General features: G+C 43.6%; 3 protein-coding genes across 3 annotated transcripts in view; all 3 read left to right on the plus strand.

Annotated features, from left to right (window-relative positions):
- The first annotated feature begins 9036 nt into the window (after positions 1-9036).
- LOC131917062 (WAP four-disulfide core domain protein 18-like) lies at positions 9037-15216 on the plus strand. The gene is made up of 3 exons (XM_059270701.1): positions 9037-9242; positions 9841-9989; positions 15145-15216. Exons 1-3 carry the CDS (start codon positions 9161-9163, stop codon positions 15214-15216), a joined length of 303 nt encoding a protein of 100 aa, XP_059126684.1. The 5' UTR covers positions 9037-9160.
- A 27194-nt stretch (positions 15217-42410) lies between these two features.
- Positions 42411-44758, plus strand: LOC131916566 (protein Wfdc21). The gene is made up of 2 exons (XM_059269916.1): positions 42411-42561; positions 44658-44758. The coding sequence occupies exons 1-2, from the start codon at positions 42465-42467 to the stop codon at positions 44750-44752; spliced, it is 192 nt and encodes a 63-aa protein (XP_059125899.1). The 5' UTR covers positions 42411-42464; the 3' UTR covers positions 44753-44758.
- A 2877-nt stretch (positions 44759-47635) lies between these two features.
- The window catches only part of Heatr6 (HEAT repeat containing 6), a 31655-nt gene continuing 7830 nt past the window's right edge, over positions 47636-71460 (plus strand). Inside the window, exons 1-16 of the mRNA XM_059271360.1 lie at positions 47636-47870; positions 50034-50141; positions 52128-52268; positions 53093-53208; positions 54490-54604; positions 55667-55768; positions 56897-57034; positions 59168-59472; positions 60206-60383; positions 62511-62717; positions 63106-63205; positions 67487-67845; positions 69648-69770; positions 70196-70282; positions 70394-70528; positions 71285-71407. Coding sequence (XP_059127343.1) covers positions 47652-47870; positions 50034-50141; positions 52128-52268; positions 53093-53208; positions 54490-54604; positions 55667-55768; positions 56897-57034; positions 59168-59472; positions 60206-60383; positions 62511-62717; positions 63106-63205; positions 67487-67845; positions 69648-69770; positions 70196-70282; positions 70394-70528; positions 71285-71407 — 2556 coding nt within the window. The 5' untranslated portion in view covers positions 47636-47651. The remainder of the gene's footprint in view (positions 47871-50033; positions 50142-52127; positions 52269-53092; positions 53209-54489; positions 54605-55666; positions 55769-56896; positions 57035-59167; positions 59473-60205; positions 60384-62510; positions 62718-63105; positions 63206-67486; positions 67846-69647; positions 69771-70195; positions 70283-70393; positions 70529-71284; positions 71408-71460) is intronic.

Consider the following 71460-nt stretch of genomic DNA (forward strand, 5'->3'; position numbering starts at 1 on the left):
AAGCTGCATCACCCTGAGAGGTCAGGAGAAAGACTAGCTTGTGTGCTGTCAGTGAACCCAAAACACAAGACCCGGGGAGCTAGGTGACGAGGCTGAGGGCAGAAAGAGCAGCGGAGACAAGTGAGTGTGGTCTGGGCTTTGGGAGAAGAGGAAGAATGAGGAAGGACAAACTTGTACTTCGTGAAATGACCATGAAGGACCCCAGGATGCTGCCCTAACCCTCCCAGATTTTCACTTGGAAGCACTGAAGAAGCCTGGCTCCCTCTTTACTCATTTATTTTCTGTCTCTGACAACAGCATGCTACAGTGTGAGATCTAGGAAAGCAGACCTTGTGAGGCAGGGTAATTGGGATAAAAATGAGCATGACTGGGTCTATCATCCAGTTTCCCTTATTTGCCCAACTTTGAGTCTAACTGTACCCACAGCCTTGGTAGGCTGCATCTCCCACACAGGTCCGCAGAGGCTAGGAACATGAGGCAATTCCTAGGGACTGGCTAGAAAAACACCCATATACTTAGGTGGGCTACACATTCTGTCTGCAGCACATACTCATCACTAGGTATCAATCCTTATTTGTGTACTAGAACATTCTTTGTCTGAATCTCCCAAACTTGGTTTCTTCCTCTGCCTCTCTTATTATTCCAATAAAATATCCTGAGATCTCTCTCTCTCTCTCTCTCTCTCTCTCTCTCTCTCTCTCTCTCTCTCTTCCTTGTTCTACACAGGCTAAACCAACCCTTCTGAATGCTGCTGACTGGATGGTATTTAGTGTGTGGAAGAGTCTGCAGTGGCCAGTGTCTTCTGTCTGTGGTCACATCCCATGTTTGTTCCAGACATTCCAGACAACCTGGAAAGACTGATGTGAAGGATCCTCTGTCTGTAGGTGTCCACCACAAAATACAGTGATTTCCTATCCACAGACCTTGCTAGCAGGTGTGAACACTTGATCCTTCCTCTCAGGGTCACAAACACAGACAGGTTCAGGTGAAAAGACTCACAGAAGCAATTCATTTCTAAGGTTCAAAAGTGTTTCAAAGAACAGTGAGGCCATGAAGTCACTTTTTGAGTTCTGATAGTGACTGGATAGTCATTATAATGGGTGGTAGCTCTTGGAGATGAAGATGTATAGAGGCCATGAAATCAGAAATAGTCAAAATGATGTATACTCTACATAGAAAGGCCATTTCAAGGAGCAGTGAAAAATTGGGAGATATCATCATATTGATCATGAAACCCACCGTTTCCTAATATAGGGAACCCCTGGGTCACAGATACACACCCAGGGAACAGAGGCCCAGGAAGTCTAGTGTTAGGGTTATGCAGGAAGGATACTATCTACCATGGTTGCCCATAGAAGCAATGCTCAACAGAGTGAGATGCCTACCACAGGACAGTGCTAAATGTCCACTAAGGTACCATGAGATTCTCATCTGTCCTCTCCTTCTTTTACAGATTCTTCACGAGAAAAGGCAAGCAAGTCTGTGCTGACCCCAGCCTGCCCTGGGTCAATGAGTATGTGAATGACTTGGAGTTGAACTGAGCTGCAGGAGGAACCACTTCAGGGAAGGCCTCCTGAGCCCTGTCGCTCCCCATTGAGAAGTGCCTTGCTCCTTCCATTCAGAATTCCTCTCCCCCTTCTTAATCAAGTCTTTATATAAACTTTGTTATTTATTGGATGATGTTTCTCCTATTAATATTTAGTTAAAGAATATGTGTCTCCCATGGGAATGGTCCACCATTAGGGTTCCTCAGCTATTGTGGATATGATCATGAAATTGATTTTATGCGTTTTCATAATAATCTTACTTTAAAATATAGTTTGTGATTTTAAATTTATCTTCATTTGGGTTGAAACTGCCTGGTGCTATTACAGATAAACTACAGTTTGTAAAAGCAGTGAGCATGAGAAAATACTGAGATCTTAATCTGTCCTCTTAGCTATACGGACTTAACACATCCTCTCAATGCTTCTAATGAGAATGCTAACACCTATATGAAGGTGGGGACCAGTGCCTACAGTTTCACAAATTAAGAAACAGAGATACAATGAGAAAGGGTTCTCTGAGGCTTGTAGATTTGCATAGGAAGCATTGTGAAAACATGATCCAGAGGGACAATGTTGATCCTAAGGGTCATTAGATTGACCTTCCAGAGGGAAACTGTGACTGGGACAACACAAGACAGAGAGAAGGGGATGTAGTTCAGTCATAAGGGGACTTCATTGTTTTATTATCACTGTGACATTTTTAGAAAATCACTTTACCTTACTATTACTCAACTTTCTGAACTGTAATAGGGCTCACTGGATTAGAATGTATACAGCACCCCAGAAGGTTTATCTCCATCTCTGAACTCCAACATGTGTCCTCGTGTGAAACAAGGATTTCTGAAGTTCACATTAGCTCCTGAGTCAGCAACCTAAACCAAACAACAAAGGGGATGACAGAGCCTAAGTGTGAGGTTTGGCTGTAAAACATCGTGGATCCAAGCCATGACTACTTAATAATGCTCAGCCACACTTACTTCACCTAGGACAGAGAGAAACGTAGAATTGAATGAACAGTAGTTCTGATCAATAGTTCATGGACTGTCAGTGTGTTAGAGCTGTAAAAGGACCCCTAAGGCCATCCAGTCTAACTCTCATTTTGTGGAAACCAAGGTTAAGACTGAGAAATAACTTGCCAAAGGCCACTCAGTGTGTGGCAGAGTGACATTGCAGCTGATGTCATCCCCCAGGTCAGTACCCTGTACTGGGTATCTTTCCTAGTGACACACTTCTGTGGTCCCCAAAGGGATGACCCTCTGAATAACATAGACAAGAAGACAGCCTTGAAAGTCATTTCAGCATTGCCTTCTACATAAAAGTGTAATCGGGCCCTCTTCTCTGAGCCAACAAGCACAATTCCTTCCTTGTCCCACTCTCAGAGACTCCTAGCATCCAGACTATTCTGGATAGTCTGGGGACCTAGAGCAGGTCTGAGAGGGTGGGGACTAAGAACTGTTGGATTTTGGTTTCCTTTCTCTAGATTTGAGCTGAGGTGTCCAATATGTTAGCACTGGCCAGAGTGCCTACTTAAATTTCAATGAAATGCAACTAAAATAAAATTGAATTTAGCCTTTCACAAGTGCTGATGGCTACCGTGTTAGAAAGGACTAGTGCAGAACCTGCCCAGAGCCCACTTGTATCTGGAGTTTTCTCCAGTCCCACACAGACCCGCTGCCACTCAGACCCAAATAAACACACAGATGCTTATATTATTTAAACTGATTGGCCTAATGGCTCCAGCTTCTTGCTATCTAGCTCTTATATCTTAAATTAACCCATTTCTATTAATCTATACGTTGCCACATGGCTTGTGGCTTACTGGTACCTTACATCTTGCTTCTCATGTTGGCAGTGGCTGGCAGTGACTCCTGACTCAGCCTCCACCTCCCAGAATTTTCCTCTCTCCTTATCCCACCTACACTATAATTCTTGCCTGGCTACTGGCCAATCAAAATTTATTTATCAATCAATCAGAGCAACACATTCACAGCATCCCCAGCACCCACAGAAAGCTCTGTTCCATCACACCTTCCTAATCATCCTGGCCTAAAGGAGTGATGGTCAGGAGAGTCATGGCAGCCTAGAATGTTATAGTATAGGTTGAGAGATACACAATTCTGTTCTGAGTAGATGAGACAGGAGAGAGAATGCATGGTCCTCAGAACTGAGAAAAGGTGCATATCACTGTACAGGACTGAACAATGGCTTCCCACTCTGGCCACATTCTAAACCCTAGAACCTGTCATCATTACCATACAGAAGATGGGATTCTGCAAATAGGATTAAGTAAGGATCCTGGGATAAAGACCCAGTCAGGCCCCCAATGTAGCTATGCACCCTGCTAAGGAAGGCAGAGAGAATTTGGAAGAAGGGGACTAGACAGTCATGTGACAACTGAAGGAGATGTCATGCTGCTGCCTCTGCAGAGGACAATGGAGGCCATGGGACAAAGGTTGGAGACATGGCCCCGAGGTGAAGAGGGCTTGCTGCTTTTGCAGAAGACCTGATTTTATTCCCAGCACTCACATGACAGCTCACAGTCATCTCTGACTCCTGGTTTTGGGGAAACCAGTGCCTCCTTCTCTTCAGGCCTCCACAGGGAGCAGGCACTTACATATGGTTCATAGACATACATGCAGGCAAACACAGAATATTTTTAATCTTAAAAAAATGTAGATCTAGAAGCTGGAAAGGGTAAGGTAATGTTTTCTCCCCCAGGCTGGTGAAACTAATTTTGGATTTCTGATCTCCAGAAGTTCAAGGAATTAAGTGTGTTTAGTTTCAAGACACGAAGATTACCATGACTTGTCATAGCAGCAGTAGGAAATTGGTACAATTGACAGCTGAAGATTCACTCACTGACAGTGATAACCCCACAGGTGCATAAGAGAATGGAACATTCTAGGATTAAGCCAAACATCCCTAAGGCTTTTTATATCAGTGTGTGATTTATTTGTGAGCTGGGTGGTGGGCCCCCAAAGATTAAAAAATAAGAATAAAGAGTAAAGAGTAAAAACAAAAAAACAACAACATTCTCCCTCTTTCTTTTTGTCAGATTAGCTAAGGACTTGCCAATTTTATTTACCTTTTCAAAGAAACAACTCTATTTAACTGATGTTGTGTATTGTTCTTTTAATCTCTGCTTCATTAATTTCTCTATTAATCCTTATTATTTCTTGCTATCAGGTGTGGTTTGTACTGAATATTTATTGATTTCAAGAGTCTTGGGATACATTGTTAGGTTATTTATTTGATATCTCCTAGATATTTAAGTACAGGCACTTCCTACTATAACCTTTTCTCTTAGGACAACCTTGGCTGCATCCCAGAGGTTCTAATGGAAAATGTTTTTGTCTCCATTTGTCGCTAGACATTTTTTTATTTCTTCTCTGATGTCTTGGATAGCCCACTATTTACTATTTAATCAAAATGTATTGTTTAGCCTCCAAGTATTTTTATGGCTTTTGTAGTTCCTCTTATTGTTGATTTCTAGTTGTATTGCATTACAGTCTGTTCAGAGACAAAGATTTATCTTAAATTTTTTTGTATTTGTGAGACTTAATTTCTGTCTTGTTATGTAGTCAATATGAGAAAAAAGTTTCATGTGCTGCTAAGTAAAATCCTATTCTCTCTCTGTTGGGAGCAAATATATATAAGATAAATGTTAAGTCCAGTTCACTCATAGTATATTTTAGCTCTGAACTTTCTTTGTTTTTAGTTTGGAAGATCTATGTAAGTATAAGACTGGAATACTGAAGCCCCCACCCTTTTTTTTCAGGACTTACCTGACTCTTTGTCTGTTACTGTGTGTTTTATGAAATCCAAGACCCCAATATTTGGTGCATAGAAGTTACAAATGTTATACCTTCTTGATGAATTATCCTTTTAATTAATGTGTACTGTTCATTTTTATCTCTTCTAATTAGTTTTGAAGTTTTCTTTGATATAAGGCTAGCTGTTGCCTGCTTTTTATGTTTTCCATTTGCTTGGCAATTAGTTTTCCATCCTTTGACAATAAGTTTTTGTATCTACTTCTTTTTATAAATGTGTTTCTTAGAGACCACACATGGTCTTGACTGTTCATGCAACCATTAGACTGTATCTTTTGTAATAAGTTCAGGGCATTTACTGTTTTTTACACAGAGGGGTTTCCTGTTTCCTAGAACTGTGTTAGGTGATTTTTTTTTTGTTTTGTTGGCTTATTGCTGTTTCATTTCCTTCTCCTGTGTTAATTTTCAGGGTTTGCTAAGTTCCTATATTGGGCATGGTTGTTTCTTTTCAAGTTCTAGTGTGTTTGTCTGCAGCTCTGAGGGAGTGGACATTTTGATGTGTTTCCATGAAGAAGGGCCAGCTTTCTTCCTCCCTGGAAAGTATCCCACTAGGAAGGTTCTACACTGCTGGGGTATTTATTATGGTTGCCTTAATTTGTATTTGTATCAAAATGTCTTTACTTCTCCATAAGTCTTGAAAGATAGCTTTGGAAAGAATCTTAATAATGGACCTTATATATAATTACAAAGGAAGTAAAATATATCCAACCAAAAGTTTCCCCTAGTTCCATCTCCTATGCATCCAATACACTTCTGTAGAATGACAGCTGTCACTCTTAGGAGTGCATTCAGACATTTGCAAACCTTTATAAAATGTCAGGAACCAGGACAATGTAAGCAACAAGATGTGACCCCTCACTCCGGCCTTAGCTTTGCTTTCTTGAATTTGTCCTGAAGTGGATCAGTCTTCTCCCCACAGCCCTCTGTGGTAAAATTTAATTCAGACATAAGCTTTGAAAATGTTACCTTTTCTTTCCTTTATTCGCTTTGCTAAGTAAGAGCATCCTTGGTAAATTTCACAAGACTGCCTTCCTTCATGATAGGCTCATGGGTTTTGTACTCACCAACTTTCATATATAAAAATCTCACTTTATTCTTTCCACAATTGAATCCAGCTCCCCACCTCCATTTAGTCCGGTGGTAGAAAATTTCATCTGGCTGACAAGATAAATATGGTTGCTTCCTGGTGCTTTCCTCCTACTGTGAACAATCTGTTGCCTGTCTTTCTTTCCTTCTCCTCCTCCTCCTACACAAGCCTGCACTCCGCTGGTATCTGATGAGAGGCCTCTCAGCACTTTGGGACACTGGATCAGCTCTGCTGATCTGTCAGTTACTTTACATGTCCTCTGAGGTCATGGTGCTGCTCTGTCCCTCTTGCCCACTCAAGGCCCTCTGAACAAGCATGGTCCCAGCTATGACAACTAGGGACAAGAAAAGGGCTAAACAAGCCACCATCAGTGATGAGAAGAAATAAGCAAGGGCTATAATAATAATAAGATTGAGGACTCTGGAGGCCTACCTGGAAACTCACTCCACAGAAGATGTTGAGTTCAGCTGTAACCTATCTTAAATTCTCCACACTGTGTAAAACAATTGTTTTTCAGACTGTGCACTGCACAGAGAGACTCCATTTTTTCTAAAAACTGGCTTTTGACTCTATTTTGAGAATGAAGAATGACTGCACCTGGATGGGCACATGAATGGTGCCACCTGTCTGGCACCACCCATGCCACACAGGAGAACAAATAATTTGTCTTTAGGAACAGAAATGGTGACACTTTATAAATTTATATATTTAATTGAGACTCTATGGGGCACATAGAAGTACACCACATCAGAAAAGCCCAGCCCAAGAACTTACAGGACACATTAGACCAATGAAAGTGTATAATTCCTCATTGGAGACCATAAAATGGGGGACATATAGCACTGTGAAAGCCCCACCTACCTGTTATCTGACCTCTTGATTTGTGTGTCAAGGATCAACAGGCAGAGAACTCAGGACTGTTCCAGGGTTTCAGGATGGCTCCTTATCTGCTGTTGATATAGCTGACTCTACTGTCATTGGTTTATCTTCTTGTTCCCCCACCTGGACCTGCCATCCATCTGTCTTCCATCCTTCATCCAAGCCTGGTCCTGCTCTGGGCTTCTACAGCTGAACTCAACTCCACAGCTTTGCTTTCAAGCAGGTGACCTGAAGTGGCCTGATTTACAGTCACCTCAGCTTCTCCAGCTTCTCCCAAAACCCTGGTTCATTATCTTATCAATGTAGATTCTATTTACACTCCTCTGTGTTTCTGCTCTGCTGGACTTCTGAAACCTCTTGAATTCTGCTGTGGCCTATTAACTGTTTCCAGCCATTTCTGTAGTGTGTGTGCGTGTGTGTGTGTGTGTGTGTGTGTGTGTGTGTGTGTTTATAGACAGAGATGGATTTACTGTGTTGTATATTATGTGATTTGAGAGCTATTATTAGTGATTAAGGTTGGAATAAAAAAACCTGTGTTTGTCTTGGCCAGGGTTACCAAGGAATGTAGAACTGCCTGGGCAGTTGCTTCCATTAAAACTGCTGTGTCTTAAGCCAAATGGTGGTGGCATGTGCTTTCAATCCCAGTGTTTGGGATTCAGAGCCTGGAGGATCTCTGAGATTGAGCCAGCCTGCTCTACACAGCAAATTCTAGGAAAACCAGGGCTACAAAGATAAATCATATCTAGGAAACAAACCCAAAACAATGCTGTGTCTTGTGAATTATGATTATTCCTTAAATTATGATATTATAAACAAACACAAATGAATTTGCCTATGTTTCTGATACAGCATGCATACAACAGAGGGGAGAGAGTTACAGGCACGCAGGAATGTCTCCTCAATCTGAAGGAAGGACTGGAAACACATGGAGCAAAGAATGTGACCAAAGAAACCACTCTCAATCCCTGAGAAGTAACTGTACAAAGTGAGATAACTTCAAAGTCAGCCACGGGATGACCGGGACATTCCCGCAGCTGCTGGTGCTTTACCACTACAGCTCCTTCTCTGAGAGTCTCTAATTGGGGCATCAAATAGGGCAGGTATCTAGTCGGGAACTAGACACACTGCTTGTCCTCCTATGGCTCCCAACCCTTCTCTGCTCACCTGTGCAGCCTTCTTTCTAAAGACCTGACTTACAGAAAAGCCTTGGTCAAAGAAAATCAACCTTCATAGTGGAGTTTATCTCTTTACTTTCAACTGGCCCTAGCCTCTTTGAATCTTTGACTATCCATCTCTTCCAGGAGAGATTTCATTGCCTATTTCTGCAGGGAAGAGGGGCCCAGATTCCACACCTGTTTAGGGAATCCTTAGAGCTACAAAGGATATAATCACCACCTGTCCCAGAAGCATGCCACGTCCTTACACAACTGGATGTCCACGAAGCCCCAGATGGCCCTGACTCTCCACAGTGGCTGCCTCGGTGTCAGCTCTCACTCTGACATGCTGAGCTACAAGGAAACAATTACGTCCTTTGCTCACCGTTCATAAAGGGCTAAGTGTGCTGTAAGCAGGAACACAGTGCTAAAACCTGTTCTTGACTTTTCCTGGTTCTCTGTTCTACCTACCAAGGAACAATACTCCAATTGTATTCAGAGAGAAGCCAGTTATGAAATAGAAAATGTCAGTTTATGGGCAGGCATTTTCTGGAAAGGTCTCTTTTCTATACTTGCCAATTGTCTGTCCTCTGTCACTCCTGTGCTTCTAGCATTTACCGAGTAGATAAATTGATTTTTGCATTCAGCCAAGCCAGAGCCAACATGAAGGCAGCCACAGTCTTGGTTTTGGTGGCTTTCTTAGCCATAATGATGGACACGGCCTGTGCTCTGTCTTCTCCCAGAGGTAAGTGTGCTAAGGGGATCCAAGCTGAGCGCAGAGAGGGCTCAAAGGCCACTAGGGCTTGAGGCTCAGATGCCACAAGGGAAATCCATGTGTCCACTGCTTGGGTTGAACTCACTTCCTTTGGTCTGTAAGAGTGGTCACTCTGCACTTCTTATCTTTCTTTAGAGAGAGAGCTGTGTCTGACAGAGGCTGGGGTAGAGATCAGGACATCTCCTCTAATTTGGAGATGGGCCTTGATGTGGGGGTCACTGAAACTGTTGCTCCAGATGAGCCTGGGGTGTGGTGGGATGAGAGGGGGCTGGCTGTCATTGGAGGGTTTACAGCATCTTCTCAGATATAAAGAAGGGGCTGTGGCAGTGGAAGATTCTTTCTACTGAAACTATAGACTTGGGGAGGGAGCACACTTCCCTAAAGGCCAGGGAACACTCAGGCCTAAGAGAGAGACTGACCTGGTGAAGCTGAGGGAAGAGCCCCGGGTGCAAAGGAGAATACAGAATAAGCTAGTTTCTTGCAGGTGGCCAGGCTTTCAGACCTCTAGCATCAATTCTCAGCCTTTTTTCTGACTGCTTCAGGCTCCATAAACAACATTTTTTTTTAGGATCACAAAACCCTGGAGCTTGTCCCGTTCTGCCCCCAAATACTTTTGGAACTTGTGATGAGAGATGCACAGGAGATGAATCATGCCCTGAGAAAATGAAGTGCTGCAGCAATGGGTGTGGTCATGCCTGCCAACCTGCTGTCTTCAAAGTGAGTATAGTCCTGTGTCTTACTTTCCTATTGTTGTGAAACCTTGACCAAGGCAACTACAGAAGAAAAAGTTCATTAGGGTCTTACAGTTTCAGACAGTGAGTCATGACCATTATGGTGGGGATCATGACAACAGGCAGACAGGCATGGAGCTAGAGCAGTAGCTGAAGGCTTACATCTTGACACACAATAATGAAGCAGAGAACAGGCTAACTGGGAATGATGTGGGCATTTGCAACCTCCAAGGCTGTCCCCAGTGATAGATCTCACCAAACAAGGCCACACCTCCTAATCCTTCCCCAAAAAGCTCCAACAACTAGGAACCAAGTATTCAAATGTATAAGCCCATGAGGGACATTATCATTCAAACCACCACATCCTTTCAAAGTATGTCCAAGGGAGTGAGTGAGTGAGTTTCCAGGGAAGCTTGCTGGGATAGTCTCATGTGGCTTTGTCCACTAACTGCACACAAGAGTCTGGATGTGTCCAAGAGAAAGAACTGGAAGTACATGGCAGCAGGACACTGGGTTACATGATCTGTGGCCCTCTCCTCTGCAAAGCAGTCCCACTGAGATTAAAGTGACACAAGTCACCATGACTGAGGTTCACATGGTCATAAACTGGGATGTCTCACTCTTCTTCCCCTCCCCAGCCTCAGAGGTCTGTCTCTCCCAGGAGAGCAGGTGTTTTGGGGAGGGAGAGAAATAATGAAGTGAGTGGGAGCATTCATTCATTTGAATACCTTATGTATCAGGCAGGCAAGTGTTAAAAGGTAAACATAACTAAACCAGAGGAGCAGGCCTGTGTGTCAGCATGAGCTCTGCACCAGCTTCTACTAAGTTCTAACAATGGTGACTAGCTTTGCCTAGGGGAAGCTAAGAGATGTCAGAGTGGAGATCAATGAGGAGAAAGCTTAAGTTAGGATACACAAAGCCCACCAGAAAGGAAAGCAAATTTAGATGGTGGGAGATATGCTGGCCCTCCTTGGGAGATGGGGAAATGATTGCCCTGGATAGCTGTGGTATCCAGGGTGCGGTTGGAGATTGGAAGTACTACAACAAGGCGGAAGATCCAAACAGCAATGAGTTGCCAGACATACAGTGAGGGCTGAACAGCTAGACTTTTCTAAAGAGATGAAAATCATGATCAAATTTGTATTGTAGACGGTTGACAGTGAAGAGGAAGATGGATTCGATACTTATATGTACAGAAGATGACCAGCCCCAGAGGATTTCTTCTGAGTCCACGGAGCCCAAGCTTGCCGACTCCCTAGCCCTAGAACTGCATCCTTAGAAGATGAAGATCTATGATGTGGTGACTGCTTCCTAGTGTCTGTGTCCAAAATAAATGATCCTTAGCATTCTCTTACTAAAGAGTTTTTCCCATTTGTGCATCCTATTGACTATTCTGACTAGCAGAGCCATCCCTGTAGCCTCCAGAGAGTCATGAACACGGAACTCCAAAGACCCCGGCAAATTGGGAAAAAGTTGTTTCTCAGTAACCCCTCTTCCCATGCCATCACTGTACCTCCAAACAAGGCAGAGAACATAAGAATATTTTCTGGATGCATTCTGTGACCATCAGTCTGGCCAAGCAAACAATGAAACTGAGCATGTCCCACAGAGCAGGCCTGCTGGAGCTGCATTTACTGGGACAGATTTTAGGAACAGCAGGAAGGGCTCAGGAACTCCCCATTTAAGATGATACAACATCCTGCAGGACTGGATCTCTACCTCCAGGAGCACAACCATGACATCTGGGGTGTGAGTTCTGTTTAGCATGAGTTAAGAGGCTGGGGAGCTGGATCAGTGGTTAATAGCACATGCTGCTCTTCCAGAGGACCTGAGGTCAGTTCTTAGCATGCATACACATGGCTTACAACTTCCTATAACTCCTGCTTTAGGAGCATCTGACACCTCTGACGTCCTCAGACACCTGCCCTCATGTGTACATGTACCCCTACATATACATACACTTAATACACACAATTTATAATAATTTTTAAATCAATAAGAAGCCTGAGTTAGAAGCACCAGTTACTGACTACATGAGGAGTTAGAACTTAATTGTAATGCCTCTAGGAATCTGGGGCCCATCCCTATACTTCAAGCTCAGCACTGGTTTCTGGGAAGGGCTTCTGCTCCTCCCCTGGACTGAGCTGGATGGCCTACAAGCCATGTCCAGGTGTGATTGCCTGGTTCCCTCAGCATTGTTGGGGTTTATAAAGGATCACTACTGAAAAAGTAAACCCTTCCTTTTCAGGGGAGAATCTCACCAGGAAACATGTTACCTTCCCAAACCTCCCACCTTTGGTGTCCCATGTCCATCTCTATCACAGCACTGCTCCTGCACCTCACATGGCTTACCTTGGAACTCGATGGCCTATGTCTCCTGCTATGTAGTTCCCTCTAGAATGTTAGTTCTATGTACTCTCTCTGGTTCACTCAGTCTGTTTCCTCTAAAGGCCTTTTTAAATGTGTACCTCTATTTCCTGTCAGTTCTTCTTCCTAGGCGAATAGTTTTTCACCCTCCCAGAGTTCACATTGTGCCCTGAGAACTCCCCTCCTGTGCCTACTCCTATGCTAAACTCCAGCTCCTCACTTGTGCCTTCTTAGTGAAATCTTATTGGGTTGGTGGGACTTCCCACTCAACAGAGTAGGGTGTCTTGTCAAAGAGAGGGGTATTATCATCTGGGCTCATTTGAACCCAATTTGTCAACCACATTTTGTCCAGTAGGTGACTCTGTGTTAGGAAGCTCTCTCAACATCTTTCAGTTAGGGTCAACCAGATAAATAAGTAGCATAAACATTAAGAAAGGATGGCATTGTTGCACGTTGGGGGCTTCCCTTGCCAGCTGCAAACCTGGACAGACAGCCTTCATGATAGTTCAGAATCCCTTGGCTAGAACACCCTCATCAGGGAAGACTCGGCTCTGCTCCAAAAGTATCTCCACAGACTCAAGTCTCTCCAGCGCAGCTTGTCTACGCTGATTTCTCTTAAGGTTATGATTTTTGATTGAACGGCTGTTATGAGATATGGTTCCAGCCACATCTAGATAAGCATTTGAATGTTAGACTGTAACATGACTGAGTTGGCACACAAATTAACCACCACAGTGCCCCTGACTGAGGGCATCCCCTCTTTAATAGCTGTCTCCCTTGGTGCTATATTAGCTAAACTTCAGTGTTAGGGAATAGGAAGATGGGAAATGGAAGGAGAAACTCCTTGGAGATGGGAGATCAGCCTCCATCTACTGCATGTCTCTCCTCTATGTCTCTCCAACTATAATATTTTGTCATTCTGACCCCACACAGGACTGATTTTGTTGGAATCTTCCTTCCAGCAACAATCTTCCTGGAACAAGGTGGAGCAGGAGAGAGCAGAAAGTAACCCACAGGCCTTCCTCCAGTCTAGCTTCTCTCTGTGGTCCCCATCCCTTTCTGTACCACGCTGAACACTTAACCCTTGCCAACACAAAACACCAGAGATTCTCCTCAAGGGTTTCAGAGTCTTTCTGTTCATGACAAAAAGATTTCAGACATACCCAAAGAAGCTAAGGGTCACCTCATGGTGGGGGGTTGAGGGGAGACGGGTAGTGTTTCCTTGCTAACTGGTGACTTTCTAAATGCTTATTTATTTGTGTGTACACGTGTCTGTATAAGCACATGCTACAGTGTACATGTGGAGGTCAAAACACAACTCACAGAAGTTGGTTCTCTCCTTCCACCATGTTGGTCTCAGGGATGATAGAACTGAGGTCATCAACATTGGCCTTTACCTTCTGAGTCATCTCACCAGCCCTGACTACTGACTCTCTAAAGCCCAGGAGATCCTAAGAAAGTGACCTATAATAATAATAATAATTTTTTGTGTTATGATTCAGAAATTCCTTACATTTCTATATTGCAATTTTTGCTTGAAAATGGACCAGATCTTTCTTCCGTCTTCTCTTTCTACCTTGGTCCATTCAGGATTCTATGGTAGAATACCACAGATCGAGCAGTTTCCATCTGCATGCCAAATGTCTTAGACTGTACTGTGATGGTACAGTATTTCCAGTACCTGTTTAGGTTCGAGTGCACTTGACCATAACAAACTACCCCAAACCTTGAGGATTTAAAAACAAAACAAAAACAACAAAATAATCAACCATTTATTAGCTCAAACTTCTGTAGGTTGGTTGGGCAGTCTAGTTGGGTTCATCTCAGTGGCACCTGCACCCACCTGGCTTTCTTGATGATAAATGGAAGATCAAAGTGGACCTCATGTACATGCCTTGGGCCTGACAGGCTGGACTGTCAGGATGCCTGGGTCACGTGGGTTTTGATGTTGGTAGCAGGATTCCAGGATCATAAGAAAAAAAGCACAGACCTTCCCCCATGTCTCACTTGCTCTGAACATCTCACTGCTCATTAGCCAAAATCAATTGTCTTCAAACCATGCTTAAAACAATGCCTGACCGTATAATTCAGTCTTTAGATGATATCAAAGGGAGATTAAGAGTCTGGTAAAGAAGTGAGTTTTATAGAGACACACAGGGTTCCAGAGGGATCTTGTTTTCCCCATTTAGGACAGGAGGATCCTTGTCTACATTTGCTTGACAGATAATCACAGTGTGGAAGTGGGATGGGGCTATGACTACTGACATTTTGGAAATTACCACATTTCATCTACTACCCATACATATTTCTTCAATTTAAACATCTTTAAAAATCCAGACAAATCTTGCAATAGATAGCAGGTCACAGTTTAATTCGCACGGTTTCTTCTTCTTAATTGCATAGGAAATAGTGGTACTTCTTAAAAATGGATTGTTTCTTAGATTCAGTGAAATCCAGTAAATGTGACTGACTAGTCAACTGTAGGACAGGTAATTCCAGAATTCTCTCACCTCGGCACCAGTCCAACTTTTGGCTTTTGAATGAGTTCACCTCTAGTTCACAGGGAAGGGACCTAGCATCCAAAGTCTCTCAAAAAGCCTGGAACTTTTTTTTTTTTAAGACAGGGTCTTTCTACATAGTCCAGGCTGACCTGGAACTCACAGAGCTCTCCCTTCCTCTGCCTCCCAAGTCCTGGGATTATAGGCCTGTGCCACCATGCCCGGCTCCTAGGTCCTTTTATAAGACTTTTTTGGCATTTGTCTAATGTTTTGAAGGCTGCAGAAAAAGACAACACAGCAATCTCTAGGTCTTTCAAGCAGCCCCAATTGCTGGATACCAGCTTCTGAGGATGGAAAGAGCAGTTCCATGGTGGCCAGAGAGTTTGTCTGTATTATAGAACCCCTCCTATGTGGGATGTGTTCTCTGTTGGAATGTATTTAACAGGCTTGACTCGGGAATTGATTGGACATTAAGTGTTGAAGTTCAGGAGTGTTGCTTGCTAAGCCCTATAATCCTGGGATTTGGGAGGCTGAAACATCACAAGTCTGGGTATGTAGTAAAATTTTATCTCAAAAAAATAAAAAGTAGTAAACATATAGCTTGTAAGTGAACTAAACAAAGAGTATGATTGTTTTACTGTGTTTTCTTTCCTTGCTATTTCTTTTTCCATTTCTGGTCTCATGTTATATGTATAGCTGTTGGGACTTTAACTGAACACTTGTATGCAGGTCTGTGTAACCTCACCGTCCCTTTGCTCCAGTAGACTAGGGAAAGAACAGGTAGTATTCTATCTGCCCATACTTTCTTTAGCTGTTAGTACTCAGCACCTCACACTGGAGTCCACCCCATGCATATTTTGAGCATCTCTAATGATGGTCCAAAAACAAGGCCAGCTCATGTCATTCCAGCATGGCCTCTGCGGGGGATCTACTCACTGCCAGGCCATTTGTGGATTGAGCCTATTGCTCTCAAACATGCAAAACTTTCCAAGGATCACACTGGACTCATTCTTATCAAGCCTCTCTCTATTTCTATTCTGGGAAGAAAGGGCATAAGAGAAACAATATCACTGTCTCCATGGAGTTCAGAAGCCCTAGGAGGCATTGGGCTAGAGAACATAGTGAATTGCTTCCTCAATCTCTTTTGTCTGTCTCTAATCTGGGCACATCTGACTTCTCCCTAACAGCCTCACCAAATTCATGCAAATCTGCCAGTCAGGTGGCTCTGCCACCCACTGTTTGGACTTGAATGAGTCCAGAGCAACAGAGACCAGACTCTCCCTGAAAGGAAGAAGCAAGTCTCAAAGATGAGCAGAGCCAGCAATGACACTTTGCTGCAAAGGGGGAGGAAGGAGACAGATCACTTGTGAAGTCTGCACTCTCAGTTTATCCCCGGACACCATGGGTTAAGTTTGTAAGGCCATGGAATAAAAAGAAAAACAGACAAACTGAAAATAAGTTTTCTATCAACACTGTGAAATATGGAAAGCTGGAACTCAAGCTGCCACTGAATTCTCTGCCCAAAACGCTGCAAACTCCTGGTGGATACTGCTCCCAGCACAAGCATTGAGACATACAGTTGGAATCCATGGATGCTCAGCTAGGACTTTTGATTGATTATAAATTATATATACAATCAAAATTACCTGAATCACTCTGTACAGACTTGACTTGTCTAAAATCTGTGAATGGACTTGGGGAAGGAAGAATATAAGAGCCCTCTTTGTATTGTCTCCAAATGACTTTTCTGTAAATCTAAAAAAAAACCCTTCCAAGTCAAAACTTTTCACACAGAGAGCTATGAGGGGTAGGTATTTCCCAGGGGTACTCCTCCATAATAATAAAGCCAAGTCCCATGGGCTATTACATGGATTAGGTGGTTACACAGGTAGGAATTGACTCTTGCCTCTGGCATTTTGATCTTGGATATCCCCATCATGTTGAATGTATTGCCCAAAGTTCAAACCTCTTAACAAATAACACATGGATTGCTGGTAGTGCACTTATCTACTACACATAAGGCCCTGGGTTCAACCCCAAGCACCAGGGATGGGGAAAAGAAGAAAAAAAAAAACATTGTTTCTTCCTCAGGGGCATGTTGCCTTTTAAATGGAAAATACTAAGAATGTTGAATCTTACCAGGTCTATCACAAAATAAAATCCTGTAGATAACATCTCGTTTGTAAGACACTGAGAAATCAGGCTGTATTTCAGCTACAAGTGTCCTTTCTTCTGCCCACTAGCTTTTATAGGACTGGGAGGTCCTATGCAAGGTGTCAGGAAAGAAAAGTCACCAACAGTCCTATCCAGCTGTGGTCCCCTAGGGCTGCAGTAGGGACCTGTCCAGTGAGTATGCTCATCAGTACAACAGCAGCGTGACGGTTATGGTGACAACCAACAGCTCTCTGTTTGAATTTGAGGCTCACACTACAGGAGGAAACTCCTATCTTGCATTGCAAATCTGGTCAAGAAACCACGATGGGGTGATATAGGGGCTAGTAGGTTTCTACAAAAGCATAAAGGCTAAATAAATTATCCAATAAGGACAATAAAATAACACAATTAAAACAACGTTATCTAATACTGCAAAAGATATTTTTCTGAAATTAAATGCAGACATTATGTTTGATAATTGAAGTTCGTTGTGTTCTTATACCATAATTGAAAATCTGGGGCCAGTGAGACAGTTCAACAGGTAAAGATGCTTGCCATCAATCATGATGACCTGAATTCAACCCCTGAAATACATATGATGAACTGAGAAAACTAACTCCCGCAAGGTGTCCTCAACCTCCACATACACACTCTGAGACACCCACATCCATACACACTTGCCTCACAACCACCTGTGACTCCAGCTCTAGGGTATCTAACACCTGTTCTGGCTTCTAGAAGCACCAACACACGTGTGACATATACGCACACAGTCATATACACATAAATAAAAGACACAATCTTTAAAAATGGATTGCTCAACTTAGTCAAATGCAGCATCTCCAAATTCAATATTTTAAAAACGTGAGAAAGAAAAACAGCCCTTGGTGGGGAAGAACCATCTGTCGTAAATCTATCAGCCTTTCAAGTTTCAGACATTTGCGCTATGTCAACTCACACAATGTGAATAAGAACATACTCTGGGCAGGCTCCTGTTACATCAGCACGATTTTGACGATGAGTGAGTTCATTCTCGGTTCCCCCTTCATCCAGTTTGTGAAACCTGGGAGGTCCCCCACAATCATGCTCACATGGAGCAATTTGCTAGGAGAACTCACAGAGCTCAAAAAGCCACTACATCCATGCTTATGGTTTTATTTTGAACTGCAACCAACTACACATAAAAACTGGCAAAGAGAAGAAGTAGCTAGGCAAAGCGCCAGAAGGCTCCAGGCACAGAGAGCCCAGTTGTCCCTGCCCAGCAGAGTCCCAAGGGCAGCTTTTGCTTCTGCCAGTGGAAAGGTGTGGTGATGTCCGTGGAGTATTACCAGCCTGGGAAGCTCACCCTAACAGACTCCATTCTCAGCAGGAGGGGTTCTCTGTCTGTTCCCTAGAATCACCTGGAAGTTTTCAAACACCATGCCAGTGCCCTTGAGTCACATTCATTAAATCAGGTTCTCTGGATGTCTCCAGCTGTGTGGTATACGTAGGGGAATAAAATTCACATACTTACGAAGTACACAGGTTTGTGTGCATCCCCAGTTTGGGCACCCAGCAGCACTATCCAATCCAGAACAGTTCCACAACTCCCTAACTGTTTAGGGAGACATCCTCTGCTCTTTCCTTCCTTCACCCCTGCCCATGAACCCGATTTCCATCTTGAAGCACTTTCCTACTCTGGACATTTCACAGAAGTGGAATCAAACACTATCTAGTCTTTTAAGTCTGGCGTCTCCCAGTGTTTTCACAGTTCATCTGTGTCACCACAGCCAGCAGGACTCACTCTTCGTAAGGGATGAACAACAGTCCATGGTATGCTGGAGCCATACACGGCATCTGTGCTTCCTCAGTTAGTGGGCACTTGGAGGGTTTCCATCCTGTGAATTTTACAAGATGCTCTCACCAACACTCAGGTAGCAAATTTCGTCTGAATATGTTTTTGATTCAGTTACTCCATTATCTGACAACTCTGTCTGACTTTCTGAAGAAATTAATTTACAGAATCTGCTTCCTTCCCTTCCCACCAGCAGAGGATGAGGGTTCTAGATTCTCCACAGTTTTAATCAATATGTGTTGGTTACCTAGCTTTGTTTTTTTAATTGACTAATTAACTGATTAACTGTGTGATGTGTAAGTGGGGGTCAGAAGACAACTTTTGGGAGCCAGGGATCAAACTCGGGTTGTCAGGTTTGATGACAAGCACCTTTACCCATCAAGCCATCTGGTCATCCTGGTACCTGACCCCAGGGCCTAAGGCAAGCTAGTCAACCACTCTACCACTGAGCTGCAACTCCGGCCTCTTGTTATTTTGTTTTACCTTTTTTTTTTTTTTTTTTTTTTTTTGGTTTTTCGAGACAGGGTTTCTCTGTGCAGCTTTGCACCTCTCCTGCAACTCACTTGATAGCCCAGGCTGGCCTCGAACTCACAGAGATCTGCCTGTCTCTGCCTCCCGAGTGCTGGGATTAAAGGCATGCACCACCACCGCCCGGCTTATTTTGTTTTACTTTTTATTTAGAGACAAATCTCACTCAATTGCTCAGGCTGGCCTTGAACTTGCATTCTTGCCTCAGCCTCCCTGAGTGTTGGGATCCTAGGTACATACCACATACCTGGCAAAATACAGTAGCTTTTCGTGTGATTATGTGATTATTAGCCATTTAAATAAATATCTTCTCTGGAGAAACATTTTTCACACCCCTTTACCCTTTTAAAATTGGGTTGTTTTCTTTTTGTTCTTGAGTCACAGAAATTCTTAACCTATTCTGAATCTAGTCTTTTTTTTTTTTTTTTTAAGTCAGGTTCTCCCTACACAGCCTTGGCTGTCCTGGAACTCACTACGTAGACCAGGTTATCCTCATAGAGAGCTACCTGCCTCTGCCTCCCAAGTGCTGGGATTAAAGCTGTGCACCACCACACCCGACATAGTCCAGTTATAAATATGTGATTTGTAAAGATTTTCACCCATTCCATGAACAACCTCTCACTTTCTTGTTAGTGCCCTTGATGCATTAAAGTCTTTAATTTTGGTGAAATCCAGTTTTGTTTATTTTTTATTCTATCTTGTTTTTACACCACATTTTTAAAATGATTATTTAATCCAAGATCCATATCTATATGTCCTTTTAAGAGTCTTTATTTTGAGTGAGTGTTTTGTTGTGGTTATTGTTTTGTTGTTTATATTTGATGATGTAGTGTGTCTGTGCACATGAACACAGGCCACACATACAGAGGTCAGAAGACAACATTTAGGAGTTGGTTCTTTCTTCCCACTTGGGTCCTGGGGATTGAACTCAGACTGTCAGGCTTACGCAACAAACACCTTACTCCCTGGGCCACCTCACTGGCCCACTGAGTGAAGTTTTCATATGTGAGAGTAGGGATCCAAATTCACTCCTTCTCATGTAAAAGTTCAAGGAATTTTCCAGCGCAATTTACTGAAAGCCTACTTTCCCCTTGGACTGATCCTGGAATCCTTGTTATGTGTGCAGATCACGTTTAAATGACAAAGTACTAGATCACAATGTACTTTGTCATTATGCCAGATCATTTTCAGAATCTGTATTTGCTGAAATGGACCTTTTAACCTGAATCTTTTGAATGATTTCCCCATCCCAGTAAAATAATATGCTTAGTCTTGCTCACCCATTCAAAAGCATGTACTCAATAGTAATTGATGTACCCATGGGACACTTAAGAGAATGCCACTCCGCGAGGGGCTTTATTTACCAGAGCAGGCTCCTGCCAGAAAGGACTTCCAAGGCAGGGTATGGCTCATGAAGCCAAGACCCACAGTGATCTCATACTGGAGGCAGGCCAGGGGGCAGATATTTCTAAATTTTCAGTTCAGTTGATTAAAACAATTTGTTTTATGTTGTAAAACAATGGACCTTCCAAAGCCACAGGTGCAGCTTCATGAGAATGTTCTGCTAGACAGGATGTGCTTGGAGGGCTGGGGTTGGGGCTGAGGGCAGGGCTGGGGAGCAGTTGGGGGAGCACAAGACCTAAACCTAGGACAAACTGGAATCACTTTGCGGCAATCTTTTTCTAAGACACAGTCTTGCTAGACCAGGCTAGCTCTAAACCCTCATTCTTCCTGCCTCATTCCCCAAAGAGTGCTAGGATTACAGATGCATGTCACCACACCCAGCACAGCAATGAATGCTTTTTTTTTCTTTTTTAAAGGCAGGGTCTCCCTCAGCAGAACTCACAAAAGTTCAGGTTAACCGGCTTCAGACTTGTGGCAATCCTCCTGTTTGGTTCTCACAGTGCTGAGGTTCCAGGCTGGCACTACCTCACCTTGCTCTGTCATAAACAGTACTTTAAATCATAACACTTAGACAACATAAGGTCGTCTTATCATCAAAATCCTTTCTCTTCCTTTATCACTATTTCTACTGCATTTAATCATTCTTGACTCTTTTCAGCATGGGAACTTCTTTTTAAAAATAACCTTTCCTGTTTTCATCTCCCCAAAATACATATATGTGGTTAAGAAGCAAAACCAAAACAAAACATCTAAAACTGGATGAACATTCTTGTTGACCAGAGAAACACCACCGACCACCTTCCAGTGTATATTTACCCACACTTCTGTGACACTGTCTATGGAGCCCAGGTTGTCCTTGAACTTGTGATCCTCTTGCTCAGTCTCTTGAGAGCCGGGAGGTAGGTGAATGCCACCGTGCCTAGTTTATATATCTATTCTGTGTGTGTAACCCCTCTGTTGCTATTTCTTTTCCAATGGTGGGGATTGAGCACAACGTCTTACCCAGGACAGGAAAGTATCCTAACATGGAACTGTGTTCATTTCTTGTGTTTTAATATGAGTAAGATTAATAAAATAAACTAAGGCTAGTCTCTTCCTTCCCTTCTTTCCCACTTCTGTCCCTGAAGAGCTGATTTGACATAACCATCTTTTGTTTCTACTTAGTCATTCTGGGGGAGCCATCCAGCTCACTGCCCTCTCAGAGGCTCTCTCCATTTCTCTGGACTGGAGGGTTCTGTCTGGGTTCGATGTGGGTCAGTTTACTACATCGCCATGTTAGACAACTCAAGTTCAGGTTTTATAACTGACTTGACACAGAACAACTAGATGAACTCTGTAACTCAAAGCCTTACTAAGCCCTAGATGGTACAGAAAATGAAAATGTATTTGGAAAAAACTCAGCTCTGACCTGATGCTGTGTTTGGAGTAGCCTTCCAGCTTCAGGTGTCTCTATCTAGCTTTTCTAGAATGTCTAAAGAGCCTTAGACATACTCCAATGTTCAATTTATTCCTACTAAATTCTTACTACTACCATAGCTTGTGATCTTGTGGACCGCTTTGATGAAGGAACATCAAAATGGCAACATAATAATTGAGAAAGTCTATATTATATGAAACTGCTTGTGTACATTGGACAATATTTTAAAATTGCTCATATGATTTGTTTTCTTGCATTTTCTTTGCTGATTAGTTTGGCAATAAGACAATGAGCTCCCCACAACGCTTGACGGGTCTATTGGGGTTAGATTATCAGAGCACACAGTCAGTGTGTACACTATTTGTTTAAATGATTGTCTGGGTTTATTTCCACAGCAATTATACATTTAGTGTCCTTGCTGGTCCCCTGGAGTCCCTCGCTGTCAGTTTGGTCAGATGATGCTGACTGCAGCAGATTCCACAGGAAGTTCTTGGAGGAAACCTCGCCCTGATTTCAAGATCACCTCACTGCTTTCCTGGTTTCTCAGCTGATTTAGAGAACTCTGGTATCTGGGGGTGACTGGTCTGTCCCAGGCCTGCCCATTCATATTTTGGAACTGGGGCAGATGCCTTGTTTCTCGTTTTGTTATCTATATGTTTTGAAAATTGTTATTTGAATTGGCCTGTGTTTTCATGGTGAAATTTTTGAAGAGTCAAACATTATGTCAATGCTACACACCTAAAACCACCTCATCAAACATCAAGTTGAATTATTCACCTTTGTGAGGCATCTGAGCAGTCAATACTTTTGCTCATTTTTCTTCATTTCCTGTTGATTTGTAAGGGATTCTAGACATGAGTAGTTTGTTGGAGACTGTAATCATTTCACCCGGCACACCTCTTTCCACTCTCTTGTGTCACTGAATGAAGAAAACCCCTTAATTTTAATGCAATCTGATTGACTTACTGTCCTAAATAGCTGCATATGTTATAAAATATTCCCCCACAGTATCTCCTAAATGTTTGTTTTATCTGTCACATTTAGGCCTATGATCTATTTGGGGATGGCATGAAGTAAGAATCATGATTCCTTTTGGTTTATGTGAATGATTCAAGTAATAAAGCTATTCAAAAGATCATTCTTTTAACATTTGTTCAAACTCCTTTCGCTTCCTTATTATAAATTGTGAGATATATGTTTTTCTCACATTGACCAGTTTGCTATTGTGCATCCATTTACTGTGGCATTATAAGTCTTCATAGAGGATACCTTAAATCCTGTGACTTTGTCTAGAATTATCTTGATTATTATTGCTTTTAGGTTTTTCATGTAAATTTTACAATAAATTTTTATTTTAAAAGCCTTTGTAATATTTTGACTAAGAATGTATTAAATAGTTCAATTTAGGGAAAATTATTTTCTCATAATAAATGATAAGTCATCTGAACATGGTGGGGCACACCTTTAATCTCAGCACCTGTGAGGCAAAAGCAAGCAGATCTCTGTGAGTTCAAGACCAGCCTAGTTTACAGAGTGAGTTCCAGAAGAGCCAGAGCTACACAGAGAAACTTTGTTTCGTAAAAATAATAATGATAATAAATAAATAAATAAATATGATGACTCTTTGAATCCATGAACATGGTGTATGCCTCCATTTTTTTAATTACTTAATTTTTAAATAATTTATTTATTTGTATTTTATGTAGGTACATTGGTGTTTTGCCCACATGTATATCTGTGTAAGGGTGTCAGATCCCCTGGAACAGTAGTTACAGTTGCAAGCTGCCTTGTGGGTGCTGGGATTTTAACTCTGGTCCTCTAGAAGAGCAGTCAGTGCTCTTAATTACTGAGCCATCTCTCCATCCTCCACTTAATTTTATTGTAATATGCAATTTTCAGCACATAGTTTGTTAGGTTTATTCCTAAGTAATTAATTGTTTTAATGACAGATTAAGCATGTTTAATTTTTAATTTTATGGGTTATAAGGTGTAGACACTTTTAACTGAATCCCTCTCCTCCTTCCAGGCATCTGATGAAGCAGTGCAGAGAAGATGGGGATGTCAAAAGGAAAAGGATCCCTCGGGACGGACTATGGCCGCCCATCCACCATGGTCAGCCTTCCTTAGACATGGATATATTTCCATAGTTTCATCCCTTCCCCAAAGAATATCTTACGAGGTAGATACTCATAACACCCTAGTTTTCAGGTGGGAAACCAGAAAGGACCAAAAGTCTTTTCTTACACTCGCCTGGTTGTGTTGCTCTCTAAGTGCTTCCTGGAGTCGCTTAGACAACACTGTAAACATAGACACCTGAGGACATTGTCAGTACAAAGACAATCTTAAACCAATTCATTCAGAGTCTGAGCAATTATAAACTAACAACAAAAAAAGGAAAGCAATTAACCAATCTCCTCCACCAAAGCAGGCTCCAAGAACAACAGCCAATAACATTATATGGCAGTATTTATAAGAAGCAGATGGGCCAGAAAGAAACAACGCAACTAGTTACAACTTAAATGGTTAATTGGTTACAGAGCCTCCTGCAAGTACTGAAGGTAAACCACACATCGGTAACTGCAGTTTCTAATAGGCTTAGTACAAATCTTGATCCAAATTAATGGCTTCATCCAAAATGCACCCAGCGGTGCCTGTGTCTCCCAACTTGCACTGAAGATTAGTGTCATGGCCCCTCCTCCAGAGGAAGCTGAGTCTGGCATTTGGGTCAGGAGCAAATGTAGCGGTGGTGGTGGTGGTGGTGATGATGTGGTGGATTGTGCCATCTGCTGGCTGCTACTGTACAGTGCAGAAGAAGGAAATAACCTGTAAACCTCACCTTTCTTCTCTTAATCTTCACACCTTTTCTAAATAAATACTATCAGTATTTCTTTTGGGGGGGTTGGTTTTTTCGAGACAGGGTTTCTCTGTGTAGTTTTGATGCTTGTCCTGGATCTCGCTCTGTTGACCAGACTGACCTCGAAACTCACGGAGATATGCCTGGCTCTGCCTCCTGAGTGCTGGGATTAAAGACATGCGCCACCACTGCCCAGCCACTATCCATATTTCAATCGCAGAGAAATTGGGCCCAGAGATATGGCACATGTGTCCTAAATCAAAAAGCTTATGAATAGGCTAGCTGATGTCTTTGCTTCCAAAACCAAAACACTTTCCTGCAAACCATGCACCTCCCCAAATGCAGTAAGCATGGGAAGTCAGGGTCTTCCTCTTTCTACACTTTCCTCTAAGCTGTACAGAACAGAGTAAAAGCACTCAGCATCTCAGAGCTGTGACTACAAATGTGAGTGGCAGTGGCTGTCCCTACTGACTCCCTCACAGCAAAGCTCTGCACTTTTGACTGTTTCTTCTGCTCACATTCACCCTCTTTAGCTCTGAGCAAAGCCTAGCTAGGGCAGAGAACCTCTTCTCAGTGTGTTATCTTTCTTGATGGTTGGGCTTTCTCTGCAGCCTCCTCCCCTTTCCCTAATCAGGACACCAAAGTTACTATATCCATGAGCCTCCTGATTTGGGCAGTGGGGACATCTATTCCTGGTTATTGTTCTGGTTTGTGAGCAAACATGGCCACTAGCACCACAGGCTTGGCAGGTGTGAGGAGGTTTCTTCTTAAATCTCCCTTTGAAGTTTTAGTTCGAAAGCTCTGCCCATTCTTTCTTAGCTCTTTGCTTTCAAGTAAGTTGTTTATGCTCTCAGAGCCTAGTTTTGGATTAAGAATTAAGGAACCTTTTCTCCAGAAGAGGAATTGAACTTTCAGGGAATCCAAATTCAGTTCCCAGAACCCACCTAGGGCAGTTCATAATTACCTGTAACTCCAGGTCCAGGGGATCTGATGCCCCCTACTGGTCTCTGTGAGTACCTGTACTCACATGCACATACCCACACACAGACACATGCACAATTTAAAATTTTGAAAAATGACAAATCTTTTTTTAAAAGGGTACTCATTTCATAGGGATCTCATGACAAGTGGATGAACCTCAATGTGAACCATTTATCTGGAAATGGTACAACAATGTTTTTGGAAAATGGTAGGGAAACCCCACAGGAAAAGGGAAGTGAGAGTAGCTGTCTCTGCAGACATCCTTTATCAAGAGGGAGTATTACTCACATGTGAAGAGAACCCACCATGTTTGGTGTGCAGTAACTCTCTAATGGAATCCCAGCGAGCCCGCAGCCCTCTCTCACAAAGACTCATGTGCTTCTATCTGGGTCCCCAGTGTGATGGTGTTGGCACTGGAAAGGGAACTCATGTGACTTTAGCTAGGTCCTTGGAGAACGACCCTCATAATGCCTGTCTCATGGGTGGGTTGAATCTTGCAGGGGTAGGTTAGAATCATCTATAATGGGTTCTTATAAATGTGTGTGCTTACGTTTTCCTGACCTCTCCCTTCCTGAGTCACCATGTGATCTCTCCCTTCTACATGCCACCAGGATGCCATCCACTGTTTTGATGTAATGAGAAGGTACTTCACCAGTAGCTGATTAGACAAGGCCACACCTGATCTTAGACCTTTTGCTTCTAAAACTATAAGCCAAACAAACCTTTTTAAAAAGAGAGTCGCCCAGCTTCAGGTATTTTGCTATAGCAACAGAAAACAGACTAACATAAGGCTCATTGACAATCCTCCATGCAAACCCACCACACAGTAACCCTGTACACATTTATGAGTTTTAAGACCTTCTAAAACTGCCTCAAAGAACCTTTTATAATGTAAGAAATGTTAGGGAACCCACACAGTACACTATCCCAATGACCCAGTGATATTGTTCAAAGGCAAATAATTTTACTGTTTACAACAGGTTTGAGAAACAGTAATGTGAAGTTGTTCTATCCTATTTGGTGTTTATGAGGGATACACAACCTCATGCAATAAAACTACTTTCCCTTAAAGACAGGGGTCATTGTAGGAAGACTCAGCAAGATTGTTTATTTGTTTGTTTGAGACAGGGTCTCATTCAGGTAGGCCCAGAACTCACTAACCAGCCCAAGTTTGTCTCAAAGTCAAAACAATCCTTCCCCCACCTCCCAGTTGCTGGGATAATTGGCATGATCCACCACACTTGGCTCACCATTGAGTTAAAAAATTACACTTCTGCTAGGCCATTTCTGACTATTGCTTTTAAATTTCAGAGTTTCCCTACAATGCCTCCAATGCATTTGTTTGTTTGTTTGTTTTTATTTTTGTTTGTTTATTTTTTGCTTGTTTGGGGTTTTTGGTGTTTTTTTTTCTTTTCTTTTGTTTTTCAAGACAGGGTGTTTCTATGTAACAGCCTTGGCTGTTCTGGAACTTGCTTTGTAGACCACACTGGCTCAAACTCACAGAAATCTGCCTGCTTCTGCCTCTTGAGTGCTGGCATTAAAAGTGTGTGCCACCACCACCCTACACTAATGCCATTATTTTACAAGTGAAGAAACAGAGGCAATAGATAATGAGTAAGAAAGACAAGCCCTCCACTGTTGTCTCCACTCACATAAACTAATGTGTACTCTACATTCTGACATATCCTATCATATGTAACACATTATGCTTCCATTTAAAATTATTGCCAAACATATTTCTGTGCCAACACTAAATAATGTTCTTTTGAGACAGGGTTTTTCTGTGTAGCCCTGGCTGTCCTGAAACTCACTCTATATATCAGGCTGGCCTCAAACTCAGGGATCAGCCTGCCTCTGCCTCCCAAGTGCTGGAAATAAAAAAGTGCACCACCATAGCCAGCCTATGAATAAATCTTATTTTTGGGGGATTATATGAATTTAGTGAGTGGATCTACTGTAATTCACTTAACTAATGACCTTCTATGACCATTTCATTTGCTTGGCATTGTCCTATTGTGCTGATTGCTGTAGTGAACATGGTGTAACACTAATATTTTGTATGTCTGGGAAGATGATTCCTGTACATTCCTAGGAATGAAATTGTAAGGATAAAATTATAAATATTCATGTCATAAATATTATCAAACCAGGAAACAAATGTTTAGGTCACAGATGGTTTCCAGTCATTGTATTTAATGAGTAAAAACATTTATACTTTTATAAAGGAAAGACTTATTTTCCAGGTACTGGTCTAAGTGCTTTGTAAAGTTTATTTCTTTGACCTTTAATGTCTTTAATGTAGAAAAATCATGTGTTTCCATCCATGTTGATAATACTCTGATACATAAAGAGTAGAGCTTTCCAATAGTACTTTGGGCATGAGAATATATGTCTCCTGTAGTGTGAGAGCAGGTCAGATGCCTGTGGAAAACAGGGACGCTCCTTTGAGTGTGCTCCAGAATTATTGTAACCCTCATAGATAAACATTTCTTTGAGGGAGTGGAGTGTCAAATTAAGCCTTTCAGCCTAACAGAGAACTACTTCATCAGTTGAATGCTGTGGTTACAGGCCACTCACTTTTTTTCTGATGCCCACAAAATAATTTATTAAAAATATCATTTTCTTTCTTTTGGGAGGTTGGGGAGGGTGAGGCATAGTTTTATGCAGCCCAAGCTGGCCTCAAACCTATAATCCTTACTATGTAGCTGAGGATGACTTTGAATTTTGATCCTCCTGCTTTGACCTTCCATGTGACTGGTCATATGCCACATCTAGTTATAGCATCTATTTAGAACAATGTATCTAAATTCGGGACTTAAGGAAGGATTCTGATTACTGTACCCTGTAGACAACTGCCTCCTTCTTACACCTTTTATTTTTCCCAGAAGAATAATTTAATCATAATACAGTAAGTGTACACTATAAAGTATAATTATAACATTGTGTATAAGTTTTCTCTAGAACAAAGACATTATAATGTAGACTAGATTTCTATTAAGCTACATACATTAGATATTTTAAACAAACTATGTCCCATTTAAACATTACAGAACTACTAGCTGGGGGTTGGCCAAGACTGTGGTTCCCCTATCATGTGGTTACTAAAAATGCAGCAGTAATCTAGCTGAATCCCTGTGAATCCCCCTGCCCTTCTCAAGGGAAAATCTGTCTCAGAATCATCATTTTCAAATATAAGAACCTTTGGGGTGGTTAACATTTTAATTTCTCACTGAATACATATTTATTCATACTCATTAGAGATGAGTCAGAATCTACAGGAAAAAAAAGCTATAATGCCACATCAAAAGAGAGCCATCCTTAACTTGTTGGGCCATGTGCTTCTTATGTTCTTTCCTATTGCACAGAATAATCACATGTGGCTACAGGTTGTGATTTTCCTAGGTTGTTTTTTTTTAAACTAGTACATATTGAACCATTTTCTCAGACCTGCAACATACATTGACATTATTTCCAAACAATATATTTGTAAATGTAGGCACACACACACACACACACACACACACACACACACACACAGAGTTATATTGATGTGTTTTACTTTCCACCATTGAACGTTTTAGTTTTTCTAATATTTTCTCTTTATTTACACCCAGACTATGAATGTTTCCATGAAGAGTCAGAGGGTTAGGACGTTAAGTTGTGTAAGCCATAGGTTTCATTTGCAGCCATTCAGCCCTGCCACTGCAGGGGGTGTCAGAGGATTTATAAATGAACCACTCAGATGGCATTGTTCCAGGACCTCTGCCCTCTTCCTTGCTAGCTGGAAGCATTCCCACTTTCCCTGGGATGAATGCTCAATCACATCCTGCATCCTTCTGTGCATTGACTTCAGCTAACTCTTGTGCTTCCCCAGTTTTAAAAGCCCGTTCTTTCTCAATTAGGCCTACTGATGTCTGATTCAACCAAGGCTAACCTGAAATTCCCTACTGGGCCCTGGCCCCTTTATTCCAGGCTATGGCACCCCCTTAGCAGCTCCACTGAGTAGGGGAGCCCCAGGACAACTAGAAGTATGGAAGAATAAGAGCAAAAAACCACTGGGCTTAAACCTCAGGATATTCTCCCCAGTGTGTCATGTGCACTGTGAATGTGCTACCAAGCTGGGCTCGCTTTGTCCCCACTACACAAACTCTGAAATGAAGGGATTTACAAAACAGAAATGAGAAGATGGCCAAGGATGGAGACAGGTAGAGATCTCATCTCCCTGGAGATAGAGTTTCCAAATGGCTGAGGAGTGGGGGAAAGATGCTTAGTAGTTAGGAAGTAATCAGAGCTTCTATCATGTGTCATCAAACTCTCATGACCCCCACATCAGGTGACCTCTATCCCTCTAAAATAGCAGCTGGCCCCATAGGAGCTGGGATGCAAGGAAAGCCGTGGTCCATCACCACACACACACACACACACACACACACACACACACACACACACACACTCCTTCTCTTCAGTCGTATTCCTGTCACCTAGAAGGAGGAGATGAACCTGAAATGGAAAGCAGGTCAGACTCTTAGCCCTGGCATGACGGATGTTGGATATGCTCTGGCTTCTACTCTCTTTAATTAAAGGGCTTCCCATCTCCAGCAAAGAAACTGGAATATCACAGACACCCTAGGAAGGCAGCACCCAAGCACTGTGGAGCCACAGCAGAGAGCTCTTCTCTTCTGCTTCGTAATGTCTCTCTTTCTCCATGGTCAGGAAAGCTCCATGGTCTCCATGGTCAGAATCATAGATGACAAGTCTGTCCCTGAGCATCTTGTCAGTCTAGAGAATAAGTGTGTGCAGGGTGAAGCCATCATTTAGCCACAGGCCTGAATTCAGAACACTTGGGTCTCATCCCTTTAGACACAGGAGCCTCATAGCCAGGCCACTGGGTGGGATGGGGGACCTGTGTGCACTCTGGCCTGGTTTCCCAACACCATGAGGATGCCAGTCTCTCTTCTGATAGACAAAGTCCCTGCTTCTCCTGCAGGAGAATACTTCTTGTGCTTGCCCTCTGAAGCTGGGGCATGAAACCATTGTCCTACTCTGCACCTCAAAAAGACTGGTTGGAACATCCTTTAATTTGGCTTTCTCTGTCCTGCTTCCATCTCCCTAGCAACTTTTCCCCTGCATTCTCTGGACATCCGGGACATCTTATAAGCTATAGCCCCCAGATTGTCACTCTGTTGTCAATCACAGACTATTCCTCAGATTTTCTTTCCTGTCCTATGTAATTTCTTCATATCTAAATTGATGACAAAGTCTTTAGCTTTGTTTTTTTTGTTTGTTTGTTTGTTTGCTTTGTTTTGTGTTTTGTTTTTGAGACAGGGTCCCTCTGTGTAGCCCTGGCTGTCCTGGAACTCACTCTGTAGACCAGGCTGGTCTCCAACTCAGAGGTCCGCCTGCCTCTGCCCCCCAAGTGCTGGGATTAAAGGAGTAGCAACCACCTCCTGGCTTTTTTGTCGGGGAGGGCCTCCACTGACTATCTAGGTGGGTAACGAAAGGCTTGGTCCTGACATTTGACCCTCTAAGTATAAGTAACAGAATCAGCCAAATCCTAAAGCAAGGGAAGCCGTTTCTTCGAGAGGGCACATGTGTGGCACAAGGGCCACTCCTCAGTCCCCTGCCCCTGTTTCTCAAGTGCAGCCCATCGCCCCACTGTCAAGAAGAGAATCAGGCACTCTGATTGAGATGACATGGGGACAGAGGCCTTGACCCCTCGACTTAAGTGTCTTCACCTGCCTCAGGTTTATTGTTGTAGTGACACAAAGCAGCTTTTGCCTTTGTAAAAGTATAAGAAAAAGCAATGTTCAATATCAGCAGCCATCACAGAAATGCAAACCAAAACCATGAGAGACACCATCTCACCCCAGTTAGAATAACTATTATACAAAATCCCAAAATAGCAAAGACTAGTGAGACTGTAGAGAAAGGGGAACTCCCATTGGGAAATCTCAGCAGAAATGTATACTAGTACAGCTATTACAGAAAACAGCACTAGAGTTCCTCAAATACATGAAACAAGACTGCCATCTGATTCAGCAATCCCACCACTGGGTATATACACAGAGGAAAAGAAATCATTATATCAAAGACATACCTACATTCCCTGTTACAGCATTATCCACAACGACCAAGATATGGAATCAACCAAGGTGTCCACGGATGGATGAACAGATAAATGAAATGGCACACATATTGGTGGTAGAATAGTATTTAGTCATGAAAAGAATGAGGTGCTATTATTTGCAACAACATGGATGAAGCCAAAAGATACTGTGTTAAGTGAAGTAAGCCAGGCTTAGAAAGACAGATACTGTGTGTTCTCACTCATTTATAGAAAGGAAAATGTTGATGTCATGGAAGGAGAGAGTAGAACGGTGGTTATCAGAGGCTATCTAGGAAAATTATACAGGAGAAAGAGTTTGGATAATGGGTACCAAAAGATGGTGGAGGAAATGAGTCCTTGGTTCCATAGCACACTAGCTCACTCTGCAGTCTACATCAATTTCTTATCTATTTCAAATAGCTAGAAAAGATTGAAGGCTCCCAAAACACAGATTGATCACTGTTTGAGGTGACATGAATGATGATTATCCTATTTGATCACTACATGTTGTATATGTAAACTGAACTATCACACAGTACTCATAAATATGTATACATGATACATGTTAATCTATAACTTAAATTTCATTCAAAAGTTAAAGAATTAAAGAAATGTAAGTCAAAAGACTAGATATGTCTATAAGTTCATCTCTTTGAAATAATCACCATTTATAATTTGGTAAACATTATTCCCATTTCTTCTATAGTACAGCAGTAATTATGTACCTTCATATACATCCTATTTCATATTCCATTATAATATATAATATGTAATGTCTAGAAGTAGGCCCATTGCCTAATTGCCACCATGCATCCAGAGACATGTCTCTGATGTTTATCTGTGTTCACGGAGGCTTTTCTGTCTTGAGGAATCTATGAAGGCTGCTGCTAAGGGACCTGGGACTGTGGAATCATTATATCAAGAAGGGACATGGTCCCGTCTGTTCTCCAGCCTAGGAATCAGGTAGAAGCACTAAGCCCTGCTTTTATCTTGTTGTACAAGACATATGTGTTCACCATAAAAAATTCAAAAAAGGTATTATCCACAGTCTTCTCACATATAAAGCCACATTGGCATCCTATATGAAAGCTTTTACACACACACACACACACACACACACACACACACACACACACATCCTATACTATGTGCCCATGGCTGGACACAACCCTACCTGCTGATGTCAAAACCAACATCATAGCAGTAAGCCCTGTCTGAACACTAGATGCAAAGAGAAAGAAGGCAGCTACAGCATCTGAGAATTAGGAAACATATCATTTCTCCATGGTCAGAAGACCATGAAGACACAGATGGACAATATCTTGCGTAGAAGCCTTTACAAACTTAAATAAGCTGGGAATATTCTCAGTAAAAACATGTTTAAATAGCATTAGGATGTCGACTTATTCTCAACAAGTGCTGGAAAGAACAGGCTTGGAAGGAAGTTAGCCCAAACCTTGCATGCCAACCTTTCATTCATTCCAACATGCCGCCATTCATACTGCCACCTGGTGGATGGGACTGTGTCTACTCCTTGCTTTCTTTCCTGAAAGCCTAGGACTGACTGATTGTTGCCACCGTAATTCTAGAAGGTGCGTCAAAATAACCTGGAAGCAGAGATTGAATGTGTAATCCAAGAACAGCTTGCAAACACACATTTATTATCTCAGGCTTACGGGCCAAGCTTAGATATGTGGGTGATAAGGACTATGCAAGGGAATCCTACTGATGAAGAGATATCTCGAAGCACCAACTAGATCCCCCCAATGTATTCACTTAATTATGTGAGTGTAATATCCAGCATGCATCTTCCACACTGCTGACTTGTCAGAGTAAGATGGCTTTTAAAGGGTTGCTGTGTAGCAAGGGCATGCATGAGAATCATTACTGAGGGGAGTCTTATTAAACTCTAGCCTGCACCCCAAACCCAGAATTCCTGCTTCAGTAGGTCTGATGTGGAAACTAAGAATCTTCATTTCTTCCAAGGCATCTGTGCAACGGACTGATAGTGGTGGCCCATGAGTCTGCTCTGATTGTAGGCTAACTACAAAGCGTCTGTCAACCCCACCCTTCTCTCTGCACTTCACAGTCTCATTCTTATGCTGAAATCCTGGAGGGTCACAAATATTCCCTCTCTTGTGTGACAAAATAATTATAGTGACATAACCCCCATTCCCCATCCACCCACCCCTGCCTCACTAGCCTGAAAGTGCTATGGTTTTTGACAAATGTCCACCCAGAGATGGTGGAGTCCTTTGGAGGTGCCAGACCATTGGAGGAAGTTAGAGCATTGGAGGCATGAACTTGAAGCAGGTGTCAGGACCACTGAGTGCTGCTCCCTTTCTACCTGTTGCCTGCCCTGAGGTAGGCAGTTTCCTCTGCCACATGGTCCAATTGTGAGGTGCAGTTTTGCTCCAGGCCCCACAAGCAATGGAGCTGACTAACTATGGATGGAAACTTACGAAACCACGAACCAGAATAAACTTTGCCTCTTTGTAAGTTGTTTACCTTAGATATGTGCCATCACAATCACAGAAAACGATCTAACAGGCAGGCACGGCGTTACAACAGAATTACAGTATAGGTTGGTGCTACTTAAACGTAATAAGAATGTGGTGTTTCTCAGGGGCTGCCCAACCCGCCACTGTTACTCAGAAATGAAATCTCTAAACCACCTGTTCCCCCTAGGAGTTCAGTGTGGGGCACTGTTGGCATCTCATGTAGTTTAACCAAGTGAGGAATTCTAGGCATATTGGACATTGAAACAAAGAGGACTCCAATCCCTGTTCCTAGGCCAGGTAGGTGCACCACCTTACTGAGATTTGGATCTAATGCCAGGTGAACACAAGGGGGAGCTTTTCTAGTTACAGAGGTAAGGTGTGGCTATGCAAATTCACAGAGGAAAGGTGTGGAGGAGAGAGCTTGGAGACAGAAAGACAGGTAATCAACAAGCTGAACCAGGTAATCAAGAAGCTGAATCAGAGCTAAGGAAATGACTCTGGATAAAAGTTCTTGCTGCACAAATATGATGGTGTGAGTTCAAATCCCTCATCTACACTAAAAGGCATGTGTGGCCATCCTTGTGCCTATAAATTTAGGGCACTATATGGGGTGGAGACAGGAGGATCATGGCGGTTTGCTGGCTGCCAGTATAGCTCTACTTCAGTGAGAGACCCTGTCTCAAGGGAATAAGGCAGAGAGTGATAGAGTGGGACATCAGATGCCCTCTTTTTGCCTGTTTCCATGAGCACATAGGTGTGTGTATCTGCAAATACACACATGCATGCCCCAACACACGTACAGCCCACAAACATGAAAAAGAGGAGGAGGGGGAAGATGCAGCCGCTGTGTAAAATTGGACTAAGTATGGCCATGTGTGAAATGGAGCTAGCCCTTGAGAATTTTTAATAACAGGGATAATAATAACATATTAATCTTAATAACATAACAGGGATAGAGCTGGTGTGTGTGTGTGTGTGTGTGTGTGTGTGTGTGTGTGTGTGAAATGCAGCATGTACAAGTGTCCAGTGTGTGCCAATTCTTTCTCCCCACCCCATTTCTCTCTGTCACTCAAAGTGGCCTCCATTCTTTAGTAGTCTCAATGATGAGGCAGAGGGGCTATTTTCTTCCCCTTGGCATGCTGGTATGAAAGTATGTCATTACTCAACACTAAGAAAAGATCTTCCATTCAGAAATGTCAGATAGCTATCAGGGTTAGGCTTCAAATGCCTATCTTGACCCAGGTTGCAGGTGCCAGTCTGGTTCAGTGGGAGGGAATGTGTCATCCTCTCTCCATCTTGGAGCATCGAGGCTGTATCAAAGGAGACTTCACTCAGCAACACGATGCTGGAGTTAAAGAATGTATCCTCAATTGCACAGGTGTCTGCTAGGCTGGCGTTGGGGTCAAGTGAAGACGTCCGGTCTGGCTCTGAAGCCCAGCAGACTCTCAGCAGCTACACTATCTAGATCTGGATCTGACGGGAAGGCGCGGTGGGAGGACCTCATTCTCATTCTCATTCTCCTGGGGTGTGGACCTCTCGCTATGGTCCCCGCCAGGTCTCACGCTCTAGTTTCAGAGCTTAAGGGGCATGAGAGCTGGTATTTGGAACAATTCGGTTCTCACTAATCAATGTTGGCAACAACCCCTTTGTCTTGGAAGCACTCTTACGGAGGCGCTTTGGGTGGTGACAGTCTCCTCAAGACAACGTGGTGCTCTTAATTGCCTGTAACTTTTCTTTTGATCTTGTCCCAACGAATGACTCTTTATCAAAAATTGTTCACATGCTACACTTCTTGACTACATTTCTATAATAAGAACCATGAATCCATGTGTGATCACAGAGCCAACAGCAATGCTAGATTAAACCATGGAGTCTCTTCATGGCTTAATTATAATGTCCAGTGAAATAAAATTTGCACGGGTCCTGACTCCTTTTTATTTACTTACTTTGTAGTATTTTCTTAGTACCTCACACACTTTTGCACAAGTTGTCCATAAGTGGCCTGTTCCAGAGGCCAGAAAGACAAAACAATAATCCCTTTTGTAGATGTTCATAGTACCAAGAGCTGACAGTTTAAAAGATGCTGTGCCAGAGTGAGAATACATACATAGTATATATTTTTTTTCTCATCTCATATACCCAATAAAGTATGACCTCTGTCAGTGGCAGAAGGGGAAGCAACCCAGAAATGCCATCAGCAACCTGAGAAGTTCCCCTCTCACTTAAAGACTTCCACCCAAGTAAAGCCAGATCTCTGACTCTACCACAGAAAAGAACTTCCGGACAAGCCAGAAGAAGGCAAGATTAGTGGGTTTAAGTATTTAGACAGGAAGATGGACAGGGAAAGGATGGTACAGGACATAGACATGAGTGTGGGCTTCTCAAGGCAAGAGTCACGCTTATGTGTCTTTGCAACATCTTTCTATGTGGTTTTGTGATTTCTAAATTACATTATTCAAAGAGTGTCGTTTATCAAAAGGTTGAGAGACTAAGTAATGTTTTTTAAATCAAGTAAATTTTTTAAAAAGTATTTTATATATATGGATGTTTGGCTTGTACATATGTCTGTGTGCCATGTGTGGGCCTGGTATCCAGAGGCCAGCAGGGGACATTAGATTCCTTGGAAACTAGAGTGACAGACAGTTGTGAGCCACCATGTGGGGGCTGGGACTCAAACCCAGGTCCTCTGAGCCATCTCTCCAGCTCCCAACATTAAAGTAAAACTCTGTGTAAATGAAATTATAAAATGGTTTGTGAGGTGTGTTGTTTAGATTTAGAGATGAAAAGGGACGGCCACAAACACTCTGGCCCCAAATAAGCAGAATTTGTTCTTTTAAACATCCTTGATAACAGGACGTGTAAACTATCTCCCAGGGTGAGGGGCTCCTTTCCCTTCCTATGACCCTTTCACCTTTCTCCTCTTTCCATCCTGCTTCATCCCCACTTCACAGATGAGACCACTGAGGCTCAGCGACTTTATCTGTACTATTACTTGGAAAGATGTCTGACTAAAACTACACTGATCAGGGGCTGGAGAGATGGCTCAGAGGTTAAGAGCACTGACTGCTCTTCCAGAGGTCCTGAGTTCAACTCCCAGCACCCACATGGTGGCTCACAACCATCTGTAATGAGATCTGGCGCCCTCTTCTATGTACATAACAATTAAATAAATCTTTTTAAAAAAAAAAAACCTACACTGATCAAATTCTCACCTTCAGTATCCTGGGGATCACTCCCCTTCACATGGTTCGAGGCAGATGAAGGAGGTTAGCAGAGAGTGAAAGACAGATGAAGTAACAGTGAAGCAGACTTGGCTCTGACACATCCTCACACAAATCCTCCCTTTGGGCAATCAACACTATAGCTGACAGATGACCTTACTGTCTGTTTGAGCATTAGACACAAGAACGTCTCGAGTGCTGGGAGGCTCGGCGGTGGTAGTACACGCCTTTAATCCCAGAGAATGTCTGTGGCGAGCTTAGCCTGGAATAATGCAAGTGTTCAGTGAAGGCAGGTGAATAGCCACTCCCTTGGCTTACATCTGGAGGGAGCCTCCACTCAAGCACCAGTCTTCTTGGTCTACACAAGAGGAAATGAATTTCTTGAGGCACTGTAGACTCACAAAGTTTAAGTAGCTATTTAATTGGCAGCCTCAAACAATTCGCACAAGTTAAATATAACAAGGGCATTTGTGCACCAAGAGCTGAGAGCTGGTGGAGAACACAGTCTCTTTTTGCAAGTGGAGAGCCCAGTCACTCATGCAGAATGCAAATGGAGTCACCCTTGGTCCTGGGCAAGCAAGGCGACTTTTGGTTTCTACTTTTATTTCGGTAAATAAAATACTCTCTGTCTTAGCTGGGTTTTCTATTGCTGTGATGAAACACCATGACTGTAAACAACTCACGGAGGAAAGGGTTTATTTCAGCTTATAACTCTCAGGTTATAGTCCATTGCTGAAGGAAGCCAGGGCAGGAAATCAAACAACAGGGACCTGGAGGCAGGAGCTGACACAAAGGCCATAGAGGGGTACTGCTTATAGACTTGCTTGCTCCTTATGACTTGCTCAGCCTGCTTTCTTAGAGAACCCAGGACCACCAGCCCAGGGGCAGCACCCCCTCACAGTGGGTTGGGCCCTCCCTCATGAATCACTAATTTTAAAAATGTCCTACAGACTTGTCTACAGGCCAATCTGGTGGGGGCGTTTTCTCAACTGCAGTTTTTCTCAATTGAGGTCCCCTCTTCTAAAAATGACTCAAGCCTGTGTTAAGGTGACACTGTCTTTGTTCTCAGCCAGCAGGGTTTCTATAAATTTGCTTTCATCACGGGCTATTTGCTTGTCTCCAGCTCCCTCCTTTAAAGAGGGAGCTTCCTTGAGAACAAGTCCCACACCTGTTGCCTCTATAACCCTGCACTGAGTACTAGCTGTGTAGCAGACTCATAAGCAGGGTTCAGAATTAATATAGCTCCTTTTTGCTAACATGAATTCTTATCTACACTCACACTTTTAGTGGCAACATGGTGGGATTCCAATGGGGGTTTACTGAGCTCCAGTGCTGTCTTTTTAGAGTGTGTGCCCATGGAATACCCAGTTTGGCAAATTCAAAGATCCCAGTATGGGTCCCAGGTAGGCCCCCCTTCAACTTCCTGTCCTCCCCCAAACCTTTACCATTCTCCCATTCTTTTTGTTTGTTTGTTTGTTTGTTTGTTTTTGCGAGACGGGGTTTCTCTGTGTAGCTTTGCGCCTTTCCTGGAACTCACTCTGTAGACCAGGCTGGCCTCGAACTCACAGAGCTTGCCTCTAGGATTAAAGGTGTGCGCCACCGCCACCCGGCCCATTCTCCCATTCTTATTCGTCTCTCTAACTTCGTCATTTTGTTAGAAAAAAGAAAGTAACCACGCCCAATAATCACTAAGGACGATAAACACCTGTCATGCATCACTGACGACAAACCCCTCCCAGCTGTCAAGATCCTCCCAGGAGAGAACTCAAGGCAGTGACAGTAGTAATTAGTATTATTCATTAACAGAGCTCAATAAGAACAATGACGAGTCCAAAGACCAAGTTACTCTTCTAGGAGTTGGGCTTAGGAAAGTTCTGGAGGTGGCATTTGACCTAGGATGATTGATAGATAAGGACTTGACTTATGACAAACAAGAATGCCCACATTCAGAGAAGAAAGAGAAAGGAATTCCACGTTCCAGGCACAGCTGAGCTGGGCAAGTTAAAAGCTACCGTACTCATCAATGTGCATGGAGTAGAGCAACCAGGACTGCCTGGGTGGCAGAGACAAGTGGGGCCCGAGAGATGAGATGAGGGGGCAGGATGGAACTCATCACTCAAACTCAGAAGTCCCCACTCAGCTCTGAATATCCCTCAGGACCCAATTAGCACATGCTTAGAGAACCAAAAATAAAGTCAAAATAAGGCTATATGAAAAGAAATGAGAATGATTTCAATATACCTTTGACTTTTGTGCAATTTCAGAAAATATATTTTTATTTCAGGCCTCGATATTGTTAAAAAAAAATATGGAATCACATGGAAACGAGCTGTGTAATCTCCTCAGTGTTAAGATCTCTAAAATCTTTCCTGGGTGTTATGGGTTGAACATGAAATGTCTGCACTATGGGTTAGGTGTTTGGACCACTTGATCCCAAACTGGTGGTGCTGCCTGGGGAGAATTCAGAAACTTGAGAAGCTAGAATTTGGCTGGGGGAGGTAGGGTACTAGGGATGGAACGTAGGAATTATGACTTGATCTCTGTGTCTGTGTCTGTCTGTCCATCTGCCTTGTAGTTAGAAGTTTTCCTGGTCTCACTCGGCACCAAGGTCCCACAGCCATTTATAAAATTCCTATGTCCCGCCTGGTCCTGCAACCACTCAGACCCAAGTAAACACACAGGGACTTATATCAATTACAAATTGCACGGCCATGGCCTATGAGTCAAGCTTCTTGCTAGCTAGCTCTTATATCTTAAATTAACCCATTTCTATTCAACTGTAAGTTGCCACGTGGGCATGGCTTACCAGTCTGCTGGCATGTTGTTCTTTCGGTGGCGGCTGGAATCTGCTTTGCCTCTCCTTTCTCTTCCTGTCTGTCTGTTTGGATTTTCCACCTGCCTCTAAGCTGCCTTGCCATAGGCCAAACGGCTTTATTTATCAACCAATAAGAACAACATATTTTCACAGCATACAGAAAGACATTCCCCCATCACTGTCTGTCTTCTCTCTCTCTCTCTCTCTCTCTCTCTCTCTCTCTCTCTCTCTCTCTCTCTCTCTCTCTCTCTCTTTCATTTGCAAAGCTGTGAGAAATCTCAGCTGCATACTCTGCCATACTTTCTCCACCATGATAACAGTACCCTCAAACAGTGAATAGTGAACTGGAATAAATCCTCCTTCCAGTTACATTAGCCAGATATTTTATCACAGTGATGAGAAGTCAGTGGTATGCCAGGCTTTAGACCTATTGCAGAAATTGTACACCAATGGCCCTCCCTTTGGGCTAGGCAGAGTGGGGCTAAAGCAGCTTGCAAAAATACTTTCTGCATGGCCCATAACTCTACCTTTTAACCCCCATGAGGGAGCTAGTAGTGTATGGAGTCAGTTGTTTATCCGAAGGACCTCCAACTTGTGGCATTTAAGAACTGTGACAAATGAAAGGAAGAGACTCTCCCTGTAGCCCCAGAATTAGGAAACAGGGTCCTTGCAAAACATCAAGTTCTCTGTTCCTCCCTCTCTCCCCTCTTGTTCGTGTGTGTGTGTGTGTGTGTGTGTGTGTGTGTGTGTGTGTGTATGTGGTATGTGTGTGTTCCTAGGAATCGAACTTAGGGCCTCATGCCCTCTACCATTAAGCTATCATCCCAGCCCAAGTACTTGACTCTCTAAACTGAAATTAGCCATCTTCCCAGGGACCTACCAAGGGACAACAAACTGACCCTGCACCCCTTACTCCCCTCCACACACACTTCCACCTCATTTCATGTTAAGGTATTTTATGAGACACAATGTTCATGGCCAAACATTATGTGTGCCTCTCCCCCACCACTAGGGAAAAAAGAGGGTATATCCCCTGACATCCAAATTAAGGGTAGTCTGAGGTACACAATCTAGATTGGTAGGCATGTCTACAAGAAGGAGGAAATGAAAGTTCACACCTAGGCTGGTTGTCACTATTAACCCATTCCAAGCCCCACAGCAGTGGTGCAGCCTGAGAGGCATTCTGGGAGAGTTTAACATGGATATTACCAGCTAGGGTTCCCGAAAACGTAGGTTCCAAGCAGCAGAGACAATCACATCCAAGCAGAGGAAAACCACAGTGGCTTACTGTCTCATCAACAGGTGGCCACACCCCACTAGCTCTCCTGCTTCCTCCCCCTGTCCTCAGTTACAAGAACAATTATCACAGCGTAAGGAGGAGAGGAGTGGAAAAGCAGATGTGGTCCTTCCTACCGACACCCAGCTTCCGGATTGTAATTCCCTGAGGACATATTGCTTATCCCAGCATGGTCCTGGCCCAGAGTCGGCCTCTAATGCTTCGTTGAAAATGAAGGAGAGCCCCTCAGCCACCCCAGCTTTCCAGCTTTAGGAGTCCTATTTGTGGGGCAGAGGAGGGTGTTCTTGGCACAGAGCCTGGCTTGGGTAACATGGCACTACCCAGGACGCACATGTGTGTATTTCTAGCAATCCTAGTTTCCGGGCGGGGCTTTTGGTGTGCGGACCCGCCCCTGACGTTGCATTCTAGCTCGGTGGGTGGAAAGGTTTAAATTCTAGCAGCTCTCAGCTCTGCGGCGTGTTGGCTACAGTCCTCCACCAGCGGCATGAAGCTAGGAGCCTTCCTTCTCTTGGTGTCCCTCGTCACCCTCAGCCTGGAGGTACAGGAGCTTCAGGCTGCAGTGAGACCACTGCAACTTCTAGGTAAGTCCAGGCAAAAAAGTAGCATTGCTCTGCCTTGAATGAAGGTATCAGAAGTAGGCCCTCCAGAACCAGTGCGCATGCGCACAGGAAGGGGGAAAGGGAGAAAAGATTCTTTAGGATCCTCCTTGATGGTCACCTCTTAGTTCCCTACAACAGAATCCCTCTTCTGCCTTTTCCTTCTCTCTTCATTTGCCCGGTCACCTACCTGGACTCTCCGCTCCTGCTTGCCTGCAGCCAGTCTCCATCTCCCCGCATCTCCCTCTCTACCAGCTTCTTCCTGGAACTGTCTATTGAAAATATCTCTCGATGTTAAACACGGGTCAGTCTCAAACTTCTTTACCAACAATATTCTCAAAAAGGGTTTTGTTGCCACAGGGTTTTTGTTGTTTGTTTGTTTGTTTGTTTGTTTGTTTGTTTGTTTTGAGACATTCTCAGACTATAGCCCAAGCTGGCTGGGAACTTTCTGTGTAGCCCAGGCTGACCTCAAACCCCTGGCAATCTTCCTGCCTCTTCCTTCTATGCTGGATACAAGCGGGGAGTATTCTTAATTCTCTAACCATTCTTCCTTAACCCTTTGGTGACACCTCCTCAAGTCCTGCTCGATTTAACTCCTGATGCATTCCTCTTGGGTCCTCTGGAGGAGACTCCTGACTCTTCTCTAGTAGTGTCTCACCTTTGCAGCCCTGACACTGTCTGCGTCTCCACTGATCCTGCATCCTGCTCTTGCTGTGAACCTCTTTAGATCCAGCTTAGGCCTCTCTCCTTTACTCTGTTCCCCACTCCATCAACTTCCTGTTTTTGAAACATTGCATCTTTTCCGTCCTTTGCCCTCCCGTGGCCTCACTGTGTCCAGCCCTGATTACTCCACGACCCTGCCATTGCAATAGCTTCCCCCAAAGCTCTCCCTGTCCCTCCCTTCCTTCTTCAATGTGGTGTCCAGTTGAATCTTCTCTGCCTATGCTTTCACAGCAGATAATCTTCCCAAGTGACAGCAGTCACCTCATTCTCTCGGTCTGTCAAGTGGAATCCCAAATCCACAGGTCCTGGCCACCCGCCTGCCCTCGGCAGGGTCTGCTTCTCCTGCTTTACTTCCAGATGCTTCCAAACTTGCTCAGCCCTCCCCTCACCATTCCTCCTGGCTCCCCACATTCCAGGGGACACAGAGAGGCAAATGCTATGTCTAAGGGACAAGACTTGAAGAGTCAGTCTAGAGTTGTGGGAGTGCGTCTGTAGGTCCTGTGTCCTAGGAAACACACCGGCCTCTCAGAAGCCCTGCCCTATTACATTCCCCCTGGTGAAGTTTTGCATCTTTCCTCATAGCACTCTATCCGCTTTCCTCTATTACTCTTCCTTGAGAATATTCCTGCACTTCAAGGCTTACTTGTTCTGATGAACAAGAAATAATGTCTATCTCCTCTGAGCCCTTTGAGCCCTCCGGATCTACCTTGCAGGACACTTGTGAAACACTGCTTTGTTTTCAGGACCTTAAATATAAGTCTTCCTTGCATTGGAAAGCTCAGGGAGCCTTATACTTTTTGAGTGCTTTATATATAGCAAAAGCTCAGCACATAAACACTTAATGATTGACCAAACTACTGTGAATAGGGATGAGGGGTCTTCAACTTTCTCATCCCAGAGCAACAATAGCACCGGAAACCTTGGGGGTCGTGTTACAAAGCAGAGCTAGGGAGACTAACCTCACAGAGTGGCTGCAAGGCAACCAGCAGGTCAGAATCTCCCCTTCTCTGCTCCATGTCCTGTGGTGTGGGGAAAATATTTCATTTAAGCAATGTTCAGCCTTCCTTTCCACAAATACAGTCCCTCTGTCCACATCTCTAAAGTAGGCTTGCTTTAATAAGATTGTGTGTGTGCCTTGTATTTAATAGAAATAAACAATAACAGTTTATAAATTAGACTATGTATTGAGCTAAAAGAAACTAGTGAAATTTGTCTGTTTGTCTGTCTGTGAGAGGGTAAATTCATCGTGTAGTTCAGGTTGGTCTTTAGCTAATGATCTGCCTGCCTCGGCCTACGAGTGCTGGGATTACAGGTTTATCCCACCTGCCTGGCTTTCAAATGATTTTTTTCTGACTTAGGCACCTGCGCTGAGCTCTGCAGAGGTGACTGGGACTGTGGGCCAGGGGAGAAATGTGTCAGCAGTGGATGCAGTAGCATCTGTGCTACAAATTAAGAACAGGTAAAAACATCTGGCCCTTACTGTTACCTGAAATCTTGCCTAGACTGGGCATGTTATACATTTGACCCCCAAGAGACTTTCCAGAAATTGGTAGGATAGGATCCTATGTGTTTCCCTATAGCGTCTCCCTTTTTTTTCCTCTATGAAGAAGATACACCTACCACAGGATGGTTGCTTTCCAAACCTTCAGAATAATTTCCCAACCCAGGCTACCCAGGAGAAAAATCAGACAATAATTGAGCAAGAAGATAAAAATCACCCATTATTCATCACCCCAAAATGATGTCTGTTTATGACTATGGTACATATTTAACTATGCACAAATATAAAAAATATATTTAAAAACAAGAATCTTGTAGCCTTTTGATTCCTTAGCTATTTAATTTAAAAATAATGAATCAACAATTTTCTTTTTTTTTTTAAACATTTACTTATTTATTATGTATACAGTGAATGTTCAGCCTGCAAGCCAGAAGAGGACGCCAGATCTCATTACAGATGGTTGTGAGCCACCATGTGGTTGCTGGGAATTGAACTCAGGACCTCTGGAAGAGCAGCCAGTGCTCTTAACCTCTGAGCCATCTCTCCAGCCCCATGAATCAACAATTTTCATATCAGTACTTATCCTCAGTCCCAGCCCACCATCTTTGCATTCTCTGTAGTCCTTTGTATAGACTCTTCTACCAGCAATCTCTGTAAATGTACATTTAAGATATTTGTCTTATAATATTAACATGACCATAATGACTATTAAAATGTGCACACCCTTATTAATTCTTTTGGGATACAACCTGACATACATAATCCATGATCAAAGGACATTCTCATATGAGGCCCTTGATTCACATTGCCATATTGACCTAAGCAGATGCTTTCTCTGTTAAAAATTTGATGGGATTCATATTATTATATAAATTTCCCTTTTTAATTCAGTACCCATTAATTGAAAAAAGAATAATAAAGCACTACAGTGATTAAGTTGTATTAATATGGTTAAATGGTATTAGCAGATTTAGAATGAACTCTAAACACCAAACTGTTTGGGCCAACAGACTGTTCAATGGGTAGAGGCTCCTACAGCCAAGAATGTCGATCTGAGTTGATCCCTAGAATCCACATGGTGGAAGGAGAGAACTGGCTCCCAAAACCTGTCCTTTGTCCTCTCACACGTATGCCATAACATGCACATAACTGCACATACACAAACGTAAACACAAATACTAATAAATTAAAACAAACCCAAACTGTTCATGTTCAGAACATTGTATTTGTCCCGCCCACCTGTAGTGCTTGCTGGCTTCTTGACACTGCTTTGGATTTCCAGAATCAAGAACTACTGTTTCTCATTGCATTCTGGGTAGCCAGGTACCCCCAAACAGCAGGTCTCAAGTATAATTTTTATATTATATATTTTATTTTATATCTATTTCTCCAACTAAGAATGGTCTCATCTTCTCTCATAATTGCTCCTCTCTTTCTATAGCTTCTACTTGGAAAAAAAATATGCCTGTCTGGAGCTCCATGTCCAAGAAAGCAGTTGAAAATGGAGGTCATGGATGGAGATTACAAGGAGCACAGTGGGGAGGGGCCAGGAGGTGTTTCTTTTAATAAATCATCATTGTAAAAGTCTCCATGCTACTTGAATTATTTGGTCGGAGGTTGTTATGGTTTGAATATGACATGTCTCCCACAGACTCATACGTTGAAGGCAATTGGTCTATAGTTGATGGCACTGTTTAGAAAGCAGGGGCATTACTGGAGGAGGTAGGTCACTGGGGCATTTTGCCCTGGGCCCACCTTGTTTCTTGCCACTTCCTGGTTGCTTTAGGTGGACAGCTTCAACCAAACACACCTGTTGTCATGATAAATTCTGCTTTACTACAGAGCAAAGCAGGAGATCCAGCCAAGCACAACCCTAAACCTCTGAAATCGTGAGCCAAAATAAATCCTCCTTCCTTTAAACCGTTCCTCTCAGGTATCCTATCCTAACAGCGGAAAAGCTACTAATGCCAATATGTTGAGTTATGATAGTATCTATCCTTGTGGATGGCAATGTGAGTCCACCAAGAAAATGAACATACCTATTCTGTGGTCATCACCAACTGAAGGGAAAAAAAATATACAGAGTTCCCAGAGAGACCTTTGAAGACTTCTTGCATTGGCTTGAGTTACATGGTAGCAGCCCCTACACACCAACCTCCTGCCCTGAGACCAGAAACTCACAGCTTAGCCGCAATATATTCTATAATAAAAGGTCATTCAGTCTGGAATAATACTTTATGTGGGTCATCCATGTTGCTAAACCCAGACTGTTCACACAGTCTCTTCATACCTCTATTGTGGTAAAACAAACAAACAAACAAAAAAAAAAAAAAAAAAAAAAAAAAAAAAACGAGGCTCTACATCCTTTCAGCTCCGTGCAATGTTTGAACGTGTCTTAAGTACTGCTTCAGATTCTTGGTGTCAAGCAATGACAATCATTGCTATAACAACCAGTTTATCTCACTGGGTGGGGGTACTTTTGTGCCTAGGGGTAAAGGAGATCAAGGATTCTGATACGATGTAAGAGTGGAAGATGTCACATAGTTAGCATTTCTGTCCCTGCCATCTACAGGAGTGCTTTCCAACTCCAGCCCGAATCTCGAAACTCTAGCTATGTCAGCCCTGCCCAGGAGCGAACTTTGTGAGAGGATAAGGAGGTGTGGATGACGAAGTTTCCGAGCCTTATTTCTGCCACCTTTTACAAGACACCAGGCTGAAAGAATGATACACTAATAACACCACCACTTGCAAACCTATAGCTCAATAAAGCTTTCCGGAACTAGAGAACACAGCGAAGCCCTGCCCCTAGCGGTGCGCCGGAAGTATTTCCCAGCGAGCTCACGTAGGAAAAATGGCGGCGGTGCAGGTCGCTTCCTCGCTTCCTTGTGGGCAGTCGCGAGAGGCCGGGCGGGAGCTGTCGCCCGAACGGGACGATGGGTTCCGCCGCTTGTCTGCCAGGCTCCGCGCGCTGCAGCCGGATGACAGCACCGTGTCCCGCATGGAGATCCACCTGCTCTTCGACCAGCTCATCTCCGAGAACTACGGCGAAGGAGGCGGCGTGGCCCCCGAGGTAGGCGGCGCGCCGCACCCTTCCGGGACTACGGCTGGTTCCTCTCTCCGGCCCCTCCGGGTGTCACTGGTCCACCGGATGACTTAGTTCCCGACTGGGTTTCTCCCTCTGTCGGTGCCATAGTCTCTGCCCTCCATCGGAAAGTTTGCAAGCTAGCATCTTCCAAAGGTTTCTGTTCTAACGCCCTCAGCTGCCAACCCTGGTGAGCGATTGCAGGAATGTCGAGGATAATGTTTAGTTGGTTTCATTGATGAACACACTGAAACTCACAAAGATCCAGCGTCACGGTTTTGGCAAATGGCAGAGCTAGAATTGGAGCCTAAGTTTGCCTTAGTGCCTGTCTTTTCTGTTTTGTTTCCGTCCTAGCTCTAGCTCCTCCTCGTTTGCCTCGCTCCTACTGCCAGAGGAATCTTACTCATACACATCAGACCTTGTAAATCACTAATTCCCTGAGTCCTTGAGCCAGTCCTGCCATGGCCCACAAACACCTCCAACTTGGTAGCTCTCAAAGGTGAATACTTTGTCTCCCACACTCCTGTCCCCAGTTCATCTACCCCACCCCGCCCCCAAAGACCCACAAGACGCACACGCTGCTTCTCCCCTTTATCCTGGAGCCTGTCAGATTAAATTTCTTCAGAGTCTGTCTCAAACATGTTTCTCAGTTCGCTCTCTCTCCTTTATTCCCATGGTCTGTGCTTTAGGCAAAATAATTCTTGCCTAGACTATTCCCCTGGTCTCTCACTGATCTTCCTCCCGTCTAGCCCCTTTCCAGACTGTTCTTTGCCAGAATCTACTATTTGGTTAAAAAAAAATAAAACAAAACAAACAAACCCATAAAAGTGTAAACCTAATTAGAAATTTTCAATGTATATTGGCAAATGGCAGAAGCAAGCTGCTTAATAAAACAGTCTAGGGTTGGGGATTTAGCTCAGTGATAGAGTGCTTGCCTAGCAAGCGCAAGTCCCTGGGTTCGATCCTCAGCTCAAAAAATAAATAAATAAATAAATAAAAATAAATAAAACAGTCTATAGAGTAAGAGACAAGTGTGGGGCTCAAGGAGAGAGGAGAATTTTAAAAATAAGTGTACATTTACATATGAAGGGGGGGAAAATCCAGAAGAGCTCACACGGAAAAGGGAGCAGAGTGGAATTAATCCCAGCACTCGGGAGGCAGAGCCAGGAGGATCTCTGTGAGTTCGAGGCCAGCCTGGGCTACCAAGTGAGTTCCAGGAAAGGCGCAAAGCTACACAGAGAAACCCTGTCTCGGGAAAAAAAAAAAAAAAAAAAAAGAGTGAAGTTAAGGGAACTTTGATTTATATGCTTTGATGTTTTGTGCAACAGCAGCAGGTGTGCCCTCCCACTTTCCTCCCCCTCTCCTCTTGGACCCTGGGTGCAGTCTTTTGCAGCTTGCTGCTGTTCGAGCACCTGAGGGCTTCCCACATCTCCACGGCTTCCCACATCTCCACGGCTTCCCGCACTCCATTCCCATCATTTGCTTTTTGATTACTTGTCTGTTCATTCTTCAGACCATTCCAGATTCTGCTTAAAATTCATCTTCAGGAGTCCTTCCTACCGAGTTTATACGGAATTCTTTCTGTTCTTAATTTATTGTCATTATTTGTGTTTTCTGTCTCCCTCGCTAGACTGTAAATTCTTTGTGGTTCAGGGAAATGTTTGTTTCACCTTTGGAGTCAAAAGAGCTAGCCTTTTAACCTGGCCCAGAGCCTTTTTGTTTAGCAATCAACAGTAGCTGGTGTAATTTGTGGATAGCGTCTTCTTTTTTCTTTTCCTTTCTTTCTTTCTTTTTTTTTTTTGTAATTTTTCTGATTTTATGTAAGAGTCATGTAAGGGTTGTTTCTGATTTGCTCAATAGCATTGACTGTCTGGCTCACTTAGTATTTTTAGCTGTAGCGTGTGTGCTTTTTTATGCTGGAAGCCCTTTTGTTATGTGATTGTACTGTATGGTAAAAGTTCTTTTCCTTCTTTTTAATACTTCCTAATTCTTGTTATATCATTCCGCTAACCCTTATTTTCTGCCTCAACTTTCACTCAGATATTTTTCCTCACTGAGCGTGGAACGTTCACTATACTTTTCCCATTATTTGACTGTGCTTTGGGGTGTTCTTGGCTGACCAGTGCATTTATCTTTTTTTTTTTTCAATAGGATGTCAGTGCTCTTCTTGTGCGGGCTTGTCAGTTGGTGCCTCTTAATCAAAATCACCTTGTCAGCAAAGTGTCTCAGCTGATCCATCTTCTACTTAACAGATTACAGGTAATCGTGTATGTAACTTTAGGACTCAGATTGTGAATGCACATATAGTAGGCTCATCTTTTTGTTTTGTTTGGAGACAGGATCTTTGGTCAGGTTGGCCTGAGAAAGACCTTGACCTTCTGATCTTTTTGTTCATGTTTAAAGTGTTGAGATTACAGATGCTTGCTACCATGCCCAGGTCAGTTATCCTGTCTTTTGAAAAGCTTGGAAAAGCAAAGTGCCCTGAGCTGGGAATGTAACTCATTGCTGAAGCCTTGCAAGGCCTGGCACCCATGATGCCATAGGTTCAATCACAGCAACAGTACCACCAAAAAAGCAACGCTTAATAAGAGTATATCTTAGCTTTCTTTTTTTTTCATGGAAAATAGAATGACCAAGATATATCGCAGAACACAATTACACGATTCCCTATTTCTTTCCTACCAATATTTTTCCCTTTTCCTAAAACTATTATTTTTGTGATTTACATAAAATCCCACAAGTATCTTGGGAACAGAGAGCCCCAGGATAAAAAGTCCACAGTTATTTCTATCAAGGTCTGTTCTGCAGTTCTCCATCTGTAAAACTAAGTAAATCCTTGAGTAGATGAACGTACACATATCATTTGGCATTGTGTCAACCAGAATCCTTCAGACTGCAGGAGAGGAGGGCATTCAAATAAAACCAGAACCCTGCTGCCGGGCAAGAGGATGGATGCTGGTGTGTAACTACTGTGTGTGTTAGATGCCGGTGTGTAACTGCTGTGTGTGTTAGATGCTGGTGTGTAACTGCTGTGTGTGTTAGATGCTGGTGTGTAACCGCTGTGTGTTAGATGCTGGTGTGTAACCAGCTGTGTGTGTTAGATGCCGGTGTGTAACTGCTGTGTGTGTTAGATGCCGGTGTGTAACTGCTGTGTGTGTTAGATGCTGGTGTGTAACTGCTGCGTGTGTTAGATGCTGGTGTGTAACTGCTGTGTGTGTTAGATGCTGGTGTGTAACTGCTGTGTGTGTTAGATGCCGGTGTGTAACCAGCTGTGTGTGTTAGATGCCGGTGTGTAACTGCTGTGTAACTGCTGTGTGTGTTAGATGCTGGTGTGTAACTGCTGTGTATGTTAGATGCCGGTGTGTAACCAGCTGCGTGTGGTAGATGTCGGTGTGTAAATGCTGTGCGTGGTAGATGCCGGTGTGTAACCAGCTGCGTGTGGTAGATGCCGGTGTGTAACCAGCTGCGTGTGTTAGATGCTGGTGTGTAACTGCTGTGTGTGTTAGATGCTGGTGTGTAACTGCTGTGTAACTGCTGTGTGTGTTAGATGCTGGTGTGTAACTGCTGTGTGTGTTAGATGCCGGTGTGTAACTGCTGTGTGTGTTAGATGCTGGTGTGTAACTGCTGTGTGTGTTAGATGAGATGAGGTTGCTTCCAAGTTCAGAATGTCACACACAGATGTGGAGTGGCTTCTGAATTTTTACTATTGTGCTTCATCTCTGTGTCACTGGCAGTTGGATAACTTCATGTCACCTGTGGCGTCTGCAGCCCATAACCAGCTTTCGGGCATTTGACGACACTAAATATGAACTTGAATGTCCATAAATTGGTTTTTGATTAGACCATTCTTTCTCAAGAAGATTATAAACTCTTAGGAACTGGGATGTGTCATATCTTCTTGTTGCATTCCTCTTACATTGTGACAGATACATAGTTAGCAGATATGTTTATTTGCTGTGTGTTAGTTGAACAATTTCTATGGATTAAATCAATTTAATTGAGTTAAAATATTTCAGTGTATTGAATCTTGTATCTGTATTTATAGTTGTCAGTTACTGATTAGTTCCAGGAAAAGTTACAGGACTACCAGGTTCTACTTTGGAGATCTCAAAGGAGATAGAGACTCTGTAGCAAGGAGACGGTCTCTCCCATCTTGATCAAACATAGAGCTAATGCTTTGGTACAAAGAAGATGAACATGTACTCTCTTATGTTAGATCACCTGTATTTTTTCCTTTCTTGTTAGGTGGTTGTGGATGAGCAGAACTTGGATTTCCTGTTGACCTATACGATCTCAGCTATTCAGCAGTGTAGCTCTTGGACACACATGGAAATTCTTCAAGCCCTGGCAGCTCTGGTTTACTGCAATGGTTCAAAATGTCAAAAGGTAGTGTCTTGGGTTGTGTTCTGTTGCTGTGATAAACACCACAACCAAAAGCAACTAGAGGAAGGGAGGGTTTATTTCATTTTACAGCTTATAGCCTGTCATCCAGAGAAGCTGGGGCAAGAACTGTAGCAGAAACCACAGAGAGATGCTGCTTACCAGCTTGCTTCCTCTGGCTTGCTCAGCTATCTTTTTTTATACAGCGCAGGCCCAACTGCCTAGAGATGGTGCCACCCACAGTGGGCTGGAACCTTCTACATCAGTTAGCAATTAAGAAAATGCCCCACAAATATTTCCAATCTGATGGAGACAATTCCTCAGTTGAGGTCCCCTCTTCCCAGGTGACTCTAGCTTTGTCAGGTTGATTACTGAAGCTAACTGTGACAGGTAATTTAAACTATTATGTCTTTCCTTTGAAAGGCTAGTAGCACAGACTTGAGAGTCAAAATACCTGTTTCCAAGTATCCATCCTGCCACTAACGCATGTATAGCCTTACTTACTGAGTCCCTTGGAGCCTTACTTATTCATGTGTAAGATATCGCTCTGAGGATGAAGTGAAACAGTGCTTGGCACTCTATAACTGTTGACTATTGTTATCATCATCATCATCCTTCATCCATGTATCCAAGACTAAAGAGCCCCAGCAATTACCTAGTAATGATTTTTACTACTGATTCCTGACATATGTTTGGGTAGCCTTTGATGGATTTACCTAATAGCTAATTTTTTTGATATTTAACTGTCCTTTAGTTAAGAAAATATTGTCTAACAAGTATAGTCTTCCTAGAAGCTGTTGTTATACCCACACTGTTGATATTTCTTTCAGTATCTCCCAGACTTGCTAGGCAAGAGCGGCCTCTTGATGAAGTTGAGTGACTCAACTCACTCTGATCCTGAAGTCCGGAGAGCTGCAGTGCATTGTATGGCAAATTTATGTCTCAGGTATGTAGATGCAACCAGGCTTCCCAACAGTAGAAGGTAGGACCTCTCCTGGGCCCTTCGTAGATTGTTCTGTCTGCCTGAAGCCAGAACCAACTTAGAAAAATAACCTAGCTTAAGCTATGCCTAGTGACGCGTGCCTGGGATCCCAGTACTCAGGAGGCTGAGGCAAGAGGATCCTTAGCTTCAGGCTATCCTACATAGCAAGTTCCAGACCAGCTTGGGCAAAAGCTGTGAGACTGTGTCTCAATAAACAAAAAGAGAAAGAACCTTTTCCATGTCATTTAACAAGGTTATCTTATATTGTTTGTTTTTAATTAAAGAAAACCTATCAAGAAATGAAGGGAGAAAAGCACGCTAGAGTGAGAGGTGTGCAGTATGTCAGTTTATTTTCTGTTAGTGTACATTTTAATCATATTCTGTTGGAAAGAATATTCATGTGAATTTAGACTCTTGTGAAAGTTTCTGTTAAGTCCAGTTTCTTCTTTAAGAAGATGCAGCCGGTCTGTAGTATGCAGTAGCAAACGGACAGCACAAACTTGACCCTGTCTCTGGATAGCACTTTGTTGTCCAGTGAAAGCCGACTCATCATAGTCTCACTCCGCAGGATCTGTCTGCGGTATTTCCCTCCTATGACTGAATGGCAGAACCGAAAAAAAGATTGTTTCTTCTACACACCTCCTCCACTACACATCTCTGACATTTCTCTATAGAAACTTCTCTTCCCACTTCATATGTGTTCAGGCCTGTGCTAGTCCAACAGTAACTAATCAGCCAAAATGCCATTTCTGGAGCACAGTAGTGTTCAGAGATGTGTTCCAGACTTAGCAGTCTGCATTGCTGTTGTTAATGCTTATCTATTGATAAGCACTGTTTCAAAGGAGACTACTTGAATTGTTTTCTCTGCTGTGGGATGATCCTTCTATACACTGTGAATGTGTGTTGCTCTCATTGGTTAATAATCAATCTGGTTTGGCCAATAGCCAGGCAGGATAAGGTTTGGTGGAAAAAACCAAAGGTGGGGATGAAGAAGGGCAGAGTCGGAAGAGTCGTGAGCCAGACAGAGAACAGAGGTAAAGGCTATGAGCCTCAAGGCAGTACATGGAATAATAGAAATGGGTTACATTGTAAGATCTAGTTAGTAATAAGCCTGAGCTAATGGCCAAGCATTTATAATTAATGTAAGTCTCTGGTAATTTGGGAAGCGGCTGCCTGGTATTTGGGAACAGGTAGACGAGACAGAAAAGCTCCATCTCCATTTACATTTCTCTACATGTGTTTTAGTGTGCCAGGACAGCCATACCTGGAGGAGTCCTACCAGAACGTCTGTTTCCAAGCTTTCTTGACCATTTTACAGTCTCCAAAATCATCTGATATGGATGATATAACATTTTGCATGGTAGGTGGGACTGCTATTAACATCCGAACATTGTAGGCATAGAACAAAGGCTAGAGGATTGACTGATGTATTAGTTTGGTCTGGAAAGATAGAGCTACATGTATATGTAAATGGTGTCTTTAAGTCAGGGCTGAAGCCACATCTTTGGATTCAAATGATAAGGAACCATTTGGTTTGCTTTAAGTTTTGTTTTGACAACTTTTAAAAGCCCATATTCTTTCTCCTCCTGAATCTAAAAACAATATAGTGATTATGACTGATTTTAAGGTAAGACAGAAGAAAACCTGTTCAATAATCTTTTCTTAATGACAAATGTGATACATGCTTTAAATTCAGAAGTATATATTTTAAAAATTATAGATCCAAGGTAGTAAAAGTTATTTTTGGTACCTGTCTGAGATACAGTTTATTACAGAGCTCCTCACTTCTCTCTGCTTCTTTAAAAAAAAAAAAAATTTATTTTTGAGCCAGGGTTTCTCTGTAAATGGTTCTGGCTGTACTGGAACTCACTTTGTAGACCAGGCTGGCCTCGAACTCAGAGATCTGCCTGCCTCTGCCTACCAAGTGCTGGGATTAAGAGCATGCACCACCACTGCCCGGCTAAAAATTTTTTAAATGGCACATTATGTTATATGTATGTGAGCATGGACATGCCATAGCACTTGTGTGGAGCTCAGAGGACATGCTGGAGAAGTTGGTTCTCTCCTGTCACCGAGTGGGTCCTGGGAACTGAACTCAGGTTGTCAGGCTTGGCGGCAGGTGGCTGTACCTGCTGAGCCATCTCACAGGCCCTCTGTACCATTTCTACTGTCTCACCCACCCTTTTTCTTGCTCATCACTTACACTTGCTGGTTCCTAAGTGTGTACAATAAGAGAGCTCTTCTGGAAGGCTGCCCAGAGTGCTCCTCAGCTCTATCCCTATCTCTGCTCTGTATGCCTCATGAAGTTTTCCTTCATCTAGAAGACTTTTTTCTCTTCCCTTCTAACTGCTACAGAGTTGGTCCCTGCGGAACCAGGTCTTATTCTGCCTTCTAACTTGCATCTCTGCCTCCCCGCCCTCAGTTGTTACAGAATGCACTGAAAGGCATACAGTCACTTCTTAACGGTGGGAAGATGAGGATGACACAGACTGAGCACCTGGGAGCACTCCTCGCCGTGCTAAAGGTGAGGCGTGTCTTCACAGTTTCACACCCAAGTGTGAGGGACACACGCCCCAAGTGTGGGGGCTGTCTATATCCTCTCAGCTCTCTGTGGCTAGCTGTAAGGTATTAGAAGTTCATATATGGATAATAAGAGCGCAATAAAATGTTCATATTCAAGCATGCTCAGTTGAAATTAAGAGCAGAGAAAACCACAGTCGATAGATCGAAGTTTTAAGAATTCCTTTGGCATCTCAGAAAGGAATCAGTGGTGAGGTATGATCTGTAGATAATTTAATTACAGATTTTCTTGAACCTGCCTTCACCTTTTTGTACTGTAGGCAGCAGTAGGCTGCCATTACTAGCTTCTGAGCCTGCGCACAATGGGAAAGTCAGGTCACCCTTTGAGACCCAGTGATCCTCAGTTCAGCCAAGAAGAGTCAGAAGCTCAGTGTTCACTTCAGGTCAAAGTCATCTGTGACAGTCTAGCTTTGTGACCAATATTTTAATAATTTTCTCTTAATCCCTAAATGGGACAGATAGGGATATAGATGAATAAATAAAAATGATAAATTAGGGGCTGGAGAGATGGCTCAGTGGTTAAGAGTACTTGTTCCTTTCACAGAGGACCCAGTCACAATCATTCACAACTTCAGTTACAAGGGATCCGACCCCTCTTCTGACCTCCACAGGCACTTGGTACACACACATACATGCAAGCAAAACACTCATGCACACAAATAAATCTAAAAATAAAAATAATAAAGGATTGGTATTTAAAAAATGAATTAGTTTAAACAGTTTGTGATCAATAAAATAATGGGATAAAAGTGATTTGATAAACAAAAATTATAGATGCACTAAAACCAAGCCTAATCTGGTGTGGCCTGTGAAGATTCAGCTGTATGTAGACAAGATTAAGCTCCTCCCTCACCCATTCCAGTACTTGCCACGCCCAACCCTGCAGACTTCCGAAATCAGATGAGGTCAGGAACCTCATCTGTGGGGCATGGACACAGATGAGACTAAGCACTTCTTTCAGTACTGGCCTTAGGTGTTTCCTTTGTCTCTTTTATTCTGTAGTAGTTTTTAAACATTTTGATTCTGTTGATGATTCATGTGACGTTTGTTCTTCCTCACTTCTCACTGTTAGAAAGCCATGTTTCACGGACTCCCGGGATTAAACATAGAGATGCCTGCGGTGCTGTACCCAACTCCGCTCCCTCAGTATGATGGGCGATCGCCTGTTAGACCACAGCAACCGGAACCCAGTGCTGCTCGACCGTCTGTGGTACGTTTCTGTCCATTGAGATTCAGCTGTGGATCACCTGAGTGCTTGCTGTGTGTGCTTTCTATGATTTGCTTCTCGGCTGCCTCAAAAGGCCACTGCGAGTTTGTTTTCAAGTTAGTGTAGTTAATATAGAAATGTTAAATTGATCAGATTGCTAAGAATACCAGTTAGAGCGCTTTGTACTTCTGAGAGGTCTAGACAGTGTAACCACTACAAACAAGCATTTGCTTTACATCCAGTGCTGTGAAGGCTCATTCCTAGCCTCTCAAAACCAAGAAGAATCAATACACTTTTGTAATACAATATCTTTTGTAAAGGGCTGGCTATCATGGTACCATAATGCAAAAGCAACCAGGGATTCTCTGTGGAAGCAGATGGGCTGCAATTCCAGTAAAGCTTAATTGTAGAAGCAGGCTTTGGGCCATAACGTGGCAGTTCTTCTCTAGAGCCACAGAAGCCCAGCTGCCTGTCAGGTCACTGTCTCCATGATGCTACTGTCACATTTCCCAGCCTCTGTAGACAGCTGTTTTTCTCCCTCAGTTCCCTTGGAGCATACAGATGTGTGGCCAAGATTTCTATCTAGAAATGTGACAGCAGACAAAGAATGCTTCAGTTGGAAACTCCTTCATCTGTTATTTATTAAACACGTATTGTCCTAAGACATTGGGGAAAGCATGAAGAATGGAGGCACTGGAGGCCGGAGAGATGGCTGGATGGGTAAAGGACCACCTGCACAAACACAAGGGTCTGAGTTCCTGTCCCTGCCACCTGTATCAAACAAACAGACAAACCAACCTGCTGTCACACTTGTGTAACCCCAGCACTGCAAATGTGGAGACAAGTGGGTCCTGAGGACTCACTGGCCACCCAGTTTGGCTGTTCAGTGAGTTCCAGATTCACTGAGAGAACCTGTCTCAAAAAAATGAGGTGGAAAGGGTTAAACAAAGATACACAAGGTAGACCTCTGGCCTCCATACACCCGTGCATGGGTGTATATATGTTAAAACACACACACACACACACACACACACACACACAGATTCTGCCTATCCTTAGGAATTTTGGATAAAGATGGATAGACCATTACAGGCCTGTAATTTCCTTCACCAAAACACCCACAAAGTACTCCGAGGGCGGCACATCCAGAGCACACAGTCCAAATGGAGGAGAAAGAGGTTTGCTTAAGATGTGGTGGCTAAATGGAGGCTCCAGAATGAATAACAGGATGGGGATAAAGGGAAGCAGAGCCACATAGACACATGGAGTAAGAGCATGCGTGGCTCATGTCGCCGACGGAGCCACATTGCAGGTGTGTGGAGGGGTCTTACACAGGATGCTACAGTCTGGGATTTATCTTGTAGGTGATGGAAAAGTCATATAGGAAAATGACGTGGTCAGATTTGTGACTGAGAAAAACCACATGGTTTTGCAACTAGAAAGGGTAGGTCAGGACCACTTTAAGTAGTAGACGAGGGGAAGGTACAGATCCCAAGGATACTTGGATGCCAGATAGAAAGAAGTAGAACAGAAAGAAAGAGTCTTTACTTAGTATCTTTACTGCATAACCCGAGGGCCTAGAACAGGCATCGTGTGCAACGCCCGCCACCTCCCGTGCTTCTGTCTAGAGGCACACTTGCTGCCCCGGGGTGACAGGTGCTGTGCTCATGTTCCCCAGGCTTTGGAGCTCTGGAAGGAGCTCTGGAGAAGGCCTGTTTTTCTACAGCTCTGCCTGGTGCTTGCAGGTGAGGGAGGTGACGCCCAGAGAAGTGATTCCAGAGTCACTTGGAAGAAGCCCAGGCTACACGGTTGCTGTGTCCATGAACCTCATTCCTTGTTTCTAGGAGTTCAGTACTGTACATCATGCATCATGCCTGGCACATCCTGCCACACTTTGCTTCTGTCCTTTTTTTTTTCCCTTCTTCAAACTGCATTTCGGGAACATCTCCAGTCACTTTCAAATAAAAAAGTACCAATGATTTCAGTTACAAAGTAGTTTTGGAATGACTATCATAATATGTATTTTTATGTATATGTATAAATAAATATATTTAAGTATGTATATATGTGTATGTGTGTGTGTATATATATATATATATATATATGTATATATTATGTCTTTGCTTCTAAAATCAGAACAAAAAGAAAAAACACAAAGTAAAACCAAAGAAAACCCAGCAAGGGGAGAAAGAGGAGGAGGAGGAAGAATCCAGTGGTGAAGTGGAAGCGGCCCCAGGCCTCAGCACGGGCAGGGTAAACACGTGTGGCGAGAATGCTTGGTGCTCCTCCCCCCGGGGCTCCCAGAGTTTGCCTGTGGATGGGGGCAGAGCTGCAGGAAGAGAGCAGGTCTCCTGGCCCTTCGCCTCCTCCAGCTGGAAGAGAGTCAGCAGCAGTGAGTCAGACTATTCCGATTCGGAAGGAGGCATGCAGGGCAAAATGAGGTAGTAGTATTTTGTTATAATGTTCTACCTGGCATTTGCGGTTGCATGTGACTTAAGAACCTGTCTGCTGTGTGGCGTTGACCTTGAAGGTCCCCTTCACATGGGGTCTTTGCATCCTTTGACCCATGACTACTTGCAGGATCTGCTTCTGTGACTCTTTGCTTCTCTCTGGCCTTTTCATCTTGTTAACCACTAGACCTCTTCACAATGAGCTCACAAGTCATGTTTCCTGGGAAACTTTTCCAACACCTCCATTCTGACTTAGGCTGTCTGTTACATGACCCTGTTATTTACTTTTGCCCTGGTGTCATGGAAAGTGTGGTACAGTTCCTTCCTGAACCATCTGTCACTTGCACTAAAAAGCCTGTCAAGGGCAAGGGCTGTGTGTGTGTGCAGCCACCTCAAGCGCTGTGGCCCACGTAAGGTCATTGGCGGGGGTGGGAGAATCCATTGAATAGCTGCATGGATACACTGCACTGTTTCTTGTCTAACTCTGGTTTTCTAACCAAGATGTTACTTGGTTTATTCTCTGCTTGGTTTTTAATCAGCCTTATTATTAATAGCTTGTAGCAAAATTACCTAACATGTTTTGATCATACTTTGAAAGAGATGGTAACATCCTTAGGGATACTCAGGATGCTTAATTTCTCAAATCATTTGAACTGGTTGGAATAAATAGCCTTTCCGTTTGCATTTTTAAAAACGTATTAAAACTTTCTTCTCACTATCAAAGGTCATACCAAGCCAAGGTTCGCCAAGGGGCATTAGCTTGCTTTCTTTCTACTGTCAAATCGATAGAAAAAAGAGTTCTCTATGGCTATTGGTCAGCCTTTGTTCCTGACACACCTGAGCTTGGAAGCCCCCAGTCTCTGTCCTTAATGACGCTCACATTAAAGGACCCATCTCCAAAGGTAAGGCGCATTTTTATGTCCTTTTCTCCCTTTGCCCTGTCTGATCGTCTCGGAACACTGTTCTCGCTCGTACCATCCCAGGTCCTGACCTGAGAACCTTAACAGGCAGGAGGCGAAGAGGGGACAGACTTCTGTGGACCACATGCTAAGATTCTGTCTTACCCCAGGGCTTTGCTTGAAGTCAGAGCACACTGAGATGTAACTCCGGTGTCTCCCGTGAGCCCCACTGAAGCTGTGGTGTTAGGAACAGCTCAGGAGTGGCTCAACTCAGTGCAGTGTAGTGTACATGCGTGTGCAGGCTGACTCAGTACAGTGTAGTGTATATGTGTGTGCAGGCTGACTCAGTGCAGTGTAGTGTACATGTGTGTGCAGGCTGACTCAGTGCAGTGTTTATATACATGCGTGTGCAGGCTGACTCAGTGCAATGTTTACATACATGCGTGTGCAGGCTGACTCAGTGCAGTGTAGTGTACATGTATGTGCAGGCTGACTCACTGCAGTGTTTATATACATGCGTGTGCAGGCTGACTCAGTGCAGTGTAGTGTACATGCGTGTGGAGGCTGACTCAGTACAGTGTTTACATACATGCATGTGGAGGCTATCGAAAGCTTAGAAAAGTGCCTGTATTGTTTTGTGAAAGCACAAAATAGTGTTTTATATACAATAAGGACCTAACAATTTTCCCATATCTTAAAATATCATGACTGATTTACATATTTTAATGAGAAAAAAAGCAATTTCATTAAAGAAAAAACAATGGTTTGGCAGTCTGCATAGCATCAGCAACTACCCCATGGCAGATGAAGGCCTGCCCCTGTTTAGATATGTCCATTCCTCTCTGGAAACTTGCTCTTAATCAAGGAAGGAAAGGAGTCTGTTGCCTTACAGCAGTGAGTATTAAAAAGTCCCGCTGAGGAGCACCTGGCTTTCCTTAGGTGGCCCACATACCCACTGAAAGTGAGTATTTTAGTTAGCCCTATCGCATATTTTACCTGTTTTTAAGGTTTCTTTCTAAAAGGAAAGTACAATCCACAGTAGATTGGAATACTCCATAATCATTTGAGTAGCTAGATACAGTATAAGATGGGGGCTGGAGCTGGCGGTGGTGGCACACGCCTTTAATCGCAGCACTCGGGAGGCAGAGAAAGGTGGATCTCTGTGAGTTTGAGGCCAGCCTAGACTACAGAGGGAGTTCCAGGAAAGGCTCAAAACTACACAGAGAAACCCTGTCTCGAAAAACCAAAAAAAAAAGACGATGGCTCAGTGGTTAAGAGCACTAACTGCTCTTCCAGAGGACCCAGGGTTGATTTCCAGAACCTACATGTCAGCTCACAATCATCTGTAACTGACTCTTCCTTAAAGAAACAGCAGCCCTTGACTAAGGTGCATCTGTTTCCCCTTTCCATCTATAAGATTGTATTCAGGGTCCGTGTTATAAAATGCTGTGCAAGCACGAGGGTGTGAGTTCAGATCCCCAGCTCCCATACAGAAGTTGGGTAGTGGAGGCAGGTGGATCCCTCGGGTTTGCTGGCCAGCCAGCCTAGCCAAATCAGTGAGCTCCAGGTTCAGTGGGAGACCTGGTCTGTCTGTCTCAAAATATAAAGTGGAGAGCAACTGAGCACATACATGTGCACACACATGTACATATACATATACAACTCACATTCTTTATCAGATACCCCACTGCAAACAGTGTTACTTCCTACGCCCAGGTGTTTCCAAGTGTTGAGTTACCGTTGTTAGTATACACAAACACACACTCAGATGCTTTAGAGTAGAAAGTAAGTGGATACCCTCAGGAGCTGATGGGTTCTCTTTTCATTGGCCTTGTGCTTAGGTAGGAAGGTCTCTAGTCTCTAATCAGTTCCACGCTTAGGACTTCAGATCCGTGTGTTGTGGTAGAATTGAGTTCTGTCTCACTGCTGCCCCATGGCAGTGTGGTGGAGGATTTCTTTAGGTGCAAGCGGCCCACCTTGTAGCTGCCCTCAGTACATGACACATCCTCCCTTGCCTTCATTCTTCTAAGAAGATGGCTCTGGATACTTGGAGAGTTGAGTCTGTATAGAAAGAAGGGAGCCTGGATCCCGACTTCTAACTGATCGCTGTGAATCATCTTGAAATTCCAGACACGTGCCTGTGCCTTGCAAGTTTTGTCTGCCATCTTGGAAGGCTCAAAGCAGTTTCTTTCTGTTGCTGAAGACACCACTGATCACAAAATGGCTTTCACCCCCTTCTCTGTAACGATTGCGTCCAGCATTCGAGAGCTGCACAGATGTCTTCTGTTAGCTCTGGTGGCGGAGTCCTCGTCCCAGACCCTCACTCAGATAATTAAGGTAAGTCCCAAGTTACCTCCAGCTTCAGAGAGGCTTCAGTTTGAATGTTTCACATCACCTAAAGGCAATTGACCTAAAAGTATACGTGATAATTTTATTAAAGACACCTGTTTGGAGGTCTGTACCTATTTAGCTAATCTAGCTATAGACATTAAAAAGACTGTTTTTCTTTTAGTAAATAGCCCTTTAAAATTGTGTGAGGGGGCTGGTGGGATGGCTCCATGGGTAAAGGCTCTCACCACCAAGCCAAGTTTGATCCCCAGAATCCATGTGGTAGAAGGAGAAAACAGAATCCCACAATTGCCCTCTGACCTCCACATATACACTCACAAAAATCAATAGGAAAAAATATTTGTGTGTGTGAACATATGTTTCTGTTCTTTTGCAGTGCCTTGCAAACCTAGTATCCAACGCCCCCTATAACCGCCTGAAACTCAGCTTGCTGACCAAAGTCTGGAACCACATAAAGCCTTACATCCGCCACAAAGGTTGGTAGTGCTAACTGCTTCTTTCTGTCTGTCAAATGTAGACTGTCAGGTTTTTTTTTTTTTGTTTTTTTGTTTTTTTGTTTTTTTTTTAAAAAAAAAAAAAAGAGACAGAGAGAGAGAAGTAAGTATTCAGAGCATTTCTCCAGCTCTAAGATCTTTGCTTAGTCTCAGCTTGTCAAGGGTATCAACTATTACTAGACAGCCATTTTGGGGAAGGGAATGAACTGGAGAACTGACTGAGTGCTGCTTCGACTTCTCAGGAGAGTGAACAAACTGCATCTTTAGTAAGAGGGAGGGAGGGAGATGGATGGATGGATGGATGGGTGGGTGGGTGGGTAGATGAGATCATGCACTGGAGAGAAAAACTATAATACAAAAACTTGACTTTTATAACATGATCTGTGTAGTTCACGTAAAGTCCTATGAAGTTGATTCACATCTCTAACTGCAGACTTCCTGCTTGTGTGTCTTGGCTTTTCCCACACATATGTATGGGCCATAAGCACCTGCCTTTAGAACGTTCCTTTTTGTTTGCTCACAAGATTTCAGATCAGGCTTCCTCTTACATCTGGATTTTCAGTCAGAGTTGCAGAGTTTTTCTGGAATGTGCAGTGGTTTCTGGAACATTATGGGGGGGACACTGGACCTGGAGTCAGTCTGAGGATCTGTAGCCCACTCCCACTTCTTCTGCCCTTACCGCTCTGGCCCATCTAGAACCCCGATTTCCTCATAACATGAAGACTTGCACCTGTTCTGTAAGGTTTTCATGAGGCTCGAATGAGTTCAACCCACTCCTTACAGCAGTCAGTAAATCAGGACACAGATAAGTCCTGTCCTGAGTGATGGGTGAGTACAATTTAGAGCCCCAGGCTCCCGGTACAGGCGGCTGCTCATCTAACTGGACCTGCTTCTCTTTAGTTGCATCTTCAGCCCCAGGGGAATGGACACATCTCAACAGTCCCTTTCAAACGTTTGACTTTGTACTTGAATGTTTTCGTTGTTAAAATGTTCAAACTCTAAAATGCTCAGGAGTGAATCTAACAAAATGTATCGAAGGTTCATATGAACACTAGGAAGTGCGAGATGAAATGGAAGAGTCCTTGTTCGTGGATAGGGCTCTGTGTCAGTTCTTCCAGACTTGATCTAAAGTTTAGTGTAATCCCAATCCAAAGCCCAGCAGGTCATTTTGTATAACATCAGCAAATGGGTTCTCATGTTTATCAGGCAAAAGACCTGGACTAGGAAACACAGTATTGATAGAGAAGAAGAGGTTAGGCTGGAGGACCAGCTCAGGGGTGGAGCACTTGCCTAGAATGTGCAAGGCCCCAGGTTTGAGCCCCAGCATTTTCTGGGAGGGAAAAAAAAAAGATCTGAGAGTGTCAACACCTCAAACCTCCTATAAAACTACAGTAAAGACAGTGTAGAATATAGATCAGTAGATGAGAGTAGAGTCTAGAAGACACATACCCAAATTCATCATAATCAGCTGATCACAGCAGAAGAGCCAAGATAACTACAACAAATGGTGCTGGAGTATCGAGGACTATGGGGGTCCAGCCCCTCGATAGTCCCCTCCCAGGGTCCGGGAAGAATCTACAACCAGCTGATAATTAATCTTTGAAGAAAAGAAATGAATCTATGTACACGAAATTCCTTAGTCCATACACTTTATTACTCTGTCAGTTTTCTCTCTACAAGCTTATACTCTGCTCTCATTTTTAGCTCCTTTCTTGCCCAATTTCTTTTTACATTTATCTACTGTCCCCTCCAGGTTCTATCTTAATTCCTTCATCTAGTTCTGCCCCTTCTAGGTTCTCATCCATCTAGTTCTTTCGCATATCAGCTCCTCTCCCATCTCCTTCTCTCTCATCTTGTTCTTCCCCATCTGGCTCTTCCTCGTCTTCCATCTTGTTCCTCTAGTCCTCTCTTCTAGCCCTTCAATCTAGTTCTTCCCCATCTCAGTTTGTTCCTCTCAAGTTCTTACCCGTCTAGTTCTTCCATACTCTTTTCTCGTCTCTGTCCTCCAGTGCCCTGGAAGCCCTGGTATATATACACTTACAAGCAGTATTCCTTTAGCAGTGCAAAGCCAGGCTTCCAAGGTCGAAGGGAAAGGTGATGAGAATCACATAGAGAGGCAATAACCGTTAATTATCATTTGCAACCCCAAAGGGAAGTGACCAGTGAGGAAATGAATTAACTAAAGGCTAAATTCAGGTAATATCTAAGAAGAGGGATCTTATATGCTCAACTATAGTCTTAAATGTGATTAGTAGAAAATGTTAAGAATCTATAAGTTGCTAGGTCAATGGGAGAAAATAAAACTGTCTTCTTTTTTCCTGTGGTTCCTATCTGTCCAAGCTATCTGCCATTTTTCTGCAAGGTGGGGGAAAGTGTGCTCAGTCGCTAGGCAACCTGTGTACAGCTAGATGCCTCTGGTGATAGTTAAAGGGAGATCTGGAACTGGAGGTAAGATCTGGGAAAGGAGGAAGTTAAGCTTAATTGGCACATCCGTCAGGCCTTCTCAAACAGGTAGCCTGGATGCTTAAGTCTGTTCTTAGAGAGTACAGAGGTATCTCTGATAAGGTAATTTCCTCCATCTGGGGATGGACCTGACCAGATGCTGCCAATGACGATAATTACAGGGAGGCTTGAACTGGGGTTCGGGCTGAGCATAGCTGTCAGCACAGAAAGTTATCTAAATATTCCTAGAAGTGGTTAGGTAAGGAGTAAGAGGTCTATAAAGTTAGTAAGGCTGTAAGAAAGGAAGGTCCAAGCTAAATTGTGTAAAGCTATTACTTAACGTCCACCTGACCTAGGCGGTGTCTCCTTGTGGAATTTATCTTAAATCAGGAGACTTGCATGTGGACTGTTATTACTGCTAGCCTTTGAAAGTGGCCAAGGGAGATATCTGATTCCAGAGGAAGCCTTTCCTGAGGCTGTTCTCCAAATACCTGGAATGTGTATGTCCAGAGAGTGATCCGTCCACAGTTAGCCCTTCTTAGGGAAAAATCAGTTGGGAAAACTATGAAGGCACACATGATTTTCATAACAGAAGACAGCTGATATATAACAAGCCAAATAACACCAAAAGCTCCTTGGAATTTGACTTCCTCTGGAGGAATTCCTTGATCCCTCCAGGTAGTGACTTTGCCATAACCAGCTGAGTTCTTCCTATATATTCCAGCAGCCCGCAGCACTGCGGCTGCTAGACAGCCACATGCAAAAAACTAAACCGGAATGCAGGCCTTTTAGCTTTTTCTTTTTCTCCTTTGTTATGTATGTGTGGTGTGATTGCATGTGTGTATGGGCTTTTGTGTGTGTGTGTGGGCACACACATGGGAAGGCCCAAGGTTGACATCAGGCACGTTCTTCAGCCTCTCCACATTGTTCACTGAGCAGTGTTTCTCAGTTGTACCCAGATCTCTGGCTAGACACTTTGCTCCTGGGGTCCCGTCGCTTGTCTTCTGAGCGCTGGAAGTATGTGTGGGCTGCCATACCCACTCAGCATTTATATGGGTTCTTGGGACCTGAACTCCAGTCCTCATGCTTATGGACAATTGCTTCAATCACTGAGATACCCCCAACCCTGGTTTTTGTTTCTAATAGCTTTTTTCTTTTAAATCCTGAGATCATTCAAGTTCATGGATTAATTACATTTTATTACTGTGTATACCACTATAGTGTTTCTATTTGTTTTGTTTTTGAAATGAGGTCTCCCTATGTAGCCCAGGTTGGCCTCAAATGTCCTCCCACTTCAGCTTCCACAGAGCTAGGATTGTAAAGATACATGGTTTTTATTTTTGTGACTGTGGGTAAGTATGTGCATGTGTATGTGGGTACCTCGGAGGCCAGAGGAGGGCACAGAATCCCCAGGAACTGGAGTTACAGGCATTTGTGAGCTGCACTATGTGAGTGCTGGGAGCCAACCTCTAGTCCTCTGGGAGAGCAGCACGTGCTCTTACCAACTGAGCCATCTCTCCTGCCCCCACGTGCTAGGATTTCAAGTATACAGCTCCATGCCTGGGTTCTGTGGTCTTTTTAAATCAAGAAACCTCACCACCCATTTTGATTTTTTTTCCTAGTGTTCACATTTGGATACTCCTAGTCAGTTGTCTTCTAGATAAGGTTTTTGATTTCTCATATTGTTTCTTCATGATATTGTCCTATATTTTCTATGAACTGAAATTAGGAGTTTACTTATACCTAATTAAAGAAGAATCTAGCAATTCTTAATTGCCGGCAGTGGTTCCGTGGTGATACGCTCTGACTTTCTTTGGACAGATGTTAACGTTCGAGTGTCGAGTCTTACACTCTTAGGAGCTATAGTGTCCACTCACGCGCCTTTGCCGGAAGTCCAGCTGCTCCTGCAGCAGCCTTGCTCCTCTGGGCTCAGCAGCAGCAATTCAGCAACTCCTCACCTCAGCACTCCTGACTGCTGGAAGAAAGCCCCTGCAGGACCCTCTCTGGAGGAAGCGTCGTCGGTCAGCTCGCCCAAGGCGTCTTCGGAGCCCTGCTGGCTCATCCGACTTTGCATCTCCACCGTGGTGCTGCCCAAGGAGGATTCCTGCTCGGGTAGCGATGCCAGCTCTGCCCCGGGAAGCACCTATGAACCGTCCCCCATGCGGCTGGAGGCTCTGCAGGTAGGAAGCACCGTGTTCTGTCTGCATGGAAGGGACCGTTCCTTCTCAGGAGGGTGACTGAGGGGCAGGTGCATGAAGTGGCCTCACCTTTAGGTGTGGCCTTTCCTTGTTTTGTTTAGGGCAGTCCTTGTAAACTGTTGAGTGCGTTCCTTTCTGTTCTCTTGTTACAGACTGTTGTAGTCACTGCAAGTATTGTATGAGAGGTGGATGTAATGGTTAAGTTTGACTTCAGCAACTTAAGTTAATTCCCTATAAATTCTTTGTTGTCCTCTTGTATCTATTTATTGAAACAAAATGATTGCTCCTTGAAAGGAAGAAAATACCCCTTTCAGGGCATGTTGGCCTGTGTATTTAATTCCAGCACTTGGGAAGCAGAGGCAGGCAGATCTCTGCGAGTTCAAGGCCAGTCTGGTTTACATAGCAAGTTTCAGACCACCCAGGTTTACATAGTAAGAACTCATCACCAAGTAAAATAAATAAACAAATAAAAATTTTTAAAAGAAAAGAAATTACCCCTGTATTCAAATGTAGTCTAAGATGCAGGCTTGTGTATAGTTAGGTTCTCTAGAGCAGAGTTTCTCAACCTGTGGGTTGTGACCCTTTTGGGGTCATATATCAGATATCCTGCATGTCAGATATTTACATTACAGTTTGTAACAGTAGCAAAATTACAGTTATGCAGTAACAACAAAGTAATTTTGTGGTTGAGGTCACCGTAACATGAGGAACTGTATTAAAGGTCGCAGCATTAGGAGGACTGAGAACCACTGCTTGAGAGGAACAGAACTGATAGAGTGAACATATATCTCCATTTCATACATATGTAGGATTTATTAGAATGGCTTACAAGCTGTGGTCCAGCTAGCCCAACAATAGCTGTCTACCAACAGAAGGGCCAAGAATTTCATAGTTGTTCAATCCACGAGGCTGGATGTCTCAGCTGGTCCTCGGCATACACCAGAATCCCAAAGAAGTAGGCTCTAATGCCAGTGAAGGAATGGACTTGTTAGTGGAAGTCGGAGCAAGCTGGCAAAGAGCAAATGCTTCCTTCTTCCATGTCCTTTATATGGGCTGCCAGCAGAAGGTGTGGCCCAGCTTAAAGGTGGATCCACCCACTTCAAAAGATCTGGATTAAGTTGGGCAGTGTGGTACACGCCTTTAATCCCAGCACTTGGGAGGCAGAGGCAGGCAGATCTCTGTGAGTTCGAGGCCAGCCTGGGCTACAGAGTGAGATCGAGGACAGGCTCCAAAGCTACACAGGGAAACCCTGTCTCGGGGGGGGGGGGGGGGGGGGGGGAGATCCATATTAAAAGTGGGTCTCCCCACTTCAAATGATTTAATTAAGAAAAAAATCCCTCACAGTTGTGCCCAGCCACATGGGTTTTAGTTAACTCCAGATGTGTCGAGGTGACAGCCAGGAACAGCCATCCCAGCTCAGTTCTGCTCTTGTCTGAGGACACTGAGCACACCCTTTTACCCTTCGGCCTTGGTCCTTTCACTATAAATTCCATAAAACCTACATCAAAGGCTCACCCTGAGGCTTGAGCGAGACTTCTCAAGCCAGCAAAGCATCATGGGTTTGATGCCAGCAGTAGCTAGAGTATGGCTGCTTCTCACTTCTTCTCCCACTGCCGGACTTGCGGTCCGTGTTAGGTGTGAGCGGCTGCCAAAATGTTGAACCACTTCTGGATTGTGCAGCCCTGCCTGCTTTCAGATGCGCTAATCGCCTGTTCTCGGTACAGGTTTTGGCTCACCTGGCAAGGGGCTATTTCAGATGCGCTAATCGCCTGTTCTCGGTACAGGTTTTGGCTCACCTGGCAAGGGGCTATTTTTCAATGGCTCAGCTGTACCTGATGGAGCTTGGCGAGGTGATCTGCAAGTGCATGGGTGAAGCAAACCCCTCCATTCAGCTCCATGGCGTGAAGGTAATTTCATTACGAGTGACACGGTTCCTTCTGTGGTTTCTCAGGTTTCAGGTGACGAGGGGATGCATTCCTCTCCTGGTTCTTATGTGTGGGGTCAGCTGACACCATAGAGGTCCGTTTTACCCCTCAAAGAATCTCTCATAGTTGCTGAGAAGAGAAAAACTAGTTAGAAATTACTTTTCCGAAGTTGTGTGCATGCCTTTAGCCCCAGCACAAGGGAGGCAGAAGCAGGTGGATCTCTAAGTTTGAGACCAGCCAGGGCTACATAATGAGACCCTGTCTCAAAAAAAACCAAACCAAAAAGGAAAGAAAGAGAAACAATTTTTCCTGTTGATTTGATGGATCTCCAAACTGAAGGCATGGTGTTTGTGGCCTCCATAGTGCTAATGCTCTGCTCTGACAGCTCATTTCTTGTATATTGGCAGCTTCTGGAAGAACTGAGTACAGGCTTGATACAGCAGTACAAGCCAGATTCTAATGTGGCTCCCGAGCAGAGAGTACCGGTCTACATGGTAAGCACACCACCATTCCCAGTGTTCTCTCCGAAGTGCTGTAGTGTGCTTTTTATTTTGAGACTCAGTTGCTGTGGGATGTTCTGTATGTTAAACGTGCCTCCATTCCAGGTGGTGAAGTTCTGGACTGCGATGCTGAATGGTCCTTTGCCCCGAGCCTTGCAGAATTCAGAGCACCCAACTCTCCAGGCGAGCGCCTGTGACGCCCTGTCCTCCATCTTGCCAGAGGCTTTCAGCAGTCTGCCGGTAACGTAGCCACATGTCCTCACTCTTGGACCGTGTCCTGGGCAGCAGGGCTTCGGTGTGACTCTGTTTTGAAATCTTTCAGCCTCTGCTCTAGAATTCTTTCTGTTGAGTTGGCAATGAGGGCAGTGACGTCTAGTCCCCCAGGCAAGCCTTGCTTCCTGGGCCTTAGAAGGCAGGTGTGGGTGTGAATGGCTCTGAAGACAGACAGAGCTCCGAAATCCTTCGTGTCCGGAGTTGGAAGTCTTGAGTCCGCATCCTAGCCATTCGACCCCAGCTCTTTGACTCCTTGGATTTCTTTAAAGCTGTGTATTATCCACTTAGCAGAGGAGTCACATGAGAAAAAGCGGAGTATAGAAACACTTAGGTATAAGGTCTCCACATGGGGTATTCGCTTAACCTGCCATCTCCTCATCCCGTTGCTTTGGGTGAGGACTCGAGTCTGATTTGGGGTACACAAGCATATTCATTCTGCTCCTGTTCTTTATTGGTCTGTTCTTAGCTATGTAAATTAGCTTTTATAAAGGAGGCGGCGCTAATGAAGCAAAGGATAAAAATGGCCTTGTTACACAGTTAAAAGGTGCAGTGTGATGAGATGCTGTGTGTGCCTTGCCCAAGATCATGCCTCAGATACCTGCCCCGGTGTCCAGGCACCTGCCCTTTAGTCAGCCGAAGGTGACAGTGTTCAGTTGCTTGTGGGAGACTTCGGCTCACAGTGATTGCATCTGACTTCTCCTTTTGTGAACCTTCTCGCTGCAGAATGACAAGCAGATTTTGTGCATTACAATGTTGCTCGGCCTGAACGACAGCAAGAACCATTTAGTGAAAGCTGCGACCTCCAGGGCCCTTGGCGTCTATGTGCTCTTCCCCTGTCTCAGGCAGGTGAGAGTAAGCCGGCTTGCCCTCCTCTGTCCCCTTAGATCCTTTACCATAGT

The sequence above is a fragment of the Peromyscus eremicus genome, chromosome 8a (assembly GCF_949786415.1).
Source record: "Peromyscus eremicus chromosome 8a, PerEre_H2_v1, whole genome shotgun sequence".
Taxonomy (NCBI): domain Eukaryota; kingdom Metazoa; phylum Chordata; class Mammalia; order Rodentia; family Cricetidae; genus Peromyscus; species Peromyscus eremicus.

Coding starts and splice junctions, on each gene's coding strand:
- LOC131917062 (XM_059270701.1), top strand. CDS start 9,161: ATGAAGGCAGCCACAGTCTTGGTTTTGGTGGCTTTCTTAGCCATAATG. Junction 9,243..9,840: donor TGCTCTGTCTTCTCCCAGAG/GTAAGTGTGCTA, acceptor ATTTTTTTTTAG/GATCACAAAACCCTGGAGCT. Junction 9,990..15,144: donor GCCAACCTGCTGTCTTCAAA/GTGAGTATAGTC, acceptor AATGTTTTGAAG/GCTGCAGAAAAAGACAACAC.
- LOC131916566 (XM_059269916.1), top strand. CDS start 42,465: ATGAAGCTAGGAGCCTTCCTTCTCTTGGTGTCCCTCGTCACCCTCAGC. Junction 42,562..44,657: donor GAGACCACTGCAACTTCTAG/GTAAGTCCAGGC, acceptor TTTCTGACTTAG/GCACCTGCGCTGAGCTCTGC.